Genomic DNA, 70,065 nt, shown 5'->3' on the forward strand with positions numbered 1-70,065 from the left:
TGTTTCCATCCATTCTGTTGGCCCACATGGCTTCAGTTGTTTTCCCCCACTCTATACCAGATCATGTTCCATACTCCAGGCCTTTTTCCTTCCCATTCCCCTTTTTACCCCTTGTGGTTGTTTCCTTCTCCTTCCACAATGGAACAGAGGCATGTTCTCTTGGGGCCTGCAGTTTCTGGACTTTTTTGAGTTCTGTGGATTAAACCTTGGGTGTTCTGTATCTTTTTTCTTTTGCTAGAATGGACATATTCCTGAGTACATACCATGCAAGTCATTTTGAGTCTGAGTTACCTCAACCAGAATGATAATTTGTACTTCCATCCATTGACTCCAAAACTCAGGATGTCCTCAATCTTAATGGCTGAGTAGTACTCCATTGAGTAAATGAACCACATTTTCTGTATCCATTTTATTGTTGTGGACATCTGGGTTGTTTCCAGTTTCTAATATTCACAAATAGGGCCACTATGAACATAGTAGATCATATATGCCCCTCTGCCATTTGTGGGCACCTTTTGGTATATTCCCAAGAGTGATGTTTCTGGATCCTTAGGTAGACCCATTTCCAATTTTCTGAGGAAACTACAAAATGATTTCCAGAGTCATTGTACTAGTTTGTCAACCCACAACAATAAAGGAGTGTTCCTCTTTCTTTACATTTTCGACAATATGTGTGTTGTCAACTGAGGTTTTTAATCTTAGCGATTCTGATTGGTGTAAGATGGAACAAATCTCAGTGTCATTTGATTTGCATTCCTCTGATTACTAAAAATTTTGAGTATTTCTTCTGGTGATTCTTAGCCAATAGTGTTTCATCTGTTTGAATTTTCAGTTGAGTTCTAGACCCAATTTTTTATTGTGTTGTTAGATTTTGGGGGCTTAGCTTTTTCATTTCTTTATATATTTTGAATACTAGTCTTCAATCAGATGTGTGCTTAGTGGAGAAATTTTCCCAGTATATAGGTTGCCAATTTTTCTTATTGACTATATTCTTTGCCTTGCTGAAACTTTCCAGATTAATGGGATCTTATTTATCTATTCTTGATCTTAAAATGCAAGCAACTGGAGTTCAAGGATCTTTCCCACTTTCTATTCTAATAGATTCAGTGTATCTAGTTTTAATGTTGAGGTCCTTGATCCACTTGGACTTGAGCTTTGTGTAAGTTGAAAAGTATGGGTATATTTTTATTTTTCTACATACAGATAGCCAGTTAAACCAGCACCGTTAATTGAGGGTGCTCCTTTTTTCCTATTGTATGTTTTTGGTTTCTTTGAATCTGTAGATTGCTATTACTAGGATAGCCATTTTTACAATATTGATCCTTCTGATCCATGACCATGGGAGATCTTTCCATCTTCTGATATCGTCCTCAATTTCCTTCTTCAGAGAATTGAAGTTCTTGTTGTACAGGTTCTTCACTTGCTTAGTTAGTGTCACACCAAGGTATTTCATATTGTTTGTGAATATTGTGAAGGGTATCTTTTCCCTAATGTCTTTCTTTGCATGTTTGTCTGTCGCGCCCAACCTCGCACAGCAAAGAAGACATGACCCGGGCAAGATCTTCTTCAAGCAGTTTAATCAAGATCCTTGAAAATGCTTCTGCTTTTGACTCTGTCTCTGTCTCAGCATCTGGGGGCCCACACAGGCTTAAACCCCTTGGGCCTACCAACTACTGTAAGCCACATGGGCCCTGCAGATAGACTGCTTCAATGCAGAAGCAGGCAAGCTGAACAGGCACAGCCAAATAAGGTCATTTTTACTACTGAGAGCACTCACCCTCAAGGAGGTGGAAGGCAGTAACCTGCGCCATCTTCGGGGCGCAGCACCTCACAGCTCTCTACATTTGTCGTTTGAGTAGAGGAAGGCTATTGATTTGTTTGAGTTAATTTTATATTCAGCCACTTTGCTGAACTTGTTATTAGCTGTAAAAGTTCTCTGGTGGAAATTTTTGGGTCACTTACATACACTATAATATCATCTGCAAAGAGAGATATTTTTACTTCTTCCTTTCTGATTTGTATCCATTTGATTTCCTTTTGCTGTATAATTGCTCTGAACAGGACTTCCAGTACTATGTTGAATACGTAGGGGAAGCATGGGAAGCCTTGTCTATTCCCTGACTTTAGTGGGACTGCTTCAAGTTTATCACCATTAAGCTTGATGTTGTTTATTGGTTTGCTGTATATTGCTTTTATTATGTTTATGTATGGGCCTTGGATTCCTATTCTTTCAAAGGCCTTTAACAAGAAGGGTTGTTGAATTTTGTCAAATGGTTTCTCAGAAGCTAGTGTGATGACCATGTGTTTTTTTTTTCATTGAGTTTGTTAATGTGGTGAACCATATATTCAACAATCTCTGCATTCCAGTTATGAAGTCTACTTGATTATGGTGAATGATCGTTTTGATGTGTTCTTAGATTTGGTTTGCAAGTATTTTGTTGAGTATTTTTGCATCAATGTTCATAAGTGTGATTGGTCTTTCGTTCTCATTCCTTTTTTGGTCTTTGGGTCATTTAAAAAGAGGCTTATTGTGGCCTCAAAAAATGAGTTAGCTAGTGTTCCATCTGACTCTATTTTGTAGAATAGTTTGGAGAGTATTGGTATTAAGTTGTCACTAAATGTCCGATAGAATTCTGCACTGAACCCATCAGGACCTGGGGTTTTATTGGTTGGGAGGCTTTTGATGACTGCTTCTATTTCTTAGGTGTCAGGGGATTATGATGGTTTACCTGCTCCTGGTTTAACTTTAGTATCAGGTATCTGTCAAAGAATTCTTCTATTTCCTCCAGATTTTCAAACTTGGTTGAGTATAGGCTTTTATAGTAGAATCTGATGATTTCTTTTTTTAAAACGACTTTATTTTATAAAACAAAGATAAATGTACAGATTTTAAACATTTTTTGCTTAAAATTATACATTTTTGTCAGTATTGTTTTTTCAGACATTAAAATAATTTTTACATAAAACCATGTGAATATATTTTTTTAGTCAGTACTTGATTTTTTTCAAGGGCTTGACATTATGCATTGAAAACTTTATAGATACAATAAGCATAAAGTACATGCAAAACAAAACGCAACATGGAAATAGTCAAAGTCTTCTTGTTTTGTAAATATATGTATATTTTTTTGCTTTCTTTATTTCTTGGACTTCATACAGTCTGTGAGTTGTTTCTGGGGCAGTGTGAGCCTCTGGGGTTAGCATCCCACTATCAGTGACTGCATATTATGTCTGTTCTTTTGTGACTGGGTTATCTCACTCAGAATGATATTCTCTAGATGCAGCCATTTTCTTAAGAATTTGGTTAAGTCATTGTTTCTGGTGGCTGAGTAGTATTCCATTGTGTATATGTACCACAATTTTTGTATCCATTCACCTTCTGAAGGACATCTGGGTTCCTTCCAGCTTCTGGCTATTATAAATAGAGCTCCTATGAACATTGTGGTGCATATATCTTTGTTGTGTATTAAAGTGTCTCTGGGGTATATGCCCAGAAGTGGAATAGCTGGGTCTTCAGGTAGTACTATATCCAATTTTCTGAGGTATCGCCAGACAGATTTCCAGAGTGGTTGTATTAGCTTGCAACCCCACCAACAGTGGAAAAGTGTTCCTCTTTCTCCACAGCCTCGCCAGCATCTGCTGTCATCTGAGTTTTGGATCTTGGCCAATCTGACTGGTGTGAGGTGGAATCTCAGGATTGTTTTGATTTGCATTTCCCTGATGGCTAAGGATGTCGAGCATTTCCTGAGATGTTTCTCGGCCATTCGGTGTTCCTCAACTGAAAACATTTTGTTTAGCTCTGTACCCCATTTTTTAATAGGATTATTTGATTCTCTGGTGTCTAGCTTTTTGAGTTCCTTGTACACCTTGGATATTAGGCCTCTATCTGAAGTGGTGTTGGTAAAGATCTTTTTTCATTCTGTTGGTTGCCTTTTTGTTTCTTCTTTTTTTTTTTTTACAGTGTTATAAGACAAGGTTTTATTGTTACTTACAATACAACGATTGTCTTTTTTTTGTGTAACTAAGATATTTTTATTATGTTTAGAGTTTTCTTTTTTTTATTATTTTTTTAAAGATTTTAAACATTTTTTGTTTAAAATTATACATTTTTGTCAGTACTGTTTTTTCAGACATTAAAATAAATTTTACATAAAACCATTTGAATATGTTTTTTAGTCAGTACTTGATTTTTTTCAAGGGCTTGACAGTATGCATTGAAAACGTACTAGTTGCAATAAGCGTAAAGTACATGCAAAACAAAACGCAACATGGAAATAGTCAAAGTCTTCTTGTTTTGTGAATATATGTATAGTTTTTGTTTTCTTTATTTCTTGGACTTCATACAGTCTGTGAGTTGTTTCTGGGGGAGTTCAAGCCTCTGGGGTTAGCATCCCACTATCAGTGACTGCACATTATGTCTGTTCTTTTGTGACTGGGTTATCTCACTCAGGATGATCTTCTCTAGATGCTGCCATTTTCTTAAGAATTTGGTTAAGTCATTGTTTCTGGTAGCTGAGTAGTATTCCATTGTGTATATGTACCACAATTTTTGTATCCATTCGTCTTCTGAAGGACATCTGGGTTTCTTCCAGCTTCTGGCTATTATAAATAGAGCCGCTATGAACATTGTGGTGCATATATCTTTGTTGTGTATTAAAGTGTCTCTGGGGTATATGCCCAGAAGTGGAATAGCTGGGTCTTCAGGTAGTACTATATCCAATTTTCTGAGGTATCGCCAGACTGATTTCCAGAGTGGTTGTATTAGCTTGCAACCCCACCAACAGTGAAGAAGTGTTCCTATTTCTCCGCAGCCTCGCCAGCATCTGCTGTCATCTGAGTTTTGGATCTTGGCCAATCTGACTGGTGTGAGGTGGAATCTTAGGGTTGTTTTGATTTGCATTTCCCTGATGGCTAAGGATGTCGAGCACTTCCTCAGATGTTTCTCGGCCATTTGGTGTTCCTCAACTGAAAATGATTTGTTTAGCTCTGTACCCCAGTTTTTAATAGGGTTATTTGATTCTCTGGTGTCTAGCTTTTTGAGTTCCTTGTACACCTTGGATATTAGGCCTCTATCTGATGTGGTGTTGGTAAAGATCTTTTCCCATTCTGTTGGTTGCCGTTTTGTTTTCTTGACGATGTCTTTAGCCTTACAGAAACTTTGCAATCTCATTAAGTCCCATTTGTTAATCTTTGACCTTAGAGCTTGAGCCATTGGTATTTTGTTCAGGAAATTTTCTCCAGTGCCTATGTGTTCTAAGGTTTTCCCTACTTTCTCATCTAATAGTTCCAGTGTATCTGGTTTAATGTGGAGATCTTTAATCCACTTACACTTGAGCTTTGTACAAGGAGATAAGAACGGGTCTATTTTCATTCTTTTGCATGCTGAGTGCCAGTTGGACCAGCACCATTTGTTGAATAGGCTGTCCTTTTTCCATTGAATGTTTACTGCTCCTTTGTCAAAAATCAGGTGACCATATACATGAGGGCTCATTTCTGGATCTTCTATTCTATTCCATTGATCCACATGCCTATTTCTGTACCAGTACCATGCAGTTTTCAGCACAATTGCCTTGTAATATAGCTTGAGGTCAGGGATAGTGATTCCCGCAGATGTTTTTTTGTTGTTGAGGATGGATTTCGCTATTCTAGGTCTTTTGTTATTCCATATGAAATTGCACATTGATCTTTCCAATTCCATACAGAACTGGGTTGGAATTTTGATGGGGATTGCATTGAATCTGTAGATTGCTTTTGGTAGGATGGCCATTTTTAAGATGTTGATCTTTCCAATCCATGAGCATGGGAGATCTTTCCATTTTCTGAGATCCTCCTCAATTTCTTTCTTTAGAGGTTTGAAGTTCTTGTCATACAGGTCCTTTACTTCCTTAGTTATAGTCACACCAAGGTATTTCATAGTTTTTGTAACTATTGTGAAGGGTACCTTTTCCCTAATTTCTTTCTCCACATGTTTGTCCTTTGAGTATAGGAAGGCTACTGATTTGTTTCAGTTAATTTTGTATCCGGCCACTTTGCTGAACTTGTTTATCAGCTGTAGGAGTTCTCTGGTGGAATTTTTGGGGTCACTCAAGTACACTATCATGTCATCGGCAAAGAGTGAAGTTTTTATCTCCTCCTTTCCGATTTGTATCCCCTTGATCTCCTTTTGCTGTCTAATTGCTCCAGCCAGGACTTCCAGTACTATGTTGAATAGGTAGGGAGAGAGTTGGCAGCCTTGTCGAGTCCCTGATTTTAGTGGGATTGCTTCAAGTTTCTCGCCATTAAGTTTGATGTTGGCTGTTGGTTTGCTCTATATTGCTTTTATTATGTTTAAGTATGGGCCTTGGATTCCTGTTCTTTCCAGGACTTTTAACATGAAGGGGTGTTGGATTTTGTCCAATGCTTTCTCAGCATCTAGTGAGATGACCATGTGATTTTGGTCTTTAAGTTTGTTTATATGGTGGATTACATTGATGGATTTCCTTATGTTAAACCATCCCTGCACCCCAGGGATGAAGCCTACTTGGTCATGATGAATGATGGTTTTGATGTGTTCTTGGATTCGGTTTGCAAGGATTTTGTTGAGTATTTTTGCATCAATGTTCATAAGTGAGATTGGTCTGAAGTTCTCTTTCCTTGTAGGGTCTTTGTGTGGCTTAGGTACGAGGGTTATTGTAGCCTCAAAAAATGAGTTGGGTAATATTCCATCTGATTCTATCTTTTGAAATAGATTGGCGAATATTGGTGTTATATCCCCAATAAATGTCTGATAAAATTCTGCACTGAACCCGTCTGGACCTGGGCTTTTTTTGGTTGGGAGGCTTTTGATGACTTCTTCTATTTCTTTAGGTGTTATAGGGTTACTTAGATGGTTTACTTGGTCCTGGTTCAAATTTGGGACCTTGTATCTGTCTAGGAATTCGTCCATTTCCTCCAGATTTTCCAATTTTATGGAGTATAAGTCTTTGTAGTAGGATCTGATGTTTTCTTGAATTTCCTTAGTTTCAGTTGTTATGTCACCACTTTCCTTTCTGATTTTGTTAATTTGGATACTCTCTCTTTGCCCTATAGTTAGTCTGGCTAGGGGTTTATCAATCTTGTTGATTTTTTCAAAGAACCAACTCTTTGTTTTGTTGATTTTTTCAATGGTTTTTTTTTTGTTTCTATTTGGTCTATTTCTGCCCTAATTTTGATTATTTCTTGCCGTCTATTCTTTTTGGGTATATCTGCTTCCTTTTGTTCTAGTGCTTTTAGCTGTGCTGTCAGGTTGCTGATGTGAGCTCTCTCCAGTTTCTTCTTGGAAGCACTTAGGGCAATAAGTTTTCCTCTCAATACTGCTTTCATTGCATCCCATAGGTTTGGGTATGTTGTGTTTTCGTTTTCGTTGAATTCTAGAAAATCCTTAATTTCTTTCTTTATTTCTTCTTTGACCCTGCTATCCTTTAACAGAGTGTTGTTTAGTTTTTATGTGTATGTGGGCATTTTGTTGTCTTTGTTGTTGTTAAAGACCAGCCGTAGACCATGGTGATCTGAGAGGATGCATGGGAGTATTTCAATCTTCTTATATCGATGAAGGCTCGTTCTGTGTCCAATTATGTGGTCAATTTTCGAGAAGGTGCCATGGGGTGGTGAGAAGAAGGTGTATTCTTTTACTTTAGAATAGTATGTTCTGTATATATCTATTAATTCTAGTTGGTTCAAAGTCTCTGCTAGTTTTGCAGTGTCCTTGTTCAGTTTCTGTTTCCCTGATCTGTCCATTGGTGAGAGTGGGGTGTTAAAGTCTCCCACTATTATTGTGTGGGGTGAAATGTATTTTTTGAGCTTTAGTAGATTTTCTTTTATGAATGTGAGTGATTTTTTATTTGGAGCATATATGTTAAGGATTGAGAGTTCCTCCTGACAGATTTCCCCGGTAATGAGTAAAAAGTGACCTTCTTTATCTTTTTTGATAACTTTTGTTTGGCAATTTACTTTATTCGATATTAGAATAGCCACTCCAGCTTGCTTCTTGGAGCTGTTTGCTTGGAAGTTTTTTTCCCACCCTTTTACTCTGAGATAGTGTCTGTCTCTGTCTCTGAGATGAGTTTCCTGTATGCAGCAAAAGGCTGGATTTTGTTTATGTATCCAGTCTGATAGTCTATGTCTCTTTATTGGGGAGTTTAGACCATTTATGTTAATAGATATCAAGGAATAATTGTTTCCGTTTCCTGCCATTTTTGCTTTTTTGGGTTGAGTTGTGTCTGTACCTTTTTCTTTAGTTTTCTTGTTTAGGAGTTTTCTTGTTTTTACTAGGCTGTATTTTCCCTCCTTGTATTGGGTTTTCCACCTATAATTCGTTGTAGTGCTGGGTTTGTGGTCAGATATTGTGTGAATTTTGATTTGTCTTGAAATATCTTTGTCTCTCCATCGATGGTGATTGATAGTTTTGCTGGGTATAGCAGCTTGGGCTGGCACTTGTGCTCTCTTAAGGAGTGCATGGTGTCTGTCCAGGCTCTTCTAGCTTTCATAGTCTCTGTTGAGAAATTGGGTGTGAGTCTGATTGGTCTGCCTTTATATGTTACCTGACCTTTTTCCCTTACTGCTTTTAGTATTCTTTCTTTACTTTGGGCACTTGATGTTTTTACTATTATGTGTCGGGAGGTATTTCTTTTCTGGTCCAACCTATTTGGAGTTCTGAAGGCTTCTTTTATGCTCGTGGTCATCTCATTCTTGAGGGTAGGGAAGTTTTCTTCTATGATTTTGTTGAAGATATTTACTGTGCCTCTTAGTTGATACTCTTCTCCCTCTTCTATTTCTATTATCCTTAGGTTCGGTCTTCTCATTGTGTCTTGTATTTCCTGGACATTTTGGGTTAGGAGCTTTTTGTTTTTTGCATCTTCTCTGGCTGTTTTGTCTATGTTTGCAATGTTGTCTTCTGCCCCCGAGATTCTCTCCTCGATCTCTTGTAATCTGTTGGAAATGCTTGCTTCTGTGACTCCTGATTTCTTTTTTTGGTGTTCTGACTCTAGTGTTATCTCTTTTAGCGCTCTCTTTATTGTGTCAATTTCTGTTTTAATTTCCCTCTTCCATTCCTTTATTTCTTTGGTTCTGTTTTCGTCTCGTTCTTTGAGTTCTTTGAGTGTTTTTCTTGTTTCTTCTTTAAAAGCTTCTGAATCTTTTTGCTTTTCCTCCCTTTCTTGTTTAAGTAACTCTATCAGCGTCTTGAGGCATGTTTTCAGGTCTGTGTCTTGTTTCTCTGGAGTGTTTGGAATTCCTATGTTTGCTACTATCGGAGAGCTGGGTTCTGGTGTTGCTAGATTGTCTTGTTTTCCTTGGGATATACTCTTTCTCTTTCCTCTTGCCATTTTGTTGTCAGTGATATGTTCTTGCCTTTCCCTTGTATCTGGTCTGTGTCCCTGGTACACTTTCCGTGTGCACTCCTCAGAGATCTCTCTACTCCCCAGCAGCCCAGGTTCCGGGTGGCAGCTGGGACAGGCTCTGCTCTGCGTCCTGAAGTCGCCCCCGGGTGGGAACAGAAGTTCCTAAGATCTGTTCCTGGTCACAGATGCTCAGCCTCTTCGAGCCACCTTTCCGGCTGGCTGTTGGGCCAGGCCCTGCTCTGTGTCCTGAAGTTGTCTCCGGGTGGGAACAGAAGTTTCTAAGATCTGTTCCCGGTCACTGAATCGGGGAGGACAGGGCAGGTCAGGGCAAAGGGTGCCCTTTCCGTGTGCACTCCGCAGAGATCCCTCTGCTCCCCCGCAGCCTAGGTCTCCCACTCACCAGTTGCTCAGCCTGTACGAGCCGCCTTTCTGGCTGGTGGTTGGGCCAGGCTCTGCTCTGTGTCCTGAAGTCCTCTCCGGGTGGGAACAGAAGTTCCTAAGATCTGTTCCCAGTCACAGTTGCTCAGCCTGTACGAGCCGCCTTTCCGGCTGGTGGTTGGGCCAGGCTCTGCTCTGCGTCCTGAAGTCGTCTCCGGGTGGGAACAGAAGTTCCTAAGACCTGTTCCCGGTCACTGGATCAGGGAGGACAGGGCAGGTCAGGGCAGGGTGTTCCCTTTCTGTGTGCACTCCGCAGAGATCCCTCTGCTCCCCCGCAGCCTAGGTCACCCACTCACCAGTTGCTCAGCCTGTACGAGCGGCCTTTCCGGCTGGTGGTTGGGCCAGGCTCTCTGCCTTTTTGTTTCTTGACGATGTCTTTAGCCTTACAGAAACTTTGCAATCTCATTAAGTCCCATTTGTTAATCTTTGACCTTAGAGCTTGAGCCATTGGTGTTTTGTTCAGGAAATTTTCTCCTGTACCTATGTGTTCTAAGGTTTTCCCTACTTTGTCATCTAATAGTTTCAGTATATCTGGTTTAATGTGGAGATCTTTGATCTACTTACACTTGAGCTTTGTACAAGGAGATAAGAACGGGTCTATTTTCATTCTTTTGCATGCTGAGTGCCAGTTGGACCAGCACCATTTGTTGAATAGGCTGTCCTTTTTCCATTGAATGTTTACTGCTCCTTTGTCAAAAATCAGGTGACCATATACATGAGGGCTCATTTCTGGATCTTCTATTCTATTCCATTGATCCACATGCCTATTTCTGTACCAGTACCATGCAGTTTTCAGCACAATTGCCTTGTAATATAGCTTGAGGTGAGGGATGGTGATTCCCGCAGATGTTTTTTTGTTGTTGAGGATGGATTTCGCTATTCTAGGTCTTTTGTTATTTTATATGAAATTGCACATTGATCTTTCCAATTTAATGAAGAACTGGGTTGGAATTTTGATGGGGATTGCATTGAATCTGTAGATTGCTTTTGGTCAGATGGCCATTTTTAAGATGTTGATTTTTCCAATCCATGAGCATGGGAGATCTTTCCATTTTCTGAGAACCTCCTCGATTTCTTTCTTTAGAGGTTTGAAGTTCTTGTCATACAGGTCCTTCACTTGCTTAGTTAGAGTCACACCAAGGTATTTCATAGTTTTTGTAATGATTGTGAAGGGTACACTTTCCCTAATTTCTTTCTCCACATGTTTGTCCTTTGAGTACAGGAAGGCTACTGATTTGTTTGAGTTAATTTTGTATCCAGCCACTTTGCTGAACTTGTTTATCAGCTGTAGAAGTTCTCTGGTGGAATTTTGGGGGTCACTCAAGTACACTATCATGTCATCGGCAAAGAGTGATGTTTTTATCTCTTCCTTTCCGATTTGTATCCCCTTGATCTCCTTTTGCTGTCTAATTGCTCCAGCCAGGACTTCCAGTAGTATGTTGAATAGGTAGGGGGAGAGTGGGCAGCCTTGTCAAGTCCCTGATTTTAGTGGGATTGATTCAAGTTTCTCGCCATTAAGTTTGATGTTGGCTGTTGGTTTGCTGTATATTGCTTTTATTATGTTTAAGTATGGACCTTGGATTCCTGTTCTTTCCAGGACTTTTAACATGAAGGGGTGTTGGATTTTGTCTAATGCTTTCTCAGCGTCTAGTGAGATGACCATGTGATTTTGGTCTTTGAGTTTGTTTATATGGTGGATTACATTGATGTATTTCCTTATGTTTAACCATCCCTGCATCCCAGGGATGAAGCCTACTTGGTCATGATGAATGATGGTTTTGATGTGTTCTTGGATTCGGTTTGCAAGGATTTTGTTGAGTATTTTTGCATCAATTTTCATAAGTGAGATTGTTCTGAAGTTCTCTTTCCTTGTAGGGTCTTTGTGTGGTTTAGGTACGAGGGTTATTGTAGCCTCAGAAAATGAGTTGGGTAATATTCCATCTGATTCTATCTTTTGGAATAGTTTGGCGAGTATTGGTGTTATATCCTCAATAAAAGTCTGATAAAATTCTGCACTGAACCCGTCTGGACCTGGGCTTTTTTTGGTTGGGAGGCTTTTGATGACTTCTTCTATTTCTTTAGGTGTTATAGGGTTATTTAGATGGTTTACTTGGTCCTGGTTTGACTTTGGGACCTTGTATCTGTCTAGGAATTCATCCATTTCCTCCAGATTTTCCAATTTTGTGGAGTATAAGTTTTTGTAGTAGGACCTGATGATTTCTTGAATTTCCTCAGTTTCAGTTGTTATGTCCCCACTTTCCTTTCTGATTTTGTTAATTTGGATACTCTCTCTTTGTCCTCTAGTTAGGCTGGCTAGGGGTTTATCAATTTTGTTGATTTTCTCAAAGAACCAACTCTTTGTTTTGTTGATTTTTTCAATGGTTCTTTTTGTTTCTATTTCGTCTATTTCTGCCCTAATTTTGATTATTTCTTGCTGTCTACTCTTTTTGTGTATATCTGCTTCCTTTTGTTCTAGGGCTTTTAGCTGTGCTGTCAGGTTGCTGATGTGAGCTCTATCCAGTTTCTATTTGGAAGCACTTAGGGCTATGAGTTTTCCTCTCAATACTGCTTTCATTGCATCCCATAGGTTTGGGTATGTTGTGTTTTCGTTTTCCTTGAATTCTAGAAAATCCTTAATTTCTTTCTTTATTTCTTCTTTGACCCTGCTATCCTTTAACAGAGAGTTGTTTAGTTTCCATGTGTATGTGGGCTTTTTGTTGTCTTTGTTGTTGTTAAAGACCGGCCTTAGACCATGGTGATCTGAGAAGATGCATGGGAGTATTTCAATCTTCTTATATTGATCGAGGCTCATTCTGTGTCCAATTATGTGGTCAATTTTCGAGAAGGTGCCATGGGGTGGTGAGAAGAAGGTGTATTCTTTTACTTTAGGATAGTATGTTCTGTATATATCTATTAATTCTAGTTGGTTCAAAGTCTCTGGTAGTTTTGCAGTGTCCTTGTTCAGTTTCTGTTTCCCTGATCTGTCTATTGGTGAGAGTGGGGTATTAAAGTCTCCCACTATTATTGTGTGGGGTGAAATGTATTTTTTGAGCTGTAGTAGGGTTTCTTTTATGAATGTGGGTGATTTTTTATTTGGAGCATATATGTTAAGGATTGAGAGTTCCTCCTGACAGATTTCCCCGGTAATGAGTAAAAAGTGTCCTTCCTTATCTTTTTTGATAAGGCTTCTTTTATGCTCGTGGTCATCTCATTTTTGAGGGTAGGGAAGTTTTCTTCTATGATTTTGTTGAAGATATTTACTGTGCCCCTTAGTTGATACTCTTCTTCCTCTTCTATTCCTATTATCCTTAGGTTCGGTCTTTTCATTGTGTCTTGGATTTCCTGGACATTTTGGGTTAGGAGCTTTTTGTTTTTTGCATCTTCTCTGGCTGTTTTGTCTATGTTTGCAATGTTGTCTTCTGCCCCCGAGATTCTCTCTTCGATCTCTTGTAATCTATTGGAAATGCTTGCTTCTGTGACTCCTGATTTCTTTTTTTGGTGTTCTGACTCTAGGGTTATCTCTTTTAGTGTTTTCTTTATTGTGTCAATCTCTCTTTTAATTTCCCTCTTCCATTCCTTTATTTCTTTGGTTCTGTTTTCCTCTAGTTCTTTGAGTTCTTTGAGTGTTTTTCTTGTTTCTTCTTTAAAAGCTTCTGAATCTTTTTGCTTTTCCTCCCTTTCTTGTTTAAGTAACTCTATCAGCGTCTTGCGGCATGATTTCAGGTCTGTGTCTTCTTTTTCTGGAGTGTTTGGAGTTCCGATGTTTGCTGTTATGGGAGAGCTGGGCTCTGGTTTTGCTAGATTATCTTGGTTCCCTTGGGATATACTCTTTCTCTTTCCTCTTGCCATTTTGTTGTAAGTGATGTGTTCTTACCTTTCCCTTGTATCTGGTCTGTGTCCCTGGTTCTCCACTGGTTGAGGTGTCAGATGGGTCAAACCCTGTTTTATGCCTCAGAGTCATCGGGTGTGAGCAGAAGTTCCAACGTTCTGTTTCTGTTTTCTGGATCAGGCACGGCAAGGCAATGCAGGGGGTGCACTTTCCTGGTGTACTCCACAGAGATCTTTCTGCTACCCTGCAGCCCAGGTCTTCCACCCACCAGTTGCTCAGCCTCTACGAGCCTCCATTCCGGGTGGCAGATGGGCCAGGCTCTGCTCTGCTTCCTGAAGTCGCCTCCGGGTGGAAACCGAAGTTCTAATTTTCTGTTCCCAATCACAGTTGCTCAGCCTCTATGAGCCGCCCATCCGGGTGGCAGGTAGGCCAGGCTCTGCTCTGCGTCCGGAAGTCGCCTCTGGGTGGAAACAGAAGTTCTAATTTTCTGTTCCCAATCGCAGTTGCTCAGCCTCTATGAGCTGCCGATCCGTGATGATTTCTTGATTTTCCGCAGTTTCACTTGTTATGTCTCCACTTCCCTTGCTGATTTTGTTAATTTGAATATTCTCTTTTTGCCCTCTACCTAGTCTGGTAAACGGGTTATCAATCTTGTTAATTTTCTCAAAGAACCAGCTCTTGGTTTTCTTGATTCTTTTAAGAGGTCATTTTGTTTCCATTTGGTCAATTTCTGATCTTAGTCTGATTAATTCTTGCCATCTACTCCTCTTTGGTGTATCTGCTTCCATTTGTTTTAGAGCATTCAACTGTGGTGTCAAATTTCTAGTGAATGCTCTCTCCAGTTTTTTTTTTTTTTTTTTTTTGGGGAAGGACCAAGAGCAAAGAGTTTTTCTCTTAGTACTGCTTTCATTGCATCCCATAGGTTTGGGTATGTTGTGTTTTCATTTTTACTAAATTGTACTAAATCTTTAACTTCTTTCTTTATTTCTTCTTTGACTCTCTTATCATTTAATAGAGAATTGTTGAGTTCCCATGTGCATATGGGGTTTTGGTTGTCTTTGTTGTTATTAAAGACCACCCTTAGTCCATGGTGATCTGAAAGGATGAATGAGAGTATTCATAACTTCTTATAACTATTGAGGCTTGTTTTGTGACCAATTATATGGTCAGGTTTTGGAAAAGGTGCCATAAAGTGTTGAGAAAAAGGTATATTCTTTTGTTTTAGGATGAAATGTTCTGTAGATGTCTATTAAATCCATGGTTCATAAACTCTGCTAGTTTCACTTCATCCTTGTTCAGTTACTGCTTCCATGATCTGTCCATTTCTGAGAGTGGGGTGTTCAGGTCTTCCTCTATTATTGAGTGGGGTGCAATGTATTTTTGAGCTTTAGTAGGGTTTCTTTATTAATATTGGTGTTCTTCTACTTGAAGCATGTGTTAAGGATTGAGAGTTCCTCCTGATAAATTATCCCTGTAATGAGTAAATAGACCATTTCTTATCTTTTTTGATAACTTTCGGGTGAAAATCTACTTAATTTGATATGAGAAATAAAACTCCAGCTTGTTTCTTGGGGCTGTTTGCTTGGAAGGATTTTTCTCAACCTTTTACTCTGAGATATTGTCTGTCGTTGTATCTAAGATAAGTTTCCTGTATGCAGCAACATGCTGAATTCTTTTTCTCTTTCCAATTTGATAGCCTATGTCATTTCATCGAGGAATGAGTTCATTTATGTTAACTGATATTAAAGAATAGTGGTTGCTGTTTTATGCTATTTTTGCTTTTAGAGGTAGAATTGTGCCTGTGTGTCTTTCTTCTTTTGTTTTCTTGCTTAGGTATTTTCTTGTTTTTTTAGGATGTACTTTCCCTCCATGTATTGTGTTTCCCGTCTATAATTTGTTGTAGTGATGGATTTGTGGTTGGATATTGTTTAACTTTAGATTGTCCTGGAATTACTTGGTCTCTCCATCTATGGTGATTGAGAGTTTTGCTGGGTACAGCAGCCTGGGCTGACACTTGTGTTCTCTTAGAGTGTGCATGTTGGCTGATCAGGATCTTCTAACTAAGTTGGGTGTGATTCTGATTGGTCTACCTTTATATGTTACATGACCTTTTTCCCTTAGTGTTTAAGTATTCTTTCTTTGTTTTGAACACTTGGCATTTTGACTGTCTTGTGTTGGGAAGAATTTTTTTTCTGGTCCAGTCTATTTGGAGTTCTGTGGGCTTCTTTTATCCTCATGGTCATCTCATTCTTAAGTGTAGGGAAGTTTTCTTCTATGATTTTGTTAAATATATTTACTGTGCCTCTTAGTTGATATTCTTCACCCCCTTATATTTCTATTATCCTTAGATTTAGTATTTTCATTGTGTCTTGGTCTCCTGGACATTTTTAATTAAGATTTGTTTGGTTTTTGCATCTTCTCTGACTGTTTTGTCTGTCTGTTTTCAATGTTGTCTTTGGCCCCTCATATTCTCTTCCACCTCTTATAGTCTGTTGGAGTTGCTTACATCTGTTACTCCTGATTTCTTTTCTTGGTTTTCCACCTCCAATGTTGTCTCTTTTAGTGTTTTTTTATTGTTTCTATTTTAATTTTTTTCTAATTTGCTTTTTTTACTTTATTTTAAAAAGCAAAAATAAATGTACATATTTTCAGCTTTTTTGCATAAAAGTATATGAATACATTTTTAAGGTATTTGTGGGTACATAGACATACACATATGTATATATGTAACACCAATATAGGAAAAGAGGCTATTAATTTGAAGGGATAGGAGAGATACAAGGAGGGGCTGTAGGGAAGAAAGAGCATTGTGATACAGTTTTATTTTAATTAAAATATATTTTTTGTTGAAATTCATAGTCTGTGAATTGTATTTTGGGGTGTTCAGAACTTTCAGGGGATAGTATCCCATTATTAGTGACTGCATATTATGTCTGTTCTTTTGTAACTGGGTTATTTCACTCAGGATGATATTCTCTAGATGCATTAATTTTTTAAAGAATTTCATTAACTCATTGATTCTGATAGCTGAGTAGTACTCCATTGTGTAAATATACCACAATTTTTGCATCCATTCGTCTACTGAAGGACATCTGGGTTCTATCCACCTTCTGGCTATTATAAATAGATTTGCAATGCACATTATGGTGCATGTAGCTTTGTTGTGTGTTGGAGCATCTCTGGGATAAATGCCCAGAAGTGGAATAACTGGGTCTTCTGGTAGTACTATGTCCATTTTACTGAGGAACTGCCAGACTGATTTCCAGAGTGGTTGTATCAGTTTACAATCCCAACAGCAGTGGAAAAGTGTTCCTCTTTCTCCACATCATCACCAGCATCTGTTGTAATCTGAGTTTTGGATTTTGGCCAATATAACTGGTGTGAGGTGGAATCTCTGGGTTGTTTTGATTTGTATTTCCTTGATGGCTAAGGAAGTCAAGGACTTCCTTAAATGTTTCTCAGCCATTCGATATTCCTCTATTGAGAACTTTTTGTTTAAGTCTGTACCACATTTTTTAATGGGATTGTTTAATTCTCTGGTGTCTAGCTTTTTGTGTTCTTTGTATACCTTGGATATAAGGCCTCTATCTGATGTGGGGTTGGTAAAGATCTTTACCCACTCTGTTGGCTGCCGTTTTGTTTTCATGACAGTGTCTATAGCGTTACAGAAACGCTCATTAAGTCCCATTTGTTAATCTTTGACCTTAGAGCTTGAGCCATTGGTATTCTGTTCAGGAAATTTTTTCCTGTGCCTATGAGTTATAAGGTTTTCCCAATTTTCTCATCTAATAGTTTCAGTGTACCTAGTTTAATGTGGAGATATTCCATCCACTTGCACTTGAGCTTTGTACAAGGAGATAAGAAAGTGTCTATTTTCATTCTTCTGCATGCTGAGTGCCAGATGAAAAAACACCATTTGTTGAATAGGCTGTCCTTTTTCCATTGAATGTTTACAGCTCCTTTGTCAAAAATCAGGTGACCATATACGTGAGGGCTCATTTCTGTATCTTCTATTCTATTCCTTTGTTCCACGTGCCTATATCTGTACAAGTACCATGCACTTTTCACCACAATTGCCTTGTAATATATCTGGAGGTTGGGGATAGTTATTCCCGGAGATGTTTTCTTGTTGTGGAGGATGGATTTAGCTATTCTAGGTCTTTTGTTTTCCAGATGAAATTGCACATTGATCTTTCCAACTCAATAAAGAACTGGGTTGGAATTTTGATGGGGATTGCATTGAGTCTGTAGATTGCTTTGAGTAAGATGACCATTTTTATAATGTTGATTCTTCCAATCCATGAGCATGGGAGATCTTTCCATTTTCTGAGATCTTCCTTGATTTCCTTCTTTAGAGGTTTGAAGTTCTTGTCATAGAGGTCCTTCACTTGCTTAGTTAGAGTCACATTAAGGTATTTCATAGTTTTTGTGACTATTGTGAAGGGTATCTTTTCCATAATTTCTTTCTCCACATGTTTGTCCTTTGAATATAGAAAAGCTACTGATTTGTTTGAGTTAATATTATATCCAGCTACTTTGCTGAATTTGTTTATCAACTGTTGGAGTTCTCTGGTGGAATTTGTGGGGTCACTTAAGTACATTATCATGTTATCTGCAAATAGTGATGTTTTTACTTCTTCCTTTCCAATTTTTATCCCTTTGATTTCCTTTTGCTGTCTAATTGTTCCAGCCAGGACTTCCAGTACTATGTTGAATAGGTAGGGGGAGAGTGGGCAGCCTTGTCGAGTCCCTGATTTAGTGGGATTGCTTCAAGTTTCCCACCGTTAAGTTTTATGTTGGCTGTTGGTTTGCTGTATATTGCTTTTATTATGCTCAGGTATGGGCCTTGGATTCCTGTTCTTTCGAAGACTTTTAACATGAATTGCTGTTGGATTTTGTCAAATGCTTTCTCAGCATCTAGTGATAGAACCACCTGGTTTCTATTTCCATTTTTAATTCCATCATCTATTTGGTTCTGTTTCCTCTAGTTCTTTGATTTCTTTGAATGTTTTTGTCTTTTCTCTTTAAAAGCTTCTATTTCTTTATGCTTTTCCTCCCATTCTTGTTTAAGCATTCCACTGCTTGCTGTGATGAAAGAGCTAGGTTCTGATGTGTTCAGGTTGTTTGGTTTCCATTGCTTAAGTTCTTTGGCTTTCCTCTTGTTATCTTGTTGTCTGTGATTATATGTGGACTTATTGTCAGTGATAGGTACCCATCTCTCACGTGTACATGAGGGTCCAAGGTTTCAGTAAGAAAACTCTTTTTGAGTGTTTGCATTTTGGTGTGCAAACAGCGATTTCCCTTAGCTGTGACTCTGCTCTGTTTTTCTGGGCTCAGATGTGGGAGTTCTTGTGAGGCTGTTCTGACAGCTCAGCCCTGTGCCCACAGCTCCTGAGTACTACTGACAGGGACCTGGCTTTCTCTCTAGGCCACAACAGACTTTTTTCATAATAGCACAGTGCATTCTGCTCTCTGAGGACTCCTGATTTGCTCTCCCTGGGCCTATGTACTAGACTCCTCTCCAGTCTAGGTATAAGAGGGTTTGTAGAGTTCAACTTCAAGCCCTGCCTTTCCAGGACAAACCCCAGCTCCCACAAAAAAGGTAATGTAAATGCAGAAATTGTCCAATAAAAACAATCTGAAATATTTTTGTTCATATATAAAACAACTGGGAAGAGGTTGTAAGCTCTGGATATTCACAGACAGGCCAAATCACACTGGGGATGTCCCCTTACTAAATTTGAAGTCTTCTAATGAATCATCTGTGGAGAAGGAATGGGGAGTATAAAGGAAACAGTTGGAGCTGGGCTTGAGTCTATATTTCCAGTACTGTACCTATCACTGTCACCTGGAAAAATTCCATCCTCGAGGGTGTAGGTTCTCTGAGCACAGGTCCCTTCAGTCATGGAAGTCTGAAAACTTCCACCTAGTTATTCTCTCATTGAATATTGCACTAAATATTCTACAGGCTTAAACCTGAACCTGTAATTAGTTATGTCATGGACTTTTTATAAGGAACTGTGCCATGTTGTAATTGATCAAATGTGACGAAGAGAGAGATGTTCCTAAAATAGTGCCAGAACTTCATTTTCTGAGATGAAAGGAAGAAGAAGAATGGGGACTGATTCTTCAATTCTGCAGGCTTACATCAGTCTCAGGGAATTCTCTCTGGGACTTGACTGAAAACAGATTCCTTCATCCCCAAGGTCTGACTGAAGCTTAGATGATATGTTCTGTCCTTGCTGGTCAAGAGGGACTGAGACCTGGCTTACACACCTACCTTGTGTTTCTCCTTAATGAGAAACTCAGGGAGTCTTTCCCCAGTGGGACTTCATGATGCAGTAAATACCTGTCTAATCCTCCCAGACCTCCTTCCAGCACAGAGGGTTCTTATATTGATCTTCAGTCTTCATCTGCTTAGGACATCTCTATGTACCCAAGTTTTCCCTACCCTTAGTATAAGGGACACTATTGGTCAACAACTCTAATGTAAAATAATAGAACTGGCTGGACGAAATAATTTTAGGATAGTAGAGATGCCAATGCTTCTCCTGCAACAAGTGTTATTCCTTCCCTCCCATAGAGGTGACAGTGACAGGAGTCACAGTTTCATCATTTGGAGCTTGTGACCAGTAAAATAACAGGCTGATTCTATTTTTCTTTAAGCTGCCAAGAATTGGAGGATAATCTAAAAATGTCACAAAACACAGGTAAGACTGGTGTGTATGAATGAAGGGTTTTATGTTATATACAAAGCAACTGAATATGTGTCTCTGAGTGACAAACATGACCTAAATCTCTAAATTGTACATAGAGTATGTATGTATAAATATAGGAGTGGATCTCCATTCAGAAACTCTAATGAAGGAATAATGTAATCCTGGTTGTAGCATCTAAACCTGAATGGCCTTCTGACCTCTGCTTCTCCTTTCTGTAGCTGGGCTCACACGCATGAGCAGCATCAACCAGTCTAGTGTTTCTGAGTTTCTCCTTCTGGGACTCTCCATGCAGCCTGAACAGCAGCAGCTCCTCTTCCTGCTCTTCCTCATCATGTACCTGATCAATATCTTAGGAAACCTGCTCATCATCCTGGCCATCAGCATAGACTCCCACCTGCACAGTCCTATGTACTATTTCCTCAGGAACCTCTCCTTGGTGGATGTCTGCTTTTCCTCCACAACTGCCCCCAAGGTGTTGGCCAAGTACACAAGTGGAAATCAGGCCATTTCTTTCTCTGGGTGTCTCACACAGCTGTATTTTTTGTGTGTGTTCGGTAACATGGACAATTTCCTGCTGGCTGTGATGGCCTATGACCGATTTGTGGCTATATGCCACCCTTTACACTACACCACAAGAATGACCCAGAAGCTCTGTGCTCTTTTTGTTGCTGGGTCATGGGTGGTAGCCAACCTAAATTGTCTGTTGCACATACTGCTCCTGGCTCGACTCTCCTTCTGTGGAAACAACATCATCCCTCACTTCTTCTGTGATATGACTCCCCTCCTCAAACTCTCCTGCTCAGACACACATCTCAATGACCTGATGCTTCTTACAGAGGGAGCTGTGATAATAGTCACTCCATTTGTCTGCATCCTCATCTCCTACATCCACATCACCTGTGCTGTCCTGAGAGTCTCATCCACTAGGGGAGGATGGAAAGCCTTCTCCACCTGTGGCTCACACCTGGCTGTGGTCTGTCTCTTCTATGGCACCATCATATCCCTGTATTTCAACCCCTCATCCTCTCACTCCTCTGGGAAGGACATGACAGCTGCCATGATGTACACAGTGGTGACCCCCATGCTGAACCCTTTCATCTACAGCCTGAGGAACAGGGACATGAAAGGGGCTATAAGGAAAGTGCTTACCATGAGATTTCTATCTAAGCAGTAATGTCGTTTGGAAGAAAAGCATCTACATTTTCTACCATAATCAGAGCCTGAGATACAAATCCTTTATATAAAATTTAAAAACCTGTTTAACAAAGGTTGTTATGTGGATTGTTATGTCAGTGACATGGCAGACTGCACCATGAACACTACTGTACAATTGTGGAGAAGAGAAGGAGTCTCAATGGGACAACACTGAGAAGCAACCAATGGTAAGGTAAAACTGGGTCACATGTTGTCAAAATAGAGAACTGATTCCTGCACCAGATATGTGGTGTCTGGATTGGGATAATTGTGGATGGCTGACTTTATGCAGTTCACTACATAACTGGACTCTGATTGGCCAGGAGCAACAGCCTCACACACTCACCACATTCAGGACAATAGGTGAGCTGCTATTCTGTTGGCATCAGCAGATCCTCTGCTCCTGTGTTCAGTTGTGATTGCAGCATCTTGTTCTTCACTGCATCAGAGACCTGTCTGCTACTGAAGTTCTTTGCCATGCTACGTGTCACTTGCATAGTTCCAGCACAGAACTATGGGAAACCAGAGCTGTTCATCTTTCTTCACCACAGAGACACCAACATGTGAAGTTCAGAGTTGATTGTTGAGATGGTACGGTCTGCAGCTCCAGGAAAACCTACATCTGCAGCTGATTTGGGCTCAATATGTTACACTTGTTATCTGAGCATTGTATAGCATCTAACATTAAGCAGGAAATATGTCAATTTAATAAAAATGAACTGTGTCTTCTATATTTCTAATCTCAGACATGTCAGTTTCTCTGCTCTCTTTTCTGCCTATTTCTATCTTTGTTGGTGTTCTGGTGTAGCTACTATTTTGCTCTTATTTTAATGTTTTTGTTGTTGTTTTATTAAAGACTATTTTCTATTTACTCCTGGTTGTCCTTTCTTTCACTTATGAAAACAATAGAAAAAATTTGAAAGTTAGTTCCTGTATTTTGGTTGTGTTGATCCTGTGTATTTTTATTTCTAAGTTTTTTATTCATGTGTATAGCAGGACCTGAAAGACTTCTTCCACCTCTAGTTCTTATACAGTTTATGGCTAAATTTGATAGACTTCTAAGATGTATAGATTATAGTTTTCATGGGAATATGAAACATCTTCAGCCATTATTTATATAAGCAATTTCCTACTACTTTCTGTCATTTCCTTTAGAATCCTGTTCTCTGTGTGTCTGACAGCACTGTCTGCCTTCATCCTCGGTTCCTTGCCCTCCATTCTTCCTTCCTCTCTGAGCCTCAGCTTGCACTGTGATTTCCTCTATCTTCTGGTTTGCTCACTCTTTCTTCCTCAAGTTCAACTCTGCTGAGGCCTGTAATGAGCTGTTTGTTAGGATCAGGATCTTCCTGATTTCCTAACCTCCACCTGACCCCTGCTTTCTCACATTTCCTCTTTCCTGAGTCTCCGTTTGATGTGACATTTTCTCAAACCATCCTTTAGTTCTATTTTACACTGCTGCATGCTGTTTGTTTATCGTGAATAATTTCAGATCAGGTAGCATGTCTGCCAGCTTGTTCTACATAGTGAGTTCCAGAAGAGAGGGACTGTGTAGAGACCCAGCCTCTTGGAGTGAAACGGAGAGACATTTATATGAATATCAATATATACATATATATGTATGTATTATCCCAATATTGATGGTACCAATGAGAAGATTTTATTTGGAGATACAGAGAAACAATTTTACTACTGTTTTTAGCTAATTTTTTATCTTTAGCTCATGAACACATGTGTCATGTAATATTAACACAGGAAAAAGTTAATGAAAGGAAAATATCTTCTTCAATCCCAGTATCCTGCAGGCCAATTGCACTCTTTATCCCTTTCTGTCATATTCATGTGAATGTGCTCACACAATTTTATTCAAATAGTAAGCTTTTTTACTCAATTTTACTCAAATCTAAGCCTTCAACAGTTATTTTATAAAACAGCATTTCTAAATTACTGTAACTCTTTATGCTTTTATATTTATTGATTTTATGTATGTTCACAGCTCAGTAGCTAAACATCTCCTTTAAAACATAAAATGTACAGTGTGCTTTGAAATTTATCTTGAAAATGACTAATAAAGTGACATGGTAGCACATGCCTAAAGTGCCAGGACCGGGGGCTGAGGAAGAAACATTCCAAATTTGTGGCCAGCCGAGGTTATATTATGAGCTCCAGGATACAGGATACACTGTGAAATTGTGTCTCAATAAACTAAAGAAAATAGATTTAAAATATATGAAATATTTTTCTCATCTTTTACTTTTAGCATATTTAATATAACCCCTGACTGTTTATGATGAAAATGGTAAATCTGATTGAAAATCAATTGAACTTTCTTTCTTTCTTGACATGTAAATATTTTAGTAAATGTTTCTCCTGTAATATGTTTCCATATCAAACGGATTTGAATCCGTTTGATTTTCTTTTGCTGTCTAATTGCTCCGGCCGGGACTTCCAGTACTATGTTGAATAGGTAGAGGGAGAGTAGTCAGCCTTGTCTATTCACTTATTTTACTGGGATTGCTTCAAGATTATTCCCATTAAGCTTGATGTTGGCTATTGGTTTGCTTTATATTGCTTTTTTTATCTTTAGGTATGGGCCTTGGATTCCTATTCTTTTCAAAGACTTTTAACAAGAAGGGTTGTTGAATTTGGTCAAATGGTTTCTCAGCATCTAATGAGATGACCATGTGTTTTTTTTTCTTTGAGTTTATTTATATGGTGAACCATATATTCAACCATCTTTTCATCCCAGGCATGAAGCCTACTTGGTTATGGTGAATGATCATTTTGATGTGTTCTTAGATTCAGTTTGCAAGTATTTTGTTGAGTATTTTTGCATCAATGTTCATAAGTGAGATTGGTCTGACGTCCTTGTTCCTTGTAGGGTCTTTGGGCGATTTACGAATGAGGTATATTGTGGCCTGGAAAAATGAGTTAGCTAGTGTTCCATATGACTCTATTTTGTGGAATAGTTTGGAGAGTATTAGTATTATGTCATCACTAAATGTCTGAAAGAATTCTGCACTGAACCCATCTGGACCTAGGGTTTTATTGGTTGGGAGGCTTTTGATGACTGCTTCTACTTCTTTAGGTGTTAGGGGATTATTTAGATGGTTTACCTGCTCCTGGTTTAACTTTAGTATCTGGTATCTGTCGAGGAATTCTTCCATTTCCTCCAATATTTCAAACTTGGTTGAGTATAGGCTTCTATAGTAGAATCTGATGATTTCTTGAATTTCCTCAATTTCACTTGTTATGTCTCCACGTTCCTTTAAGATTTTTTATTTTGGATACTCTCTCCTTGGCATCTAGCTAGTCTGGCTAAGGGTTTATCAATCTTGTTAATTTTCTCAAAGAACCAGCTCTTGGTTTTGTGATTCTTTGAAGGATTCTTTTTGTTTCTATTTGGTCAGTTCCTACTCTCAGGTTATTGCTTGCATCTACTCCACTTGGGTTTATCTGCTTAATTTTGTACTAGAGCTTTCAACTGTGCATCAAGAATCTTGTGTGTATGTACTCCTCAGTTTCCTATTGGAAGCACTCAGAGCTATGAGGTTTCTTCTTTGTATTGCTTTTATTGAATCCCATAGGTTTTGGAATGTTGTGTTTTCATTTTCATTACATTGTAGAAAATCCATAATTTCTGTCTTTATTTCTTCTTTGACTCTGCTATCATTTAATAGAGCATTGTTGAGTTCCCATGTGTATATGGGCTTTTTGTTGTCTTTGTTGTTATTAAAGACCAACCTTAGTCCATGGTGATATGAAAGGATGAATGAGAGTATTTCTAACTTCTTATAACTATTGAGGCTTGTTTTGTGACCGATTATATGGTCAGTTTTTAGAGAAGTTGCCATGAGGTGCTTAGAAAAAGGTATATTTTTTTGTTTTAGGATGAAATGTTCTGTAGATGTCTAGTAAATCCAACTGGTTCATAACCTCTGCTAGTTCCACTTCATTCTTGTTCAGTTACTGCTTCCATAATCTGACTATTGATGAGAGTGGGGTGTTGAGGTTTCCCACTATTATTGTGTGGGTTGCAATGTATTTTTTGAGCTTTAGTGAGGTTTTTTTATTAATATTGGTGCTCTTGTACTAGAAGCATGTGTTAAGGATTGAAAGTTCCTCCTGATTAATTTTCCCTCTAATGAGTAAAACGTACCCTTTCTTATCTTTTTTGATAACTTTCGGTTGAAAATCTACTTTATTCAATATGAGAAATACAACTCCAGCATGTTTCATGGGGCTGTTTCCTTGCAAGGTTTTTTTCTCAACCTTTTACCCCGAGATATTGTCTGTCATTGTATCTAAGACAAGTTTCCTGTATGCAGCAAAATGCTGAATTTTTTTTATGTTTCCAATTTGATAGACTATGTCATTTCATCGAGGAATTGAGTTAATTTATGTTAACAGATATTAAGGAATAGTTGTTGCTGTTTCCTGCTATTTTTGGTTTTAGAGGTAAAATTGTGCCTGTGTGTCTTCATTTGGTTTTCTTGCTTAGGTATTTTCTTGTTTTTATTAGGATATACTTTCCCTCCTTGTATTGGGTTTCCTGTCTATAATTTGTTGTAGTGCTAGATTTGTGGTCAGATATTGTGTAACTTTAGATTGTCCTGGAATTACTTGGTCTCTCCATCTATGGTGATTGAGAGTTTTGTTGGTCATACTGGGCTGATACGTTTGTTCTCTTAGGCTCTTCATGGTGTCTGACCAGGATCTTCTAACTTTCATAGTCTCTATTGAGAAGTCGGGTGTGATTCTGATTGGTCTGCCTTTATATGTTACATGACCTTTTCCCCTTACTTCTTTAAGTATTCTTTCTTTGTTTTGAACAGTTGGCATTTTGACTGTCATGTGTTCGGAAGAATTTTCTTTCTGGTCCAGTCTATTTGGAGTTCTGTAGGCTTCTTCTATGCTCATTGTCATCTCATTCTTAAGGTCACAAAAGTTTTTTTTTTTTGTTGAACATATCTACTGTGCCTCTTAGTTGATATTCTTCACTCTCTTCTATTCCTATTATCCTCAGATTTATTATTTTCATTGTGTCCTGGATCTCCTGGACATTTTGAATTAGGAGCTTATTGGCTTTTGCATCTTCTCTGACTGTTTTGTCTATTTTCAATGTTGTCTTTAGTCCCTCATATTCTCTTCCACCTCTTATAGTCTGTTGGAGATGCTTATATCTATGACTCCTGAATTCTTTTCTTGGTTTTCCACCTCCACGGTTCTCTCTTTTAGTGTTTTTTTTATTGTTTCTATTACCATTTTAATTCCTTTATCTCAATGTTTCTGTTTTTGTCTAGTTCTTTGATTTCTTTGAAGTTTTTTTGTCTTTCCTCTTTAAAAGCTTCTATTTCTTTATGCTTTTTCTTCCATTCTTGTTTAAGCATTCCACTGCTGGCTGTGATGGGAGAGCTGGGTTCTGATGTGGCCAGGATGTCTTGGTTTCCATTGCTTAAGTTATTTGGCTTTCCTCTTGCAATTTTGTTGTCTGTGATTATATGTGGTCTTATTGGCAGTGATTGGAACCCATCTCTCACGTGTACATGAGGGTCCGAGGTTTTAGGTAAAAAACTCTTTCTGAGTGTTTAGCTTTTGGTGTGCAAACAATGAGTTCTCTTAGCTGTGAGTCAGCCCTGTTTTTGTGGGCTCAGATGTGGGAGCTCATGAGGCTGTTCTGACAGCTCAGCCCTGTGCCCACAGGTCATGAGTACTACTGGCAGGGACCTGGTTCTCTCTCTAGGCTACAATAAACTCTTTTCCTAGTATCACAGTACTTTCTGCTCTCTGAGGACTCCTGATTTGCTCTCCCGAGGCCTATGTGCCAGACTCCTCTCTAGTCTAAGTATAAGAGGGTCTGTAGAGTTTAACTTCAAGCCGTGTCTTTCCAGGACAAACCCCAGCTTCCACAGAGAATGTCTTGTGCCTTACTATGGGCCTGTGTGACTAGATGTTGAGCCAGGGCTTTTCAGAATGATCCCAGTCAGAGTTCTTGCTCTACTCTAGCAGAGGGCCCCGTTTTTCACATTCTTGCCTAGACCTTTCTGTGCTCTGGCTACCCATGGTGTACTCTCACCAGACCTGCGTCCCTGGTTCTCCGCTGTTCCAGGTGGCAAATGGCCTGAGTGTTTGGTCCGCACACCAGGGTTTCCAGGCAGATACCAAGTCCATATGCCAGGGTTCCTGTCACTGGATCTCTGCTGTTCCCAGTGGCAAAATCCATACTGTCTATTCTATCACACTTTCCTAGGATGAACTGGAAAAGACTTGGCTTTTACAGTTTGAAACTGACTGGGAATAAAGGCCTCATCTACCTTGTCATCAGAAGTTCTCTGAATCCTGACCTCAGCAGCCTGGAGGATTTTCCCAACTTCCTCCTACTCCCCTTATGTGTTTGAAGTTTCATTGTCTTCTCCACTCCTGGGCTTATACCCAAAACAAGCTCCAACATCTAACAAGGAAACATGCTCCTCCATGCTCTTAGCAGCCTTATTTATAATATCCTGAAGCTAGAAAGAACCCAGGTGTTCTTCAAAAGACAAATAGATACAGAAATTGTATTACACTTACACAATGGTGTACTACTCAGCTATTGAAAACAATGACCTTATTAAATTCCTAGACAAATGGATGGAACTTGAAGCTATCATCTTTATTGAAATAATGCAGTCACAATAGAGCACTTATGGTTTGTTCTCACTGATAAGGGATACTAGCTCAAAAGTCTTGAATAGCCATGTAACAATTCACAGAATTAGAGAAGCTCAAAAGAAGAAGGGCACTAATGGATGTCTCAGTCCTTCTTTGAAGGGAGAACAAAACACTCATGGGAGGAAATAATGGGTCAATAGAGGAGCAGAAATTTGAGAAAAGATCATGCAGAGACTGCCTCACCTGGAAATCCATCCATATACGGCCACTGAACCCACACACTATTGCTGATGCCATGGAGTGCTTAAGGACAGGAGCATGATATTGATGCCTTCTCAGAGGCTCCACCACGTTATACTGATACAGTGGAGGATGCTTGCAGCTAACCTTTAGTCTGAACATTGGGACCCAAGTGAGGGAGCTGGAGAAGGGATTTAAATGCTATAGAAAGGACCGAAGGAGCTAAAAGGGTTTTCAACACCATGAGAAGAATAAAATAATCCATGAACCAAACCCATCACAGCTCCCAGAATCTTAAATACCAACCAATGAGTTCATTCAAATAGAGACATTATGCTAGGAGCTTATGCAGCAGAGGATAGCATTCTCTGGCATCAATGGGAGGAGGGTTTGGTGCAGCAAAGATTTGTTTTCCCAGTGTAGGGGAATTTCAAGACATTAAGGGTGGAGTTAGTGGTTTGGAGAGGGAGCACCTTTATAGATGCAATGGGAAAGGAAGGGGAGAATAGATTGGAGAAAAGGGGAATAGCATCTGAAATGTAAATACAGAAATTGTCCAATAAAAACACCAAAAAATCTAATACATTTTTTGTTCATGTATAAAACAATAGGGAAAAGGTTGTAAGGTTCTGGATATTAACAACAGGTCAAATCACACTGAACATGTCACCATACTAAATTTGAAGTCTTCTAATGAGTCATCACTGGAAAATGGATGGGGAGCAGAAAGGAATAACTTGGAGCTGGAATTAAGTCTATATTTCCAGAATTGAACATATCACTGTCACCAGGAAAAATTCAATCCTCTAGGGTGTGGGTTCTCTGAGCACAGGTCACTTCAGCCATGAAGGTCTACCCACTTTCATCTAGATATTCACTCATTGAATATTCCACTAGATATTGTGCAGGCTTAGAGCTGAACCTCAATGCCAGTTATGTCATGGACTCCTTATAGACAACTGTGAGATGTGGTTAGTGATCAAATGTGAGGAAGAGAGGACTATCCCTCAGATTGTGCCAGAACTTCATTTTCTGTGCTGAGAGGAAAAAAGAATGGGAACTGATTTCTCAACACTGTAGGCTTACATCAGTCTAAGGGAATTCTTTCTGGAACTTGACTGCACACAGATTGCTTCATCCCCACGTTCTGACTGGAGCTTAGATGTTATGTTCTCTTCTTGCTGGTCAAGAGGGACCGAGAGCTGGCTTACACAGCTACCTTCTGCTGCTCCTTAATGAGAAACTCAGGGAGTCTTTTCCCAGTGGATTATCATGATGCAGTAAATAACTGTTTATTCCTCCCAGATCTCCTTTGAAATCAGAGGGCTCTTAAGTTGATCTTCAGTCTTGGTCTTTTTAGGACATCTCTATATACCCAACTTTTTCCTACCCTTAAAATAAGAGAAACTATTGGAAAAAACTCTAAGGTAAAATAATAGAACTGGCCAGTACAGGTAATTTGAGGCTAGTAGAGTTGCCAATGTTTCTCCTGCAACAAGTGCTTTTCATACCCTTTCATAGATGGGGCATCAGGTGTCACAGTTCCATCATTTGGAGCTTGTGACGAATAAAATAACGGGCTGATTCTATTCTTCTTTAAGCTGACAAGGATTGGAAGGAAATCTGGAAATGTTACAAAATACAGGTAAGAGTGGTGTGTATAAATAAAGGCTGTTATGTTATATACAAAGCAACTGAACAGGTATCTCTGACTTGAAACCGTGATTGGTACATAGAGTATGTTAAAAATAGGAGTGGATCTCCATTCAGAAACTCTAATAAAGAAATAATGTAATCCTGGTTGTTGCGCTTAAACCTGAATGGCCTTCTGACCTTGTCTTGCTCTTTTCTGTAGCTGGGCTCACACTCATGAGCAGCATCAACCAGTCGAGTGTTTCTGCGTTTCTCCTTCTGGGACTCTCCATGCAGCCTGAACAGCAGCAGCTCCTCTTCCTACTCTTCCTCATCATGTATCTGACCACTATCTTAGGAAACCTGCTCATCATCCTGGCCATCAGCACAGACTCCCACCTGCACAGTCCTATGTACTATTTCCTCAGGAACCTCTCCTTGGTGGATGTCTGCTTTTCCTCCACAACTGCCCCCAAGGTGTTGGCCAACTACATAAGTGGAAATCAGGCCATTTCCTACTCTGGGTGTCTCACACAGATGTATTTTTTAGGTGTATTTGCTGACATGGACAATTTCCTGCTGGCTGTGATGGCCTATGACCGATTTGTGGCCATATGCCACCCTTTACACTACACCAAAAAGATGACCCAGAAGCTCTGTGCTCTTTTTGTTGCTGGGTCATGGGTGGTATCCAACCTGAATTGTCTGTTGCACATACTGCTCCTGGCTCGACTCTCCTTCTGTGGAAACAACATCATCCCTCAATTCTTCTGTGATATCAGTGCCCTCCTCAAACTCTCCTGCTCAGACACACATCTCAATGAGCTGATAATTCATACAGAGGGAGCTGTGATCATGGTCACCCCATTTGTCTGCATCCTCATCTCCTACATCCACATCACCTGTGCTGTCCTGAGAGTTTCATCCTCAGGAAGGGGATGGAAAGCCTTCTCCACCTGTGGCTCACACCTTGCTGTGGTCTGCCTCTTCTATGGCACCATCATATCCCTGTATTTCAACCCCTCATCCTCTCACTCACCTTGGAGGGACATGGCAGCTGCCATGATGTACACAGTGGTGACCCCCATGCTGAACTTTTTTATCTACAGCCTGAGAAACAGAGACATGAAAGGGGCTTTAAGGAAAATGATTACCATGAGATTTCTAACTAAGCAGTAATGCCTTTTTGAAGGAAAGCATCTACAGTTTCTACCATAGATAGAGAAGGAGATACAAATCTTTAGATAAAAGAATGAAAAAAAACTGTTTAACAAATGTTGTAATATGGATTGTAATGTCCATAACTTGCCAGACTGCACCATGAGCTCACGACACAATTGTGGAGAAGAGAGAGGAGTCTCAATGGGACAATGGGAAGCAACTAATGGTAAGGTCAAAACTGTGCCAGTTGTTTTCACAATGGGGAATTGACTCCTGCTCCAGATTTGTGTGGTTTCAGGATTGGGCTAATTGTGAATGGCTGACTTCATGCAGTTCACTACAAGACAGGACTCTGGTGGGCCAGGCTGCAGCAGCTACACACCATTTTCATTGCAATAGGTGAGATGCTAATCTGTTGGCATCAGCAGATCCTCTGCTCCTGTGTTCAGTTGTGATTGCAGCATCTTGTGCCTCACTGTATCATAGACCTGTCTGCTACTGACGTTCTTTGCTATGTTTCATTTCCCTTGAAACCAGAGCGGTTCATCTTTCTCATCAAAAGAACACCAATTCGAGAAAATCTCACAGGAAGGACAGACTTTTTTTGAGAATGAAGGGTCTGTATCTACAGGAAACCCTACTTCTGCAGCTGATTTGGACTCACTTTTTACTCTTGTATCTAAGCATTTTATAGCATCTAACATTACGCAGGAAATATGTCAATTTAATAAAAATGAACTGTGTCTTCTACTTTTCTAATCTATAATCATGTCAGTCCCTTTGCCCTCTTTTCGGCCTCTGTTCTTGTTAGCTCTGTTTCTTGTGTAGCTACTACTTTGCTGTTGTTTTAATTGTTTTTTGTTGGTTTATTAGTAGAGACTTTATACTATTTACTACAGCCTCTCCTGTCCTTCACTTACTGAAAATAATATACATTGCATTTCAGTTTTTATTTCAAAGAGCCAAATTGAAAGTTAGTTCCTGTAACTTGGTTTTGTTGATCTTGTGTATTTTTATTTCTAAGTTTGTTATTCATGTTTACAGTGGGGACTGGAATACATCTTCCACCTCTAGTTCTTATACAGTTTATGGCTAAAGTTGATAGACTTCTAAGATGTATAGATTATAGTTTTCATGGGAATGTGAAACATCTTCAGCCATTATTTTTATAAGCCATTTCCCACTATTTCCTGTCTATTTCATCTAGAATCCTGTTCTGTGTGTGTCTGGCAGCACTGTCTGCCTTCATCATCTGTCCCTTGTCCTCCATTCTTCCTTCCTCTCTGAGCCTCAGCTTGCACTGTGTCTCCCTCTGTCTTCTGCTTTGCTCACTCTTTTTTCCTCATGTTCAACTCTGCTGAGGCCTCTGATGAGCTGTTTGTTAGGATCAGGATCTTCCTGATTTCCTAACCTCCACCTGACCCCTGCTTTCTCACATTTCCTCTTTCCTGAGTCTCCGTTTGATGTGACATTTTCTCAAACCATCCTTTAGTTCCAGTTTACACTTGCTGCATGTTGTTTGTTTATTGTGAATAATTTCAGGTCAGGTAGCATGTCTGCCAGCTTGTTCTACATAGGGAGTTCCAGAAGAGAGGGACTGTGTGGAGACCCTGTCTCTGGGAGAGAAACATAAAGACAGAAAAAGAGAGACCATGATATGAATATTGATATATATGTATATACTTTTCCCAATATTGATGGAACAAATGGAAAGATTGTATTTAGACCAAGAGAAACAATTTTACTACTACTTTTTTCCTTTTTTTTGAAAAACTTTATTTTACAAAACAAAGATACATGTACAGATTTTAAGCATTGTTTGCATAAAATTATACAATACATTTTTGTCAGTACATATTTTCATATTTTAAAATAATTTTTACATAAAACTGTATGAATATATTTTCTAGTCAGTACTTGATTTTTTTTAAAGGTTTGATAGTATGCATTGAAAACTTAATAGTTACAATGAGCATAAAGTACATGTAAAACAAAATGTAACATGGAAATAGTCAAAGTTTTCTTGTTGTATAGAGATTTTTTTGTTTTGTTTTTTTTTATTTCTTGGACTTCATACTGTCTGTGAGTTGTTTCTGGGGCAGTGCGAACCTCTGGGGTTAACATCCCACTATCAGTGACTGCATATTATGTCTGTTCTTTTGTGACTGGGTTATCTCACTCAGAATGATATTCACTAGAGGCAGCCATTTTCTTAAGAATTTGGTCAAGTCATTGTTTCTGGTGGCTGAGTAATATTCCATTATGTAAATGTACCATAATTTTTGTATCCATCCATCTTCTGAAGGACATCTGGGTTCTTTCCAGATTCTGGCTATTATAAATAGAGCTGCTATGAACATTGTGGTGCATATATCTTTGATGTGCACTAAGGTGTCTCTGGGGTATATGCCCAGAAGTGGAATAGTTGGGTCTTCAGGTAGTATTATGTCCAATTTTCTGAGGTATCACCAGACTTATTTGCAGAGTGGTTGTATTAGTTTGCAACCCCACCAACAGTGGAGAAGGGTTCCTCTTTCTTCGCAACCTCGCCAGCATCTGTTGTCGTCCGAATTTTGAAACATGGCCAATCTGACTGGTGTGAGGTGGAATCTCAGGATTGTTTTGATTTGCATTTCCCTGATGACTAAAGATGTCAAGCACTTTCTCAGATATTTCTAAGCCATTCAATATTCCTCAGCTGAGAATGTTTTGTTTAGCACTGTACCCCATTTTTTAATAGGGTTAATTAATTCTCTGGTGTCTGGATATTTGAGTTCTTTGTATACCTTAAATATTAGGCCTGAATCTGATGTGGAGTTGGTAAAGATCTTTTCCCATTCTGTTAGCTGCCATTTGTTTTCTTGACAATGTCCTTAGCCTTACAGAAACTTTGCAATCTCATTGAGTCCCATTTGTTAATCTTTGACCTTAGAACTTGAGCCATTGGTGTTTTGTTCAGAAAATTTTCTCCTGTGCCTTATGTTCTAAAGTTTTCTCTACTTTATCATCTAATAGTTTCAGTGTATCTGGTTTAATGTGGATATCTTTGATCCACGTGCACTTGAACTTTGTACAAGGAGATAAGAAAGGGTCTATTTTCATTCTTTTGCATGCTGAGTGCCAGTTGGATCAGCACCAGTTGTTGAATAGGCTATCCTTTTTCCATTGAATGTTTACTGCTCTTTGTCAAAAATCAGGTGACCATATATGTGAGGGCTCATTTCTGGATCTTCTATTCTATTCCATTGATCCACATGCCTATTTCTGTACCAGTACTATGCAGTTTTCAGCACAATTGCCTTGTAATATAGCTTGAGGTCAGGGATAGTGATTCCCGCAGATGTTTTCTTGTTGTTGAGGATGGATTTCACTATTCTAGGTCTTTTGTTGTTCCATATGAAATTGCACATTGTTCTTTCCATTTCCATGAAGAACTGTGTTTTAATTTTGATGGGGATTGTGTTGAATCTGTAGATTGCTTTTGGTAGGATGGCCATTTTTTAAATGTTGATCCTTCCAATCTATAAGCATGGGAGATCTTTTCATTATCTGAAATCCTCCTCAATTTCCTTCTTTAGAGGTTGTAAGTTCTTGTCGAACAGGTCCTTCTATTGCTTAGTTAGAGTCACACCAAGGTATTTCATAACTTTGTGACAATTGTGAAGGGTACCTTTTCGCTAATTTCTTTCTCCACATGTTTGTCCTTTGAGTATAGGAAGGCTACTGATTTGTTTGAGTTGATTTTGTATCCAGCCACTTTGCTGGACTTCTTTATCAGCTGTAGGAGTTCTCTGGTGGAGTTTTTGGGGTCACTGAAGTACACTATCATGTCATCGGCAAAGAGTGATGTTTTTCTCTTCCTTTCCGATTTGTATCCCCTTGATCTCCTTTTGCTGTCTAATTGTTCCAGCTAGGACTTCCAGTACTATGTTGAATAGGTAGGGGGAGAGTGGGCAGCCTTGTCGAGTCCCTGATTTTAGTGGGATTGTTTCAAGTTTCCCACCGTTAAGTTTGATGTTGGCTGTTGGCTTTCTGTATATTGCTTTTATTATGTTTAAGTGTTGACCTTGGATTCCTGTACTTTCCAGGACTTTTAACATGAAGAGGTGTTGAATTTTGTCAAATGCTTTCTCAGCATCTAGTGAGATGACCATGTAATTTTGTTCTTTGAGTTTGTTTATATGGTGGATTACGTTGATGGATTTCCTTATATTAAACCATCTCTGCATCCCAGGGATGAAGCCTCCTTGTTCATGTTGAATGATCGTTTTGATGTGTTCTTGGATTCGGTTTGCAAGGATTTTGTTGAGTATTTTTGCATCAATGTTCATAAGTGAGATTGGTCTGAAGTTCTCTTTCCTTGTAGGGTCTTTGTGTGGTTTAGGTACGAGGGTTATTGTAGCCTCAAAAAAATGAGTTATGTAATATTCCATCTGATTCTATCTTGTGGAATAGTTTGGAGAGTATTGGTGTTATGTCCACAATAAATGTCTGATAAAATTCTGCACTGTACCCATCTGGATCTGGGCTTTTTTTTTTGGTTGGGAGGCTTTTGATGACTTTTTCTATTTCTTTAGGTGTTATAGGGTTATTTAGATGGTTTACTTGGTCCTGGTTTAACTTTGAGATCTTGTATCTGTCTAAGAATTCGTCCATTTCCTCCTGATTTTCCAATTTTGTGGAGTATAAGTTTTTGTAGTAGGATCTGATGATTTCTTGAATTTCCTCAGTTTCAGTTGTTATGTCTCCACTTTCCTTTCTGATTTTGTTAATTTGTATACTCTCTCTTTGCCCTCTAGTTAGTCTGGCTAGGGGTTTATCAATCTTGTTGATTTTCTCAAAGAACCAACTCTTGGTTTTGTTGATTTTTTCAATGGTTCTTTTTGTTTCTATTTGGTTTATTTCTGCCCTAATTTTGATTATTTCTTGCCGTCTACTCTTCTTGGGTATATCTGCTTCCTTTTGTTTTAGGGTTTAGCTTTGCCGTCAGGTTGCTGATGTAAGCTCTCTCCAGTTTCTTTTTGGAAGCACTTAGGGCTATGAGTTTTCCTCTCAGTACTGCTTTCATTGCATACCATAGGTTAGGGTATGTTGTGTTTTCATTTTCATTGAATTCTAGAAAGTCCTTTATTTTTTTCTTTATTTCTTCTTTGACCCTGGTATCCTTTAACAGAGTGTTGTTTAGTTTCCATGTGTATGTGGGTTTTTTGTTGTTTTTATTTTGTTGTTGTTGTTAAAGACCAGCCGTAGACCATGGTGATCTGAGAGGATGCATGGGAGTATTTCAATCTTCTCATATATATTGAGGCTTGTTCTGTGTCCAATTATGTGGTCAATTTTCGAGAAGGTGCCATGGGGTGCTAAGAAGAAGGTGTATTCTTTTATTTTAGGATGATATGTTCTGTATATATATCTATTAGTTCTAGTTGGTTCAAGGTCTCTGCTAGTTTTGCTGTGTCCTTGTTCAGTTTCTGTTTCATGATCTGTCCAATGGTGAGAGTGGGGTATTAAAGTCTCCCACTATTATTGTGTGGGGTGAAATGTATTTTTTGAGCTTTAGTAGGGTTTTTTTTATGAATGTCGGTCCTTTTTTATTTGGAGCGTATATGTTAAGGATTGAGAGTTCCTCCTGACAGATTTCCCCAGTAATGAGTAAAAAGTGTCCTTCCTTATCTTTTTTGATAACTTTTGATTGGAAATTTACTTTATTCGATATTAGAATAGCCACTCCAGCTTGCTTCTTGGGGCTGTTTTCTTGGAAATTTTTTCCCAGGCCTTTTACTCTGAGATAGTGTCTGTCTTTGTCTCTGAGATGAGTTTCCTGTATGCAACAAAAGGCTGGATTTCGTTTATGTATCCAGTCTGATAGCCTATGTCTCTTTATTGGGGAGTTGATTCCATTTATGTTAAAAGATATCAAGGAATAGTTGTTTCTGTTTCCTGCCATTATTGCTTTTGTGGGTTGAGTTGTGTCTGTGTCTTTTTCTTCTTTTAGTTTTCTTGTTTAGGACTTTTCTTGTTTTTACGATGGTGTATTTTCCCTCATTATATTGGGTTTTCCACCTATAATTTGTTGTAGTGCTGGGTTTGTGGTCAGATATTGTGTAAATTTTGATTTGTCTTGAAATATCTTCATCTCTCCATCTATGGTGCTTGATAGTTTTGCTGGGTATAGCAGTTTGTGCTGGCACTTGTGCTCTCTTAGGGTGTGCATGATGTCTGTCCAAGCTCTTCTAGCTTTCATAATCTCTGTTGAGAAATTGGGTGTGATTCTGATTGGCCTGCCTTTATATGTTACCTGATTCTTTTCCCTTACTGCTTTTAGTATTCTTTCTTTGCTTTGGGCACTTGGTGTTTTGACTATTATGTGACAGGAGGTATTTCTTTTCTGGTCCAACCCTTTTGGAGTTCTGAAGGCTTCTTTTATGCTTATGGTCATCTCATTCTTGAGGGTAGGGAAGTTTTTTTTCTACGATTTTGTTGAAGATATTTACTGTGCCTCTTACTTGATATTCTTCTCCCTCTTCTATTCTTATTATCCTTAGGTTTGGTCATCTCATTGTGTCCTGGATTTCATGGACATTTTGGGTTAGGAGCTTTTTGTTTTTTTCATCTTCTCTTGCTGTTTTGTGTACGTTTACAATGTTGTCTTCTGCCCCCGAGATTCTCTCTTCGATCTCTTGTAATCTTTTGGAAATGCTTGCTTCTGTGACTCCTGATTTCTTTTTTAGGTGTTCTACCTCTAGGGTTATCTCTTTTAGTGTTTTCTTTATTGTGTCAATTTCCATTTTAAATTTTCTCTTCCATTCCTTCATCTCTTTGATTCTGTTTTCCTCTAGTTTTTTGAGTGTTTTTCTTGTTTTTTCTTTAAAAGCTTCTGAATCTTTTTGCTTTTCTTCCCGTTCTTGTTTAAGTATCTCTATCAGCATCTTGAAGTATGATTTCAGGTCTGTGTCTTCTTTTTTCTGGAGTGTTTGGCATTCCGATGTTTGCTGTTATGCAAGAGCTGGGTTCTGGTGTTGCCAGGTTGTCTTGGTTTCCTTGGGATATACTCTCAATTTCCTCTTGCCATTTTGTTGTCAGTGATATGTTCCTGCCTTCCCCTTGTATCTGGTCTGTGTCCCTGGATCTCCACTGGCCCAGGTGGCAGATGGGCCAAGCCCTGTTCTATGCCTCAGAGTTGCTAGGTGGGAACAGAGGTTCCAATGTTCTGTTCCTAGTCACTGGATCAGGCAGGTCGGAGGGTGCGCTTTGCATGCGCACTCCGCAGAAATCTCTCTGCTCCCTGGCTGCCTAGATCTCCTACTCACCAGTTTTTCAACCTTTATGGGCTGGCGGTTCACGTGGCAGATGGGCCGAGCTCTGTTCTGCCTCTTCTATTCCTATTATCCTTAGATTTACTATATTCATTGTGTCATGGATATCCTCAACATTTTGAATTATGAGCTTTTTGGCTTTTGCATCTTCTCTGACTGTTTTGTTTGTTTTCAGTGTTATTTTTAGTCCCTCATATTCTCTGCCACCTCTTATAGTCTGTTGGATATGCTTACATCTATGAGTCCTGATTTCTTTTCTTTGTTTTCCAATTCCGAGATTGTCTCTTTTAGCGTTTTCTTTATTGTTTCTATTTCCATTTTAATTTCTTTATCTCCATGTTTCAGTTTTCCTCTAGTTCTTTGAGTTCTTTGAGATTTTTATGTCTTTCCTCTTTAAAAGTTTCTATTTCTTTATGCTTTTCCTCCCATTCTTGTTTAAGCATTCCACTGCTGGCTGTGATGGGAGAGCTGGGTTCTGATGTGGCCAGGATGTCTTGGTTTCCATTGCTTAAGTTCTTTGGCTTTCCTCTTGCAATTTTGTTGTCTGTGATTATATATGGACTTATTGGCAGTGATAGGTACCCATCTCTCACGTGTACCTGAGGGTCCGAGATTTTAGATAAAAAACTCTTTCTGAGTGTTTAGCTTTTGGTGTGCAAACAATGAGTTCTCTTAGCCATGAGTCAGCTCTATTTTTCTGGGCTCAGATGTGGGAGCTCTTGTGAGGCTGTTCTGGCAGCTCATCCCTGTGCCCACAGGTCCTGTGTACTCCTGGCAGGTACCTGGCTCTCTCTCTAGGTCACAACAGACTCTTTTCCTAGTCACACAGTGCTTTCTGTTCACTGAGGACTCCTGATTTGCTCTCCTTAGGCCTATGTGCTAGACTCCTCTCTAGTCTTGGTGTAAGAGGGTCTGTAGAGTTCACCTTCAAGCCCTTCCTTTCCAGGGCAAACCCCAACTCCCACAGAAAAAGTCTTGTGTCTTACTTTGGGCCTGTGTGACTAGATGTTGAGCCAGGGCTTTTCATAAAGATCCCAAGTCCCTTTGCCAGAGTTCCTGCTCCACTGTACCAAAGGGCCCCGTTTTTCACGTCCTTGCCTAGAACTCTCTGTGCTTTGGCTACCCACGGTGTACTCTCACCAGACCTGTGCCCCTGGTTCTCTGCTGTTACAGGTGGCAAATGGCCTGAGTGTTTGGCTTGTACACCAGGGTATCTAGGCAGATACCAAGTCCATATGCCAGGGTTTCTGTCACTGAATCTTTGCAATTTCCAATGAAAATGTCCATGCTGTAATTTCTATCACACTTTCCTACACTGATCTGGAAAAGACTTGGTTTTTACAGTTTGAAACTGACTGAGAATAAAGGCTTCATTTATCTTTTCATAAGAAGTTTCCTGATTCCCGACCTCACCAGCCAAAGGATTTTCCCAACTTTCTCCTACTCCTCTTATGTGTTTGAAGTTTCCGTCTCATCTGCACTCCTGAGCTTATACCCAGAAGAAGCTGCAACATCTAACAAGGAAACATGCTCCTCCATTCTCTTAGCAGCCTTATTTATAATATCCAGAAGCTCGAAAGAACCCAGGTGTTCTTCAATAGACAAATGGATACAGAAATTGTGTTGCACTTACACAATGGTGGACTACTCAGCTATTGAAAACAATAACCTTATTAAATTCCTAGACAAATGAATGGAACTTGAAGCTATGATCTTGAGTGAGGTAACCCAGTCACAAAATAGCACTTATGGTTTGTACTCACTGATATGGGATACTAGACCAAACATCTCAGAATATCCATGTAGCAATTCACAAATACTGAGAAGCTCAAACAGAAGAAGGTCAGAAAGTGGATGTCTCAGTCCTTCTTTGAAGGGAGAACAAAACACTCATGGGAGGAAATAATGGGTCAATGGAGGAGCAGGAATTTGAGAAAAGATCATCCAGAGACTGCCTCATCTGAGGATCCATCCATATACAACCACTGAACCCACACACTATTGCTAATGCCATTCAGTGTTTACTGGCAGGAACATGATATGGATGCCTCCTCAGAGTCTTTACCAAGCCAATCTATTACAAAAAAGCATGCTTGCAGCTAACCATCTGAACAAACATGGGGACCCAAGTGAGAGAACTAGAAAGGACTTAAAAAGCTATAGAAAAAAACGAAGGAGCTAAAAGGGTTTGCAACCGAATGAGAAGGATAAAATTATCCATGAAACAAACCAACAACAGCTCCCAGGAACTTAAATACCAACCAATGAGTTCATGCAAAGAGAGACATGACTCTAGAAGCTTATGCAGCTGAGGATAGCATTCTCTGGCATCAATGGGAGGAGTGGGTTTGGTGCAGCAAAGATTTGTTTTCCCAGTGTAGGGGAATGTCAAGGCATCAAGATGAGAGATAGTGGTTGGGAGAGGAATTGCCTTCATAGAGGCAATGGAAAGTAAGGGGAGAATAGATTGGGGAAAAGGGAAATAGCATCTGAAATGTAAATGCAGAAATTGTCCAATAAAAACAATCTAAAACATTTTTTGTTAATGTATAAAACAACTGGAAAAAGGTTGTAAGCTTCCGGATATTCACAGACAGGTCAAATCATACTGGGGATGTCCCCTTACTAAATTTGAAGTCTTCTAATGAATCATCTATGGGGAAGAAATGGGGAGTGTAAAGGAAACAGTTGGAGCTGGGCTTGAGTCTATATTTCCAGAACTGTACCTATCACTGTCACCTGAAAAAATTCCATCCTCAAGGGTGTAGGTTCTCTGAGCACAGGTCCCTTCAGACATGGAAGTCTACAAACTTCCACCTAGTTATTCTCTCATTGAATATTACACTAGATATTGTGGAGGCTTAAACCTGAACCTGTAATTACAGTTATGTCATGGACTCCTTACAAGCAACTGTGCCATGTTGTAATTGATCAAATGTGAGGAAGAGAGGGCTGTTCCTCAAATAGTGCCAGAAGTTCATTTTCTGTGCTGAAAAAAAGAAGAAGAATGTGGACTGATTCTTCAACACTGCAGACTTACATCAGTCTCAGGGAATTCTCTCTGGGACTTGACTGAACACAGATTGCTTCATCCCCAAGGTCTGACTGGAGCTTAGATGATATGTTCTGTCCTTGCTGGTCAAAGGGACTGAGACCTGGCTTACACAGCTACCTTGTGCTTCTCCTTAATGAGAAACTCAGGGAGTCTTTCCCCAGGGGGACTTCATGATGCAGTAAATAACTGTCTAATCCTCCCAGACCTCCTTCCAGCACAGAGGGTTCTTATGTTGATCTTCAGTCTTCATCTGCTTAGGACATCTCTATGTACCCAAGTTTTTCCTACCCTTAGTATAAGGGACACTCTTGGCCAACAACTCTAATGTAAAATAATAGAACTGGCTGGAAGAAATAATTTTAGGATAGTAGAGATGTCAATGCTTCTCCTGCAACAAGTGTTATTACTTTTCTCCCATAGAGGTGACAGCGACAGGAGTCACAGTTTCATTATTTGGAGCTTGTGACCAGTAAAATAACCCGCTGCTTCTATTTTTCTTTAAGCTGCCAAGGATTGGAAGAAAGTCTAAAAATGTCACAAAACACAGGTAAGACTGGTGTGTATGAATGAAGGGTTTTATGTTATATACAAAGCAACTGAACATGTGTTTCTGAGTAACCAACATGACCTAAATCTCTAAATTGTACATAGAGTATGTATGTATAAATATAGGAGTGGATCTCCATTCAGAAACTCTAATGAAGGAATAATATGAACCTGGTTGTAGCATCTAAACCTGAATGGCCTTCTGACCTCTGCTTCTCCTTTCTGTAGCTGGGCTCACACTCATGAGCAGCATCAACCAGTCTAGTGTTTCTGAGTTTCTCCTTCTGGGACTCTCCATGTTGCCTGAACAGCAGCAGCTCCTCTTCCTGCTCTTCCTCATCATGTACCTGACCACTATCTTAGGAAACCTGCTCATCATCCTGGCCATCAGCACAGACTCCCACCTGCAGACTCCTATGTACTATTTTCTCAGGAACCTCTCCTTGGTGGATGTCTGCTTTTCCTCCACAACTGCCCCCAAGGTGTTGGCCAACTACATAAGTGGAAATCAGGCCATTTCCTTCTCTGGGTGTCTCACACAGCTCTATTTTATGTGTGTATTTGTTAACATGGACAATTACCTGCTGGCTGTGATGGCCTATGACCGATTTGTGGCTATATGCCACCCTTTACACTACACCACAAAAATGACCCAGAAGCTCTGTGCTCTTTTTGTTGCTGGGTCATGGTTGGTAGCCAACCTGAATTGTCTGTTGCACATACTGCTCCTGGCTCGACTCTCCTTCTGTGGAAACAACATCATCCCTCACTTCTTCTGTGATATGGATGCCCTCCTCAAACTCTCTTGCTCAGACACACATCTCAATGACCTGATGCTTCTTACAGAGGCAGCTGTGATCATGGTCACCCCATTTGTCTGCATCCTCATCTCCTACATCCACATCACCTGTGCTGTCCTGAGAGTTTCATCCACTAGGGGAGGATGGAAAGCCTTCTCCACCTGTGGCTCACACCTGGCTGTGGTCTGCCTCTTCTATGGCACCATCATATCCTTGTATTTCAACCCCTCATCCTCTCACTCACCTGGGAAGGACATGGCAGCTTCCATGATGTACACTGTGGTGACCCCCATGCTGAACCCTTTCATCTACAGCCTGAGGAACAAGGACATAAAAGGGGCAATAAGGAAAATGATTACAATGGGATTTCTATCTAAGCAGTAATGTCTTTTGGAAGAAAAGCATCTACATTCTCTACCACAATCAGAGCCTGAGATACAAATCCTTTAAATAAAAGTATAAAAAAACTGTTTAACAAATATTGTTATGTGGATTGTCATGTCAGTGACATGGCAGACTGCACCATGAGCTCACTGCACAATTTTGGTTAAAAGGAGGAGTCTCAATGGGACAACACTGGTAAGCAACCAAGGGTAAGGTCAAAACTGGGTCACATGTTGTCAAAATAGAGAACTGATTCCTGCACCAGATATGTGGTGTCTGGATTGGAATAATTGTGGATGGCTGACTTCATGCAGTTCACTACAAGACTGGACTCTGATAGGCCAAGCAGCAGCAGCCACACACACTCACCGTTTTCAGGACAATATGTGAGCTGCTATTCTGTTGGCATCAGCAGATCCTCTGCTTCTGTGTTCAGTTGTGATTGCAGAATCTTGTGCCTCACTGTATAGAGACCTGTCTGCTACTGACTTTCTTTGCGATGCTCCGTGTCCCTTGCATAGTGCCAGAACTATGGGAAATGAGAGCTGTTCATCTTTCTTCACCACAAAGACACCAACATGTGAAGTTCAGAGTTGGTTGCTGAGATGGTACGGTCTGCAGCTCCTGGAAACCCTACTTCTGCAGCTGATTTGGGCTCAATATGTTACACTTGTTATCTGAATATTATATAGCATCTAACATTAAGCAGGAAATATGTCAATTTAATAAAAATGAACTGTGTCTTCTATATTTCTAATCTCAGACATGTCAGTTTCTCTGCTCTCTTTTCTGCCTATTTCTATCTTTGTTGGTGTTCTGGTGTAGCTACTATTTTGCTCTTATTTTAATTTTTTCATGTTGTTTTATTAGAGACTATCCTCTATTTACTCCTGGCTGTCCTTTCTTTCCCTTACTGAAAACAATAGAAAAAAATTGAAAGTAAGTTCCTGTATCTTGGTTTTGTTGATCCTGTGTATTTTTATTTCTAAGTTTTTTATTCATGTGTATAGCAGGGCCTGAAAGACTTCTTCCACCTCTAATTCTTATACAGTTTATGGCTAAATTTGATAGACTTCTAAGATGTATAGGTTATAGTTTTCATGGGAATGTGAAACATCTTCAGCCATTATTTTTAAAAGCAATTTCCTACTACTTTCTGTCCATTTCCTCTAGAATCCTGTTCTCTGTGTGTCTGACAGCACTGTCTGCCTTCATCCTCTGTCCCTTGTCTTCCATTCTTCCTTCCTCTCTGAGCCTCAGCTTGCACTGTGTCTCCCTCTGTCTTCTGGTTTGCTCACTCTTTCTTCCTCAGGTTAAACTCTGCTGAGGCCTGTGATGAGCTGTTTGTTAGGATCAGGATCTTCCTGATTTCCTAACCTCCACCTGACCCCTGCTTTCTCACATTTCCTCTTTCCTGAGTCTCCGTTTGATATGACATTTTCTCAAACCATTCTTTAGTTCTATTTTACACTGCTGCATATTGTTTGTTTATCGTGAATAATTTCAGGTCAGGTAGCATGTCTGCCAGCTTGTTCTACATAGTAAGTTCCAGGAGAGAGGGACTGTGTGGAGACTCTGCCTCTTGGAGAGAAACATAGAAACATTTATATATATGTGTGTGTGTGTGTGTATGTATTATCCCAATATTGATGGTACAAATGGGAAGATTTTATTTGAAGATACAGAGAAACAATTCTACTACTATATTTAGCTGATGGTTTATCTTTAGCTCATGAACACATGTAGCATGTAATATTAATGCAGGAAAAAGTTAATTAAAGTAAAATGTTAATAAAAAGAAAATGTCTTCTTCAATCTCAGTATCCTGCAGGCCAATTACACTCTTTATTCCTCTCTGTCATATTCATGTGAATGGGCTCACATAATTATACTCAAATAGTAGTCTAATCTCAGCCTTCAAAAGTTATTTTATAAAATAGGATTTCTAAATTACTGTAAGTCTTTATGCTTTTATTTTTATTGATTTTATGTATGTTTACAGCTTAGTAGCTAAACATCTCCTTTAAAACATAAAAATTTACAGTTTGATTTGAAATTTATCGTGAAAATGACTAATAAGGTGACAAGATATCACAGGCCTAAAGTGCCAGGACTGGGGGCTAAGAAAGGAAAATCCCATGTTTGTGGCCAGCCGAGGTTACATCAGGATACAAGATACACTGTGAAATTGTATCTCAATAAACTAAAGAAAATAGATTTAAAATATATGAAATATTTTTCTCATCTTTTACTTTCAGCATATTTAATATAACCCCTTACTGTTTATGATGAAAACGGTAAATCTGATTGAAAATCAATTGAACTTTCTTTGTTGACATGTAAATATTTTAGTAAATGTTTCTTTTGTAATATGTTTCCATATGAAACAGTACATTGAAATGTTCAAACAATACAGACATTGCTTTTACTCCTAGTGTTATTGTAGCCCACTCATGCAAAATGGGTTTCAGAATCTCTCCAGTCACCCTATATCAATCAAAATTAATATTACTTTATTTCATGAATGTCAGTAGAGCAAATGCTTGTATTAAATTTTTATGTTTTATTTTTAATTTAACTTAATATTTACACTCAAGATTTTTTTTTCTCTTGGTCCACCCGCCTACATTTTTATATCCCATATTTTCTTCCTGAAATCCCTGTCCCCACAAAGATGTCCCCACCTAATCCACCCCACCAGACCTCTAAACACCGTGGGGCTCCCAATCTTCTCTGATGGAACCCAGACCCAAGAGTCCTCTGCTGTTTGTGTGTTGCATGACTATCATCAGCTGGTGTATGGTGCCTGGTTGGTGATTCCAGTGTCTGAGAGATCTCAGGGGTCCAGGTTAATTGAGACTGCTGGTCCTTTTACAGAGTCACCCTCCCTTCAGATTCCTCCAGCACTTCTGCTGGAGATAAGCTCTTCTTGTTTCCTCTACCTACTGTAGAGAATTGCATGTAGGAGTCCCACCCTTTGGATCCTGAGTGTCTATCACCTCCCAGGTCTCTGGAACATGAGGGTCCTCCCAACCTTTAACCTCCTAAGGTCCCTTGTTTCCATCCATTCTGCTGGCCCACAGGGCTTCAGTTGTTTTCCCCCACTCTATACCAGATCATGTTCCATACTCCAGACCTTTTTCCTTCCCATGCCCCTTTCTTTTCCCTTGTGGTTGTTTCCTTCTCCCTCCCAAATGGAACAGAGGCATGCTCACTTGGGGCCTGCAGCTTGTGGATTTTTTTGAGTTCTGTGGATTGAACCTTGATTGTTCTGTATCTTTTTTTCTTTTGCTAAAATGGACATATTCGTGAGTACATACCATGCATTTCCTTTTGGGTCTGAGTTACCTCAACCAAAATGATAATTTGTACTTCCATCCATTGACTCCAAAACAAAGGATGTCCTCATTCTTAATGGCTGAGTGGTACTCCATTAAGTAAATGAACCACATTTTCTGTATCCATTTTACTATTGTGGACATCTGGGTTGTTTCCAGCTTCTGATTATTACAAATAGGGCCACTATTAACATAGTAGATCATAGGTAAGCACCTTTTGGGTATATTCCCAAAAGTGGTATTTCTGGGTCCTTAGGTAGACCCAATTCCAATTTTCTGAAGAAACTAAAAAAATGATTTCCAGAGTTATTGTACCAGTTTGTCATATATTTTTGTTTGTTTTTTATTATTATATTATAATTATAATTATTATTATTTTTATAAATATAACATTTATGTTATATTGATTGTTTTGGGGGTGGTTTTTGAGACAGTGTTTCATTGTTACAGCCCTAAATTTCATGATACTCGATCTGCACACCATGCTGGCATAGAACTCACAGAGACCCAGTTGTCTGTCTCCCTACTGCTGGAATTACAGACATGTGCCTACTCTGCCCTGGTAGCTTTTCAATTTTTATTATACTTATGGTACTCATAAAGATTGTTAGTAGCAGTAATATGGTGTATTTTTTATTATTTTGTTGTGTTTTGTTTTGATTTGAGGTGAGACATGCCTTTGTTGCCCAAATTGCACATCCATTATCTTTTTTTTTTTTTTCCTTTTTAAAAGGATGTAGTTGCTTGTGCTTTGCCTGCATATACATACTGGCGCGCCATGTTTGTGTCCAAGGAGACTAGCGGATGGTGCCTTATCTCACGGAAACTGGTGTTATGGACAATTGAGAAACACTATATGGGTGCTGGGTTTGGAACCTAATCCCTCTGCAGAAGGAAAAAGTGATGCGTCCCCTGAGTCACGTCTCCGATGTCTCTTTTCCTTTATGCTCTTTGGGTTTTTATGAGTTTGGGTCGGTTTTGGTGAATCACGCTAACCTTAAACATGAGAAATCTTCCTGAAACAGAATTCACTGTGTCTGGATGAAAGGTGTGAGCCAGAAAATGCTGTAATTTTTATCAACTCTCTCTCAGGCTAAACTGAGAAACTCTTGGCTTTTACTGCTTGACACTGACTGGGAATAAAGGACTCCTCTATCTTATCAATAAAAGGGTCCTCAATCCTGAAGTCAGCAGCCGGCAGATCATCCTTGAGCTTGCCTTCAAGCCTCTCTGTGGGTTTTCAGTTTTTGCTGTCATCTCTTAGAATTTTGCTTATTTATCCTTTTTAGAAAGTGGAAACCAGGAACTCAGCATTGGGCTGTCTGGTCCCAGCAGGCGGCCTTAGGTGCAGAACAGGCACTCAGACCATCCCCCACCAAGAACACATGAAGATCTAGGGACACAGGCCAGTTACAAGGGAAAGGCAAGAACCAATAACGGACAACAAGATGGCAAGAGGAAAGCGAAAGAACTTACACAGGGAAACCAAGAGAACCTGGCATCACCAGAACCCAACTGTCCCATCACAGCAAACAGCTGAATGCCAAACACTCCAGAAAAAGAAGACTTAGACCAAAAGATGATGATAGAGATCCTTAATAAAGAATGGGAGGAAAAGCATAAAGAATTAGAAGATTTTAAAGAGGGAACAAGAAAAACACTCAAATAAATCAAAGAACTCAAGGAACTAGAGGAAAACAGAACCAAAGAGATGAAGGAATGGAGGAAGGAATTTAAAATGAAAAGGGACACAATAAAGAAAACACTAAAAGAGAAAACCCTAGAGGTAGAAAACGTAAAAAAGAAATCAGGAGTCACAGATGCAAGCACTTCCAACAAGCTACAAGAGATGGAAGAGAGAATCTCGGGGCCGAAGAAAACAATGAAAACATAGACAAAACAGTAAGAGAAGATGCAAAACCCAAAAAGCTTCTAACCCAAAATGTCCAGGAGATCAAGGACACAATGAGAAGACCAAAACTAAGGATAATAGGAATAGAAGAGGGTGAAGAATATCAACTAAGAGGCACAGTAAATATACTCAACAAAATCATAGAAGAAAACTTCCGTACCCTTAAGAATGAGATGACCATGAGCATAAAACAAGCCTACAGAACTAAAAGAAAATCCTCCTAACACATAGTAGTCAAAAGGCCAAGTGTCCAAAGCAAAGAAAGAATACTAAAAGCAATAAGAAAAAAGGCCATGTAACATATAAAGAAGACCAATCAGAATCTCAGCTGAATTCTAAACAGATACTAAAAAGCTAGACGACCGTGGACAAACATCATGCAGACCCTAAGAGAGCACTAGTGTCAGCCCAAGCTGCTATACCCAGCAAAACTCTCAATCACCATATATGGAGAAACTAAGATATTCCAAGGCAAAACTAAATTTACACAATATCTGAACACAAACCCAGCAGGACAACAAATTATAGGTGGAAAACCCAATACAATGAGGGGAACTACATCCTAGTAAAAACAAGAAAACGCCTAAGCAAGAAAACCAAAAGAAGAAAGACACACAGGCACAATTCTACCTCTAAAACCAAATAGCAGAAAACAGCAACCACTATTTCTTGATATCTGTTAACATAAATGGACTCAATTCCCCAATAAAAAGATATAGGCTATCAGACTGGATATATAAACGAAACCCAGCCTTTTGCTGCATACAGGAAACTCATCTCAGAGACAAACACAGACAACTATCTCAGAGTAAAAGGTTGAAAAAAAATGTCCAAGCAAATGACCCCAAGAAGAAAGCTGTAGTGGCCATTCTAATATCGAATAAAGTAGATTTTCACCCGAAAGTTATCAAAAAAGATAAGGCAGGAAACTTTTTACTCATTACAAGGGAATTTTGTCAGGAGGAACTTTCAATCCTTAACATATATGATCCAAATAAAAAAGCACCCATATTCATAAAAGGAACCATATTAAAGCTCAAAAAATACATAGTGCCCCACAAAATAATAGTGGGAGATTTAAATACCCCACTATCACCAATGGACAGATCATGGAACCAGAAACTGAACAAGGACACTGTAAAACTAGAAGAGGTTATAAACCAACTGGAATTAATAGATATCTACAGAACATATCATCCTAAAACAAAATAATACACCTTCTTCTCAGCACCTCATGGCACATTCTTGAAAATTGACCAATAATTGGTTACAAAACGAGCCCTAAAGATATAAGAAGTTGGAAATACTCCTATGCATCCTTTCAGATCACCATGGTCTAAGGCTGGTCTTTAATAGCAATAAAGAAAACAAAAAGCACATATACACATGGAAACTCAACAATGCTCTACTAAATGATAGCAGGGTCAAAGAACAAATAAAGAAAAAAATTAAGGGTTTTCTAGAATTCAATGAAAATAAAAACACAACATACCCAAACCTATAGGATGCAATGAACACAATATTGAGAGGTAAACTCATAGCTCTGAGTGCTTCCAAAAATAAACTGGAGAGAGCATACAGTAGCAACTTGACTGCACAGTTGAAAGCTCCAGAAAAAAAGGAAAAAGATACACACAAGAGGAGTAGATGGCAAGAACAAATCAAACTTAGGGAAGAAATAGACCAAATAGAAAGAAAAAGAACCATTGAAAGATTCAACAAAATCAAAAGCTGGTTCTTTGAGAAACTTAACAAGATTGATAAACCCTTAGACAGACTAACTAGAGGGCAAAGAGGGAGTATCCAAAATAACAAAATCAGAAATGAAAGTGGACACATAATAAGTGAAACAGAGGAAACTCAAGAAATGATAAGATCCTACTATAAAAGCCTATATTCAACAAAGCTGGAAAATCTTGACAAAATGGATGAATTCCTAGACAGATACCAGGTACTAAAGTTAAACCAGGACCACATAAACCATCTAAGTAATCCTATAACACCTAAAGAAATAGAAGAAGTCATCAAAAGCCTCCCAACCAAAAAAAGCCCAGATCCAGACGGGTACAGTGCAGAATTTTATCAGACATTTATTGATGACCTAATAACAATACTCTCCAAACTATTCCACAATATAGAATCAGATAGAAAACTACCTAACTCAACTTTTGAGGCCACAATAACCCTCTTTTCTAAACCACACCAAGACCCTAAAAGGAAAGAGAACTTCAGACCAATCTTACTAATGAACAATGATGCAAAAAAACTCAACAAAATCCTTGCAAAGCGAATCCAAGAACACATCAAAATGATCATTCACCATGATCAAGCAGGCTTCATCCCTGGGATGCAGGGATAGATTAATATACTCAAATCCATCAATGTAATCCACCAAATAAACAAACTCAAAAAAAACCCACATGGTCATCCCACTAGATGCTGAGAAAGCATTTAACAAAATTCAACACCCCTTCATGTTAAAAGTCTTGGGAAGAACAGGAATCTAAGGCCCATACCTAAACATAATAAAGGCAATATACAGAAAACCAACAGCCAACATATAAATAAACGGTGGGAAACTTGAAGTAATCCCACTAAAATCATGGACTAGACAAGGCTGCCAACTCTCCCCCTACCTATTCAACATAGTACTGGAAGTCCTGGCCAGAGCAATAGACAGCAAAAGAAAAAGAAAGGTATACAAATTGGAAAGGAAGAAGTAAAAACATCACTATTTGCAGATGACATGATAGTGTACTTAAGTGACCCCACAAATTCCACCAGAGAACTACAGCTGATAAACAAGTTCAGCAAAGTGGCTGGATATAAAATTAACTTAAACAAATCAGTAGCCTTCCTCTACTCAAAGGACAAACATGTGGAGAAAGAAATTAGGGAAAAGATACCCTTCACAATAGTCACAAAAATTATGAAATACCTTGGTGTGACTCTAACTAAGAAAGTGAAGGACCTCTATGAAAAGAACTTATAACCTCTAAAGAAGAAAATGGAGGAAGATCTCAGAAAATGGAAAGCTCTCCCATGTTCATGGATTGGAAGGATCAACATTGTACAAATGGCCATCTTACCAAAAGCAGTCTACATATTCAATGCAATCCCCATCAAATTCCCAACCCAATTCTTCATAGAGTTGGAAAAAGCAATGTGCAATTTTATCTGGAATAACAAATGACCTAGAATAGCAAAATCCATCCTCAACAACAAGAAAATATGTGCAGTAATCACTATCCCTGACCTCAAGATATATTACAAGGCAATTGTACTAAAAAAAAAACTGCATGGTACTGTACAGAAATTGGCACGTGGATCAATGCAATAGAATTGAAGATCCAGAAATGAGCCCTCACATATATGTTCACCTGATTTTTGACAAAGGAGCTGTAAACATTCAATGTAAAAAGTACAGCCTCTTGAACAAATGATGTTTTCCCAATTGGCACTCAGCATGCAGAAGAATGAAAATAGACCCTTTCTTGTCTACTTGTATAAAGCTCCAGTGCAAGTGGATTATAGATCTCCACATTAAACCAGGTACACTGAAACTATTAGATGAGAAAGTGGGGAACACCTTAGAAGGCATAAGCACAGGAGACAATTTCCTGAACAGAACACCAATGGCTCGTGCTCTAAGATCAAAGATTGACATTGGGACTTAATGAGATTGCAAAGTTTCTGTAAGGCTAAGGACACTGTCAAGAAAACAAAATGACAGTCAACAGAGTGGGATAAAATCTTTACCAACCCCACATTAGATAGAGGTCTAATATCCAAGGTATACAAAGAACTCAAGAAGCTAGACACTAGAGAATCAAACAACCCTATTAAAAATGGGGTACAGATCTAAACAAAAAGTTCTCAATTGAGGAATATAGAATGGCTGAGAAGCATCTAAGGAAGTGCTCAACATCCTTAGCCATCAGAGAAATGCAAATCAAAACAACCCTGAGATTCCACCTCACACCAGTCAGATTGACCAAGATCAAAAATTCAGATGACAGTAGATACTTGCAAGGATGTGGGGAAAGAGGAACACTTCTCCACTGTTGGTGGGGTTGTAAACTGATACAACCACTCTGGAAATCAGTCTGGCGATTCCTCAGAAAATTGGACGTAGTAGTACCTGAAGATCCAGTTATTCCACTTCTGGGAATATACCCCAGAGACGCTCCAATATATAACAAAGACACCACAATGTTCATAGCAGCTCTATTTATAGTAGCCAGAAGCTGGAAAGAACCCAGATATCCTTCAATAGATGAATGAATACAAAAATTTTGGTATATTTGCACAATGGAGTACTACTCAGCTATCAGAAACAATGACTATATGAACTTCATAAGAAAATGGATGAAAAAAAAAGAAAATGGATGCATCTAGAATATATCATCCTGAGTGAGATAACCCAGTCACAAAAAAACAGACATAATATGCAGTCACTGATAATTATATACTAACCCCAGAAATCACTGAACACCCCAGAAACAACTCACATACTCTGTGAAGTTCAAGAAAAGAAAAAAGAAAAGGAAAGAAAACACCATTATGTTTATTCTATAAACACAAAGAAAACTTTGACTAATTCCAGGTTACATTCTCTTTTACATGTACTTTATGCTCATTGTAACTAGTAACATCTTAATGCACACTATCAAACCTTAAAAAAAAAAGCCAAGCACTGACAAAAATGTACTAATGTACTTTAATGCAAAAATGCTTAAAATTAGTACATTTATCTTTGTTTTTAAAATAAAGTTGTTCAATTTAAAAAAGGTGGAAAAGGCTGGAAATACTTCTCGTGAACTTCTGGATGTACATAGACAGATCAATTCATATTGAAGATGTACCTAAGCAAGGTTTTGGAGTACTGTCATGATTCATCTCTGAGTAAGGGAAGGGGAGTATAAAGAAGCAGGTGTAGAGATAGTCAAAAGTCTATAGATTTTCTGAAGAAGAAACATCAGTTTTGCATGGAAAGACATCATCCCCAAAGTAGTGGATTCACTGAGAATGGGACTTTGTCAGCCAGAGAGGACTAAATACACTTCCATCTAGCTGTTCTCTCATTGAAATTTACACTGGATATTTGGCAGGATTAAATCTGACTCTGTGATGAAAGTTATTTCCAGGACTGCTTATAAGCAAATGTGCCATAAGCCTTATGAGGAAAGTTATCAAATCTGAGGAAGAGAGGACTTTTCCTCAGATAGTGCCATATCATCATTTTCTGTGCTGAGAGGAAGAATAATGGGGACTGATTCTTCAACCCTACAAACTTACATCAGTCTCAGGGAATTCTCTCTGGGACTTGACTGTACACAGATTGCTTCATCCCCATGTTCTGACTGGAGATTAGATGATATGTTCTATCCTTGTTGGTCAAGGGGGACCAAGAGCTGGCTTACACAACTACCTTGTGCTGGTCCTTAATGAGATACTCAGGGAGTCTTTCCCTAGTGGGACTTCATGCTGCAGTAAAATCTTGTCTAGTTCTTTCAGAACTCCTTCCAACACAGAGGGTGCTTATGTGGATCTTAACTCTTCATCATCTCAGGACCTTTCTACCTTCCCAAGTCTTTCCAATTCTTAGAATAAGGAACACTATGGGCCAACAACTGCAAGGTAAAATAATAAAACTGGCCAATATGAGTATTTTCAGGGTAGTAGAGATGACAATGTTCCTTCTGCAACAAGTGCTGCTTTTTCCATCCTATAGAGGGGCCAGCAGGTGTCACAGTTTTACCATTTGGAGCTCGAGACCAATACAGTAACAGGCTGCTTCTCTTTCCCTGAAGGTTCTAAGAATTGGGAGGATGTCTAGAAATGTTACAAGATACAGCTATGAGTGGTGATAACCTTATGCAGGATTCATGTGAACCTGGTTGTAGAATCTAAACCTGAAGATGGCCTTCTGACATCTCTTTGTCCTTTCTGTAGCTGGGCTCAGACGCATGAGCAACATCAACCAGTCAAGTGTTTCTGAGTTTCTCCTCCTGGGACTCTCCATGCAGCCTGAACAGCAGCAGCTCCTCTTCCTGCTCTTCCTCATCATGTACCTGGCTACTGTCCTGGGAAACCTGCTCATCATCCTGGTCATCAGCACAGACTCCCACCTGAATACCCCTATGTACTTCTTCCTTAGGAACCTGTCCTTTGTGGATGTCTGCCTTTCCTCTACCACTGTACCCAAGGTATTGGTCAACCACATACTTGGACATCAGGACATTTCCTTCTCTGGTTGTATCACACAGCTCTATTTTCTCTGTGTGTTTGGGGAAATGGACAATTTCCTGCTGGCTGTGATGGCTTATGACCGATTTGTGGCCATATGCCACCCTTTACACTACACAACAAAGATGACCCATAAGCTCTGTGTCCTTCTTGTTTTGGGGTCATGGGTGGTAGTCAACCTGCATTGTCTATTACACATACTGCTCATGGCTCGACTCTCCTTCTGTGGAAACAACATCATTCCCCACTTCTTCTGCGATGTGGCTCTCCTCTTGAAACTCTCCTGCTCAGACACACATCTAAATGAGCTGTTGATTCTTACAGAGGGAGCTATAAACATGCTCATCCCATTTGTCTGCATCCTCATCTCATACATCCACATCACCTGTGCTGTCCTGAGAGTCTCATCCACTAGGGGAGGATGGAGAGCCTTCTCCACCTGTGGCTCACACCTGGCTGTGGTCTGCCTCTTCTATGGCACCATCATATCCTTGTATTTCAACCCCTCATCCTCTCACTCACCTGGGAGGGACATGGCAGCTGCCATGATGTACACAGTGGTGACCCCCATGCTGAACCCTTTCATCTACAGCCTGAGGAACAAGGACATAAAAGGAGTTTTAAAAAAAATGCTTACCATGATATTTTTATACAAGCGGTGAAGATTGAAATTGTTTTATATTGTAGAGGAAACTAATGTCTGAACATTCTTCTTGTTTTGTCAATCATCTTAAAGTTAGCACTTGTCTTTTGTAAGGAAAGAATCTACTATCTACACCATATGCAGAGGAGAGGATACAATTCTATTAGGTAAAAGAATGAAAAAACTGTTTAACAAATGTTGTTATTTGGTTGTCATGTCGATGACTTGGCAGACTGCACTATGAGCTCACTGCACAGTTGTGGAGAAGATTGAGGAGGTCATAACTTGGTCAGAAATTTTCAGAATGGGGGAATTGACTCCTTTTCCAGATGGCATGGCTTGTGAACTGGGAAAATTCTGAATGACTGTCTTTATGCAGTTCACTCAGTCAATATAAGACTGGACTCTGATAGGCCAGGCAGCAGCAGCCACAAACACTCACCATTTTCAGGGCAATATGTGAGCTGCTATTCTGTTGGCATCAGCAGATCCTCTGCTCCTCTGTTCAGTTGTAATTCCCGCATCTTGTGCTTCAGTGCATCAGAGACCTGTTTGCTACTGACTTTCTTCCTATGCCCCATTTCCCTTGCAGAGAGTCAGCACACACCTGGGAGTATCAGGGCCATCTCTGAGAACCAGAGCTGTTTATCCTTCTCACCACAGAGACCTCAGCCCGGAACAAAATCACAGGAAGATCAGAACTTTGTGTTGAGAAGGAAGGGTCTGCGTCTCCAGGAAACCCTACTTCTGCAGCTGATTTGGACTCACTATGTTACTCTTGTTATCTGAGCATTATATAGCATCTAACACTAAGCAGGAAATCTGTCAATTTAATAAAAATAAACTGTGCCATCTATATTTCTAATCAGCAGATATGTCAGTGCTCTCCCCTCTTTTCTGCCTCTGTCCATGTTTGCTGCTGTTCTTGTGTAGCTACTATTTCGTTCTTGTTTTTATTGGTGTTGTTGTTGTTTTGTTTGAGAATGTCTACTAATTGCACCTGGCTGTCCTGAAACCTTCACTTACTAAAAAACATATACATTGTATTTTAGTTTTTGTTTCATAGAAAAAAAATTAAAGTTAATTCCTGTAACTTGGTTTTGTTGATCTCGTATATTTTTATTTCTAAGTTTGTTATTCATGTGTACAGCGGGGCCTGAAGGATATCTTCCACCTCCAGTTCTTATACAGTTTATGGCTAAAGTTGATAGACTTCTAAGATGTATAGGTGATAGTTGTCATGGAAATGTCAAACATCTTCAGCCATTGTTTCTAAAAGCAATTTTCTACTATTTCCTGTCCATTTCCTCTAGAATCCTGTTCTGTATGTGTCTGGCAGCACTGTCTGCCTTCATCCTCTGTCCCTTGTCCTCCATTCTTCCTTCCTCTCTGAGCCTCAGCTTTCACTGTGTCTCCCTCCATCTTCTGGTTCTACATTTCCTTATTCGTTTTACTGTTGTAGGACATCTGGGTTGTTTCCAGCTTCTGACTATCACAAATAAGGCCACTGTGAACATAGTAGAACATGAACCCCTTTGCCATGGGTGAGCATTTTTACTGTTTATTCCCAAGAGTGGTATTGCTGGGTCCTTAGTTAGATCTATTTACAATTTTCTGAGGAAAGTCTAAATTGATTTCCTGAATGATTGTACCACTTTGTCGTCCCATCGACAATGGAGGAGTGTTTCTCTTTCTCCACAGTCTCACCAACATGGGTTGTAATCACCTGAGGTTTTGATCTTAGCCATTCTGATTGATGTAAGGTGAAAAAAAAAATCTCAGGGTCATTTTGATTTGCATTTCTCTGACTACTAAGGACTTTGAGTATTTGTTTAAATGCTCTGAGCCATTTGAATTTCATCTGTTGAGACTTCTCATTTTGAATCTATACCTCATTTTTTAATTGTTTTTATTTTTTGTCTTCTTCAATGGTTAGTTTTTTCAATTCTTGATATATTCTGGATACTAGTCCGCTCTCAGTCTACTATGTGCTTAGTGCAGGATTTTTCCCAGTCTGTAGGTTGCCAATTTGTCTTATTGATTTTGTTCTTTGCCTTGCTGAAGCTTTCCAGATTCATGGGATCACATTTATCTATTCTTGATCTTAAAGTGTGAGCCAATGGAGTTCAAGGCTCTTTATCAATTTCTCGCCTATTAGATTCAGTGTATCTAGTTTTAATGTTGACATCCTTGATCCACTTGAACTTGAGCTTTGTGTGAGGTGAAAAATATGTGTCTATTTTCATTTTTCTACTTATGGACATCCAGTTAGACCAGAACCTTTTCTTGAAGATGCTTTCTTTTTTTCCCATTGTATACTTTTGGTTTCTTGGTCAAAGATCAAGTGTGAGTTAATGGGGTTTATTTCTGGGTTTTTACTTTTATTCCATTGATCAATCTGTCTGTCTCTGTACCAGTACAATGCAGTTTTTATCACTATTGCTCTGTAGTAGAGCATGAAGTCAGGGGTAGTGATTGTCCCAGCCATTAATTTATTGTTAAGAACTGTGTTCCCTATTATGTGTTTTTTTTCCTTTCCTGATGAATTACAGAATTACTTTTCCCCTGTCTTTAAGAAGTTGTGTTGGGATTTCAATGGGGATTGCATTTAATATGTAGATTGCCTTTAGTAGGATGGCCATTTTTACTTAATTACTTAATTTGTTCTGGCAGTCCATGAGCATGATAGATCTCTCCATATTCTGATTCCTTCAATTTCTTTATTAAGAGACTTGAAGTTATTGTCCTACAGATCTTTTCTTGTCTGATTAGTATTACCTTAAGATATTTTATATTATTTGTGGCTATTTCTCTCACAGCCTATTTTATAATTTGTATAAAGGTAGGCTACTAAATTCTTTGAGTAAATTTTCTATCCTGTCACTTTGCAAAAGTTTTTTATCAGCTGGAGAATTTCCCTTGAAGAATTTTTGGGGTGGCTTATGTATACCATCATGTCATCTTCAAATAGTGATACCTTTATTTCTTCTTTGCCAAAGTATATCCCTTGATCACTTTTTGTTGTCTTATTGTTCTAACAATCACTTTGAGTATTATATTGAATAGATATGGAGAGAGTGGGCATCCTTGTCTTTTCCTTGGTTTTAATGGGATGGCTTCATGTATCTCTCTATTTAATTTGATATTGGCTGTTGGTTTGAAGTAAATTGCTTTTATTATGTTTAGGAATGAAGATTGAATTCCTCCTTTCCCAAAAACATGAAGGAGTGTTGTATTTATTCAAATGCCTGTTGTGCAACTAAGGAGATGATCAAGTGATTTTTTGAGTTTGATTATATAGTGGAATACATTAATGAATTTTCATATAGTGAATGAAATTGCATCTCTGGGATGGAGCCTACTTGATCATGGTGAATGATGGTTTGAATGAGTTCTTGGATTCAGTTTGCAATGACTCTGTTAAATATTTCTCATCAATATTCATAAGCGAGATTTGTCTGAACTTCTCTTTTTTGGTTTAGGTACCAAGTAATTGTACCTTCATAAAATGAATTAGGTAATGTTCGTTCTGTTTCTATTTTATGGAATATTTCAAGGAATTTTGGACTCAGGAGTTCTTTGAAGGTATGGTACAATCCTGCCCTAAATCCATCTGCCCTGGACTTTTTTTTTTTTTGATTGGGAGGTTTTTAATGACTAATTCTACTACCTTATACCATACGGGCATGTTTAGAAAATTTACTTGCCCATGATTTTACTTCGATACTTTGTATCTCTCTAGAAAACCATCCATTTCATATAGAGTTTTGAGTTTTGTTGAGTATAGGCTTTTGTAGTAGGAACTGCTGATGTTTTCTCCTCAGTTTCTGTTGTTATGTCTCCTTTATGTTTCTGATTTTGTTAGTTTAGATCCTGACTCTATCCTTTACTTAGTTTAGATAGTGCTTTATCTATCTTGTTGATGATTTCAATGAACCAGATTTCATTTTTATTGTTCTGTGTTTCTATTTGGTTGATTTCAGCCCTGAGTTTGACTACTTTCTGATTTATACTCCTCTTGGGTATCATTGCTTCTTTTTGTTCTAGAGCTCTCAGGTGTGCTGTTCAGTTGCTACTGTTAAGATCTCTCCAGGTGCTTTACCTGGGCACTTAGTGCTATAAATATTCTTCTCAGCACTGCTTTCATTGTGTCCCATAAGTTTGGGTATGATGTGTCAAAATTTTCATTAAGTTCCAGGAAATCTTTAATTTCTTTCGTTATTTCTTCAATGACCATGTTATCATTGATTAGTAAGTAGTTCAGTTTTCTAGTGTATTTGTGCTTTCTGTTGTTTTTCCTTTTATTAAAGACCAGCCTTAGGATATTGTGGTCTGATAGGGTACATGGGATTATTTCGATCTGAGGGTTGTCTTGTAACTAATCATATGATCAATTAGGAGAAGGTCCATGAGGTTCTGAGAAGGTGTGTTATTTTTTTAGGATGAAATATTATTTAGATATTTTTTAAATCTAATTGGTTTATAACCTCTGTTAGTTTAACAGTGCATCTTGTTAATTTCTGTTTCAATGACATGTCCATTGGTGAGAGTGTGGTATTGGAGTCTCCCATATTTATTGTGCGGGGTTCAATGTGTTTTCGGTTTTGGTAAAGTTTCTTTTATGACTATGGATGTCCTTGAGTTTGTGGCAAAGATTCTCAGTATTAAGACCCTCTCGTGGTGGATTTTCCATTTGATGAATATGAAGTATTTTTCATAACGCTTGATAACTTCTGGTTGAAAGTCTATTTTATCAGATATTAGAATGGTAACTCCAGCTTGTTTCTTGGAACCATTTGCCTGGAAGGTCATTTTTTCATTTACTCTGAGATATTGACTGTCTTTGTTAATGAGGTACATTTCTTGTAAGCAGCAAATGCTGAATCTTGTTTGTGTATCCAGTCTTCTAGCTTATGTCTCTTTATAAGTGAGTTGAATCCATTAATATTTAGAGATACTAAAGACAGAAGACTGTTGGCTCCTGTTGATTTGTTTTTGTAGATGGCTTTATGTGTTTGTGGTTATCTCCTTTTGGCCTTTAGATGTTTAATATGTTGATTTTTCTTTGTTGTAGGTACCTTCCTTGTATTAGACTTTTCATTCTAGGATCATCTATAGGGCTGGTTTTGCAGATAGATACTGTTTGAATTTGGTTTTGTCCTGGAATGTTTTAGTTTCTCCACCTATGTTGAGAGTTTTGATGGATGTAGGAGCCTGGGCTGGAATTTGTATTCTCTTAGAGCCTGCATTACCTCTGACCAGGCTCTTGTGGCTTTCATAGTTTTTGTTGAGAAGTCTGGTGTAATTCTCATAGGTATACATTCGTATTTTACTTGGCCTTTTTCTTGCAGCTTTTAATATTCTTTCTTTGTTATGTGCATTTAGTGTTTTAATTATTATTTGACAAGAGGATTTGCTTTATTGGTCTCATTTGTTTGGTGTTCTGTTGAATTTTTGTACTTTTATGGCCATCCCTTTTTTAGGTTGGTCAATTACTTTTCTGTAATTTTGTTGAAGGCATATTCAGATAATTTGATGTACAAATCTTCATTCTAATCAATTCCAAATATTCTTAGATTTCACCATTTCATTTGTGTTCTGAACTTCTGGATGGTTTGGATTAAAAGTTCTTTGTGTTTGAATTTTTTTTGACAGTTGTGTATATCTCTTCTATGGTATTATGTACATCTGAGCTTCTCTCTTCTATATCTTGTACGCTGTTGATGATACTAATATCTCTAATTCTTGACCTCTAACTAAATTTTCAATTTCCAGGTTTGTTTCCATTTGTGATTTCTTTATTGTTTCTACTTTTACTTTCAGTTCTTAATCCTTTTTATGAGAGTCTGAGAGGGCTTCAGACTGTTGCTTCTTCAGAGGAGTACTGAAACTGTTTTCCTGTGTGAAGCTGTTCTTCAGGGGAGGCTGATGGACTATGATTTCTGTTTCACCATTTTTAACTGAACTCAAGAGAGGCTTTCAGTTGTTTGGTCAGTTGCACTGCATGCCACAGAGACCCCATTAGGTCTTCAGACTATGGTGTAAGTTGCCCACTTGCCCTGTGTACAGAGGTACTCCTGGGATCCCTTCAAGCTGTGGTGTTCTGGGTGCAGTGGATCTCCTGGGGTATTTCCAGATGTGGTGTCAAATGCCCTGGGTGCAGCAGATCACCCTGGATGCCTCAGGATGTGCTTTCAAATGCTGTGAGTACAGCTGATCATCTGATATGAGTCAGGATATAGCTTCTTATGGGAAGTAGACTAGTGATCAGTAAAATGCTCGGAATGCAGTAGATACTCTAGTATGCCTCGGGATATAACCTCTTCCAGAGAGCAGACTACCCAGTAGTCTATCCAGCAGAAAAGCCAAGTCAGAAGGGGAGTGGGATTCAGTAGGTTGGGTGGGAAAGCTTAGGAGGATGGTTATTCTCCAGGTCCACTGGGCTCCCAAAAGCCACTGTGGGACTTGGGAGGGAGCAGGGAATGTCTTAGCAAATGCTGTAGGTGCACAGGGTCCTCTGATATGCCTTGGGAAAGAGCTTCTTACAAGGAACAAACTAGTTAGCATTCCATCCCAGCAGAAAGTGCCAGGCAGAAGGACACAGGTCATTTTTTAAAATGAATTTCAGCCACTGTTTCTTCATAGCTTGGCTTTGCTTTCTTTAAGAGTTCTGGATGTATATATTTACTGTACTAACACTGTCTACATTTGACCCTAAATTTATTTTTTTTCTCATTCTTTTCTAATCAGAATATCTATATGACAGTTTATAAATTTGCTAATTATTTATTTCTCTGATTCAAATTTATAGACCATAGTTCATTTAGTAAACAGTTTATATTTATTGTTTGCTTTCCCACATAAAATGTACATTCAACATTTCTGTATAATTTTTGGCAATTCATTCCCTATTTGATTTGAAATTGTCTTCATATTTTTGATTACTTCTTCAATGTTGCCCTCTATTCCCTCTGGCAACATTTTTATAATGGCTACTTGGAGATATTTTTGTTAAAGATGGCTTCTGCTCTTCCCAGAGACCATAACTGTTGCTTGTTATTTTGCTGTAAGATCATACTTTCCTGTTTATTTCCAATCATTCATTTGGTTGTCAAACATTGGATCTTTGTAAATATGTCATAGAATATCAAAGTTTTGGTTCCTCATATTGTGTTGTTCTTGCTACTTTTGTCCTTCTTCACTTTTTGTTGGTTTGGTTATTTTATTCAGTCTATCCCTTTATCACTTTGAATCCTCTGATGAGGTACCTCATGAAAACAGCTTTCAGTCTTCACCATGGCAGGGGTCTGTTCCACTTTGTTGACCACATGGGCTAATAACCTCTAGTACTTTGTACCACACTGACTTACTATGTTGATAGAAATGTAGTTCACTAAAGCATCTGATCTACAGGGGTGGCTCAGAGGTAAGAGCAATGATTGCTTTATCACAGTGCCAGGGTTTGATTCCCAGTATCTACACTGCAACTCACAACCATCAGTAACACCATTTCCTGGGGATCTGAAATCCTCTTTTGGTCTCCATGGGTACTAGGCATGCATGTAATGTAGATAGATAGATAGATAGATAGATAGATAGATAGATAGATAGATAGATAGATAGATAGATAGATAGAGAGAGAGAGAGAGATAGATGATAGATAGGTTTCCAACCAAACACTCACAAAGGGGACTCTGTGCCCTATTCATGATCCCAATGCCAGCAAAGCAACAAACCAAGGATGATTTCAAGAAGACACTTCCATAGACTTAAACACAACTCAGTAGCAGGTGTTGATTCAGTCTTTGAGGATCTGATACAACAAAGCTTATTTTCATTATAATTAAGAAAGAACATTTGAAAACAAGTTGTCTGGGGATTGATAACTCTGTCCCATGTGTACAGCAAAGCTTAAGACATGACTACATGGAAACTCATGAAGTGCCAGGAACATCTTCTATAAAGAAAGGATTCATAGATTAACTGAGGAGGTTCCAGATAAGCAAGCATGATGACGGAGTTGGGTGAAGCTGGTATAGATTAAAACAAATTAAAATAAGGATCTCAGTGATAGCCTGGTCACACAGAGAGTCAAAGGCTTTTTAGGAGGCAAACAGCTTATACATCTCTTGCAGAAACAACCCTGTGTGCTTAATATTTAGGGCTCCGTGCAGCTTATGTGTGAGTTCAATAATGTTTAGTCACTCATACAGATAAAAGTTTTAAAAAATGAAAATCTAATAAGATTTTATACCATCTTTACAAATAATAGTTTCTGAATTTATTGTTACTATGTGTTCTGGCACCGAAGCTAGGTAGTTTGTGTGTGTGTGTGTGTGTGTGTGTGTGTGTGTGTGTGTGTGTGTGTTTGTGTGTGTGTTTCTATGTGTGTATGTTTGTGTGTGTGTATGTTTGTGTGTGTATGTGTATATGTTTGTGTGTGTATGTGATTGTCTGTGTGTGTATGTGTGTGTATGTGTGTGTGTGTAGCCCAGGCTGATCTTGATCTCAGGATCATCACTTCTCAGTCTCTCTGAGAAAATTTAGACATGTACAAACATGAATTGTACCACTATAGTCACCCCTTAAAATTATTCTCAAGCAGGTCATGAGCTTATCTTTTGCTTCATGATCAGAAGTTCTGATATTACTTTTCTTTAAAATTTGATAAGCAATGAATAAAACTGTATGATGTATGTGTGTGGAAGCATGCATGTGTGTGTGTAATATGTATGCCTTTGTGTATGTGTGCTCCTGTGTGTATATAGGTGAGTGCATGTGTGTGCACATATATGTCAGAGATTGGTGCCAGGTATCCTTTTTGATATCTTACCACATGCTGTATGGAGAGGCAGGCTCTCTCACCTAACCAAGAGCTTGCTGACTCAGCTAGTTTACATTACCAGTTTCCCCCCAGGATTTCTTCTCTATTTTTGCCCTTAGATTACAGGCTGGCTGTAGCTTGTTTGGTATATATGTAAGTGCTGGAATGAACTGTGGTGAAAGCCTATACAGCACACAGTTTACCTAAAGAGCCAAGTTTGCTAAAGTAATTATTTGTTTCTTTCTTAAGACAAGTTTCACTATGTAGCCATGACTGCCTTCAAATTCACAGGAAGCCTCTTGCTTCTGTTTTCTATGTGCTGGGAATAAAGGCATGAGCCACCATGTCCAGCAAAAGTAATGATGTTAAAATAAGAATTTTATTGTATAGAATTTCACATTTATATGTATATATTTCAAATATACATTAAGAGCAACAGCATGGATGTTTAATTTAAAAATCAACTAAAAGCTAGTTTTATTTCATCTATACCCTCAAACATTGTTTTCTATTTTTTTAAACTTTATTTTAAAAAACAAAGATAAAAGAAAAAAATATTTGAATATTTTTGCATAAATGTATACAAATACAATTGTGTCAAGGCTTGGCTTTTTTTTTTTTCTTTTTTTAAGTTTTGATGCTCTGCATTAAGGTCTTACTAGTTACAATGAGCAAAAAGTACATGTAAAACGGGATGTAACCCGGAATTAGTCAACGTTTTCTTGGTGTTTAAGGATTGAGCATGACGTTTTGTTTTTGTTTTTGTTGTTTTGTTTTCTTTTTTTATTGAACTTCCCACAGTCTGTGAGTTGTTTCTGGGACAGTCCGAGCCTCTGGGGTTAGCATCCCAATATCAGTGACAGCATATTATGTCTGTTCTTTTGTGACTGGGTTATCTCACTCAGGATGATATTCTCTAGATGCAACCATTTTCTTAAGAATTTGGTTAAGTCATTGTTTATGATGGCTGAGAAGTACTCCGTTGTGTAAATGTACCACAATTTTTGTATCCATTCATCTACAGAAAGATATCTGAGTTCTTTCCAGCTTCTGGCTATTATAAATAGAGCTGCTATGAACATGGTGGTGCATGTATCTTTGTTGTATATTGGAGTGTCTCTGGGGTATATGCCCAGAAGTGGAATAGCTGGATCGTCAGTTAGTACTATGTCCAATTTCTGAGGAATCACCAGACTGATTTCCAGAGTGATTGTATCAGTTTACAACCCCACCAACAGTGGAGAAGTGTTCCTCTTTCTCCTCAACCTTGCCAGCATCTGCTGTCATCTGAGTTTTGGATCTTGGCCAATCTGACTGGTGTGAGGTGGAATCTCAGGGTTGTTTTGATTTGCATTTCCCTGATGGCTAAGGATGTCAAGCACTTCCTTAGATGTTTCATAGCCATTCCATATTCCTCAATTGAGAACGTATTGTTTAGCTCTGTACACCATTTATAATAGGGCTGTTTGTTTCTATGGTGTATAGCTTTTTGAGTTCTTTGTATACCTTGGATATTAGAACTTTATCTGATGTGGAGTTGGTAAAGATCATTTCCCATTCTGTTGGCTGCTGTTTTGTTTTCTTGACAATGTCTTTAGCCTTACAGAAAATTTGCAATCTCATTAAGTCCCATTTGTTAATCTTTGACCATAGAGCTTGAGCCATTGGTGTTTTGTTCAGAAAATTTTCTCCTGTGCCTATGTGTTCTGAGGTTTTCCATACTTTCTCATTTAATAGTTGCAGTGTATCTGGTTTAATGTGGAGATCTTTGATCCAAATACACGAGCTTTGTACAAGGAGATAAGAAAGGGTCTATTTTCATTCTTTTGCATGCTGAGTGCCAGGTGGACCAGCACCATTTGTTGAATAGGCTGTCCTTTTTCCATTGAATGTTTACTGCTCCTTTGTCAAAAATCAGGTGATCATATACATGAGGGCTCATTTCTGGATCTTCAATTCTATTCCATTGATCCACTAGCCTATTTCGGTACCAGTACCATGCAGTTTTCAGCACAATTGCCTTGTAATATAGCTTGAGGTCAGGGATAGTGATTCCCACAGAGTTTTCCTGTCGGTGAGGATGGATTTCACTATTCTAGGTCTTTTATTATTCCAGATGAAATTGCATATTGATATTTCCAACTCAATGAAGAACTGGGTTGGAATTTTGATGGGGATTGCATTGAATCTGTAGATTGCTTTTGGTAGGATGGCCATTTTTAAAATGTTGATCCTTCCAATCCATGAGCATGGGAGATCTTTCCATTTTCTGAATTCTTCCTCAATTTCCTTTTTTAGAGGTTTGAAGTTCTTGTCATAGACGTCTTTCACTTGCTTAGTTAGAGTCACACCAAGGTATTTCATAGTTTTTGTGACTATTGTACAGGGTACCTTTTTGCCTAATTTCTTTCTCCACATGTTAGTCCTTTGACTATAGGAAGGCTACTGATTTGTTTGAGTTAACTTGGCATCCAGCCACTTTGCTGAACTTGTTTTTCAGGTGTGGGAGTTCTCTGGTGGAATTAGTGCGGTCTCTTAAGTACACTATCATGTCATCTGCAAATAGTGATGTTTTTACTTCTTTCTTTCAGAATTGTATCTCCTTGATCTCCTTTTGCTGTCTAATTGCTTCAGCCAGGATTTCCAGTACTATGTTGAATAGGTAGGGGGAGAGTGGGCAGCCTCGTTGAGTCCCTGGTTTTAGTGGGATTACATCAAGTTTTCCACCGTTAAGTTTGATGTTGGCTGTTGGCTTGCTGTATATTGCTTTTATTATGTTTAGGTATGGGTCTTGGATTTCTGTTCTTTTCAGGACTTTTAACATGAAGGGGTGCTGAATTTTGTCAAATGCTTTCTCAGCATCTAGTAAGATGACCATGTGGTTTTGTTCTTTGAGTTTGTTTATATGGTGGTTTACATTGATGGATTTCCTTATATTAAACCATACCTGCATCCCAGGGATGAAGCCTACTTGGTCATGGTGAATGATCATTTTGATGTGTTCTTGGATACAGTTTGAAAGGATTTATTTGAGTATTTTTGCATCAATGTTCATAAGTGAGATTGGTCTGAAGTTCTCTTTCCTTGTAGGGTCTTTGTGTGGTTAGGAACGAGGGTTATTGTAGCCTCAAAAAATTGAGTTAGGTAGTATTTCATCTGATTCTATTTTGTGGAATAGTTTGGAGAGTATTGGTGTTATGTCCGCAATAACTGTCTGGTAAAATTCTGCAATGAATCTGTCTGGACCTGGGCTTTTTTGGTTGTGAAGCTTTTGATGATTTCTTCTATTTCTTTAGGTGTTGTGGGATTATTTAGATGGTTTACCTGGTCCTGGTTTAACTTTAGGATGTTGTATCTGTCTAGGAATTCATCCATTTCCTTCAGATTTTCCAATTTTGTGGAGTATAGGCTTTTGTAGTAGGATCTGATGATTTCTTGAATTTCCTCAGTTTCGGTTGTTATTTCTCCACATTCCTTTCTGATTTTGTTAATTTGTATACTCTCTCTTTGCCCTCCAGTTAGTCTGGCTAAGGGTTTATCAATCTTGTTGATTTTCTCAAACAACCAGCTCTTGGTATTGTTGATTCTTTCAATGGTTCTTTTTTTGTTTCTATTTGGCCTATTTCTGCCCTAAGTTTGATTATTTCTTGCCGCCTACTCCTCTTGGGTGTATCTGCTGCCTTTTGTTCTAGAGGTTTTACTTGTCCTGTCAAGTTGCTGATGTATGCTCTCTCCAGTTTCTTTTTGGAAGCGCTCAGAGCTATGAGTTTTCCTCTCATTACTGCTTTCATTGCATCCCATAGGTTTGGCTATGTTGTGTTTTCGTTTTCATTGAATTCTAGAAAATTCTTAATTTCTTTCTTTATTTCAACTTTGACCCTTCTATCATTTAACAGAATATTGTTTAGTTTCCATGTGTATGTGGACTTTTTGTTGTCTTTGTTATTGTTAAAGACCACCCTTAGGTCATGGTGATCTGAGAGGATGCATGGGAGTATTTCAATCTTCTTATATTGATTGAGGCTCGTTCTGTGTCCAATTATGTGGTCAGTTTTAAAGAAGGTGCCATGGGGTGCTGAGAAGAAGGTGTATTCTTTTACTTTAGGATGACATATTCTGTAGATATCTATTCATTCCAGTTGGTTCATAGTCTCTGCTAGTTTTACAGTGTCCTTGTTCAGTTTCTGTTTCCATGATCTGTCCATTGGTGAGAGTGGGGTATTAAAGTCTCCTACTATTATTGTGTGGTGTGAAATGTTTCTTTTTTTTTGAGCTTTATTAGGGTTTCTTTTATGAATGTGGGTGCTTTTGTATTTGGAGCATATAAGTTAAGGATTGAGAGTTCCTCCTGACAGATTTCCCCTGTAATGTGTAAAAAGTGTCCTTCCTTATCTTTTTTGATAACTTTTGGTTGGGTATTTAATTTATTTGATATTAGAATAGCCACTCCAGCTTGCTTTTTGGGTCGGTTTGCTTGGAAGTTTTTTCCCCAAACTTTTACTCTGAGATAGTGTCTGTCTTTGTCTCTGAGATGAATTTCCTGTATGCAGCAAAAATGCTGGATTTTGTTTATTTATCCAGTCTGAGAGCCTATGTCTCTTTATTGGGGAGTTGAGTCCACTTATGTTAATAGATATCAAGGAATAGTGGTTTCTGTTTCTTGCTATTATTGCTTTTGTGGGTTGAGTTGTGTCTGTGTCTATTTCTTCTTTTGGTTTTCTTGATTAAGAGTTTTCTTGTTTTTACTAGGATGTAATTCCCTTCATTGTATTGGGTTTTCCATCAAAAATTCATTGTAGTGCTGGGTTTGTGGTCAGATATTGTATAAATTTAGATTTGTCTTGAAATATCTTCATCTCTCCATCAATGGTGATTGATAATTTTGCTGGGTATAGCAGCTTGGGCTGGCACTTATGCTCTCTTTAGGTCTGCATGATGTCTGTCCAGGCTCTTCTAGCTTTCATAGTCTCTGTTGAGAAATCAGTGATTCTGATTGGTCTGCTTTATATGTTACCTGACCTTTTTCACTTACTGGTTTTAGTATTCTTTCTTTGCTTTGGGGACTTGGTGTTTTGACTATTATATGTCGGGATGAATTTCTTTTCTGGTCCAAACTATTTGGAGTTCTGAAGGCTACTTTTATTCTTGTGGTCATCTCATTCTTAAGGGTAGGGAAGTTTTTTTGTACAATTCTTTTGAATATATTTACTGTGCCTCTTAGTTGATATTCTTCTCCCTCTTCTATTCCTATTATCCTTAGGTTTGGTCTTCTCATTGTGTCCTGGATCTTCTGGACATTTTGGGTTAGGAGCTTTTTGGTTTTTCCATCTTCTCTGACTGTTTTGTCTATGTTTTTAATGTTGTCTTCGGCCCCCAAGATTCTCTCTTCAATCTCTTGTAGTTTATTGAAAATACTTGCATCTGTGACTCCTGATTTCTTTTGTAGGTGTTCTACCTCTAGGGTTATCTCTTTTAGTGTTTTCTTTATTGTGTCAATTTCTGTTTTAAATTCCTTCTTTCATTCCTTCATCTCTTTGGTTCTGTTTTCCTCTAGTTCTTTGAGTTCTTTGAGTGTTTTTCTTGTTTCCTCTATAAAAGCTTCTGATTTTTTTTGCTTTTCCTCTGGTTCTTGTTAAAGGATCTCTATCAGCGTCTTGAAGTATGATTTTAGGTCTGCGTCTTATTTTTCTGGAGTGTTTGGCATTCCAATGTTTGCTTTGACGGGAGAGCTGGGTACTGGTGTTGCCTGGTTGTCTTGGTTTCCTTGGAATATGCTCTTTA

The 70,065-nt window shown here is 38.7% G+C and overlaps 4 protein-coding genes across 4 annotated transcripts; all 4 read left to right on the forward strand.

Annotated features, from left to right (window-relative positions):
• Positions 1-20,574: 20,574 nt before the first annotated feature.
• Positions 20,575-21,516, forward strand: LOC308440332 (olfactory receptor 1f45; the record flags this gene model as incomplete). The annotated part of the gene is made up of 1 exon (XM_080942368.1): positions 20,575-21,516. The coding sequence occupies one exon, from the start codon at positions 20,575-20,577 to the stop codon at positions 21,514-21,516; it is 942 nt and encodes a 313-aa protein (XP_080798494.1).
• An 8,777-nt stretch (positions 21,517-30,293) lies between these two features.
• Positions 30,294-31,235, forward strand: LOC308440334 (olfactory receptor 1f45-like; the record flags this gene model as incomplete). The annotated part of the gene is made up of 1 exon (XM_080942370.1): positions 30,294-31,235. One exon carries the CDS (start codon positions 30,294-30,296, stop codon positions 31,233-31,235), a length of 942 nt encoding a protein of 313 aa, XP_080798496.1.
• An 11,141-nt stretch (positions 31,236-42,376) lies between these two features.
• Positions 42,377-43,318, forward strand: LOC308440333 (olfactory receptor 1f45-like; the record flags this gene model as incomplete). The annotated part of the gene is made up of 1 exon (XM_080942369.1): positions 42,377-43,318. One exon carries the CDS (start codon positions 42,377-42,379, stop codon positions 43,316-43,318), a length of 942 nt encoding a protein of 313 aa, XP_080798495.1.
• An 11,219-nt stretch (positions 43,319-54,537) lies between these two features.
• LOC308440298 (olfactory receptor 1f45-like) lies at positions 54,538-55,479 on the forward strand (the record flags this gene model as incomplete). The annotated part of the gene is made up of 1 exon (XM_080942314.1): positions 54,538-55,479. The coding sequence occupies one exon, from the start codon at positions 54,538-54,540 to the stop codon at positions 55,477-55,479; it is 942 nt and encodes a 313-aa protein (XP_080798440.1).
• Between the last annotated feature and the right edge of the window lie 14,586 nt (positions 55,480-70,065).

This window comes from Micromys minutus (assembly GCF_963924665.1).
Source record: "Micromys minutus genome assembly, chromosome: 31".
In the NCBI taxonomy this organism is placed as follows: domain Eukaryota; kingdom Metazoa; phylum Chordata; class Mammalia; order Rodentia; family Muridae; genus Micromys; species Micromys minutus.